This window comes from Saccostrea cucullata, unplaced genomic scaffold (assembly GCF_032062105.1).
Source record: "Saccostrea cucullata isolate Sc308-1 unplaced genomic scaffold, CSIRO_AGI_Scuc_v1 ctg213, whole genome shotgun sequence".
Classification (NCBI taxonomy): Eukaryota; Metazoa; Mollusca; class Bivalvia; order Ostreida; family Ostreidae; genus Saccostrea; species Saccostrea cuccullata.
The window spans coordinates 185,443-257,531 of record NW_026930424.1 but is presented as its reverse complement, the minus strand read 5'-3'; the positions used below and the strand labels follow the sequence as shown (position 1 = coordinate 257,531).

The following is a 72,089-nucleotide window of genomic DNA, read 5'->3' as shown; positions in this document are numbered from 1 at the left end:
AAATTCATTTAGTACAATCACGGATATAGTAAATTAACGGATATAGCAAATTTATTTTGGATCCCCAGCTATATATAGTTAACGAATATCTGATATGTCTATGATGAATTACGGATATAACGAAGTAATTCCATAGTTCCCAGTAGCTTCGGTATAACCGAGTTTAACGTAGAAAACTAATGTCATTTAGTACATAAACTAAACATTTAAAATAACATATTTTACAATTGAAAAAATGGTACATTATCAGCATATTGTCTTTCAATAATAAGCAATTTTCAATTGCCAATGACTACATGTACTAATTAGCAATAGAAAATTGCTAATTAGTGAAAGACAATATGTACAATTGATTCATACATTTAATTTATTCTTCCGTTGGTGTAGGACATAGGTCCTCCTGGTGGGCAGGGCGCACATACGGCCTCACATTCCTGTAAAGGTAGGTCTGCCTCTCCCTTGTCATCCCAGCAGGATGCAGAAATGCTGGAATCTCGGTGGCATCGAAGTTAGGCGCACCAAATTTTTTTTCAAGGAGAACTTCTGTTCTACCGAGTCGGTTCGCTCCTTGACGTAAACAAACCATGGTTCCGCAGAAGTGAATCTAAAGTGATGGTACTTACGTACACTCTTCACAGGGCGAAAGTAAGTAGAAAGAAAGTCTTTCCAGTTTCGCCATTGCCAAGTATCACCGTAAGATACTGCTTCATTTGAAGAGGCCGATTTGTTTACCAGAGTGAAGAACTGTGCAAGAGAATCAATGTCAGAGCGTCGATAGAGCTTTCGAATGTGCGCAAATCCACTGTCTACCAAGCACCTGTAGTACAAAAAAAGTACTTTATCAATAAACAGTTGAACTTTAAGAAGGTAAAGAATAAAATAAAGCACTTTTACTCATTAATGTATTATTTAGCAACTTAATTACCGCGTGTGTCCAGGTATCTGCATGCAGTATTCTACCTCACAATGACGTCCAGTTATAACACGCCAACAGAGGTACGCTATGACGAACTGGTTTTTATTTTGCCCTAAAATGAATGTGTTAATATATTAGATATAAATATATATAAATACTCGGTACATCTATGAAAGAAAGAGCTTTGTTATGGAACCAACCAGAACAGTTGTCTGCATGAAGAGTGCATTTTTGTTCACCAAAGCTATGTTCTGTAAGGGCATAGTCGAGCATGCTTATGACTGCATTAGGTCCATTTGTTTGAGTTCCGTCTGGTCCTGCAAAAAGAAGTGCATGAACTTAATCATCACATTGTTTTAAAATGCTTATTTCAATCAAAAAGCTGCAGAATAGAATATACCTATAGTTTGATTCTCGTCCACGATGAAGTTAAACTGCTTGGAAACGCTGTCAATTCTCACTCCAAACACCTGGATCCGGCGTAGCTGAGCGAAATAGGTTGGACCCATCTGGCGAGAATGGTGTGGCAACTGAAAGTGCTGGGCGAAATCAAATGTATAATGGATATTTGCAAGTTCCTCACCTTCCCAGTTCTCCATTTCCTGCACTGCATTTTCTATACAGGCTCTGTAGTACTCGCGCTCTTTCTTCGCATCTGCAACGTGTTCCTGAAAGGCGTTGACTGCCGACAGCTTTTCCTCTTCTGTAACAGCATCTATAATTTCCTTCCGCAGACGCTCGCATCGATGACAAACATCATCCCTAGCTTTGCTTATTTTGATATGTGGGACGCACTTAAGCCAAACGTCTTGAAAAGAAGACACTTTCAGAGCACGGAATTCAGATTCTTCACATGATGCAACGTAACGTTTATGAATGTCTTTCTTTGTGTCTGATGATGGAAGGTATATCGATGGAATTCCGTCACTTCCCCTCGGGGCTTCAGGCTGAGGCATCCCTACTTCTCCAGCATAATTCAAAATAAATGTCACCGCATTTCGAATTTCTTCATATTTCAGAGAATGTGAAGGTTTCTTTCCTGTGTTGCCATGCTCTCGGGGGATAGCTCCATTTTCAGAAAGATGTTTGGCAATATTTCTCAAAATTTTTTGAGTTGTATCGTAGATATAAACAAATGCGTCTCTGCATATTTCATGTCCTTTGAAAGTGTAAATATTTCTCGTTCTCTTCCTCTCTTTTCTTTTAGATGTTATCTTCTTGCTACCTTTTTCATTGAGGGATCCCATGATGTACATCTCTTTCTCTTCTTTACCCATTTCTCTTAATCTAAAAATGTGATCTGTGAGTTCTTCTTTTGTGAAATGTTCAAAACAGTTAGCTGAACACTGACATCTGAATTTACATGTATGTGATTCTCCAGAACTATCCGTAGATTCTTCTTCGCCTTCTCCATCACTTTCAATATCTGCATATTGATTGACTCTACTTGCAATAATATTATCTAGTACATTTTCTTCAATAAGTATCTCATCATCACTGTTTTCCTTTTGTTTTTCATCATCTCTCAATGAAGAGTTTCCAAAGTGTTCTCGAAACAAATTTTCGAGTTCCTCATGTGTTCCTGTGAATAATAAAAAGTCTGTGAATCATATATTTACTGTCATTCTTCATATTATTAATAAATGATAAAATATTGTTTTATGAATGTATTTTATTTGTACTGTTTTTTAAAATGTTTATATAAGATAGAAAGAAAATCTCTTGTTTAAAAAAGCCGTTAAAAATACCTAAACAAGAGAGATTCAAGGTATGTCCTGTTTTTTAAAATTATTTATTTGTTTGCAAACCAATAAAACTAACAAATACAAAAAATTATCAAAACGTTAATCAGTCTATTAATCAAAGTAATCAAATTTTTTAAGTGGAAAAGGCTGTTTCAATTTTAAATCTTTTTTCTGATTTTTTTTTAAAATAACCTTACCGCAGCAGTGTTAAAATATTCATTTGCAATACATAATACATAAACTAATCCACAAAAAAAAATATTTGTTAGTTTTAGAATTTTATAAATAATTTTACAATTTTAGTAGCAACAACTATCTGTTTTTTACTTCAAATGAAATAATATTCCCTCTCTGGTACCCCTCTGAAATACATAGATTGTCAGAGTTATCCCTCCTGTATTTTATTTTTAGGAAAAAATATCTGCACAATCTTACGTGTTCTGGGACATATGAACAACTCAAACTAATTCTTTTTTTCTTTACAGTTAGAACAAATGTTCTTAGTTTCATTTTTGCACAAATACATCGGATCAAACTATTTATTCCATGTTAATGCAGTATGTTTACACGTACCAGCGTACAGATGATTCATTGTTTACATGATCATAGGAATAGCGGTGGAGCGGATCTACTGGTATAAAGTAAATAAACTAGCCTACTGGTTCTCATGGAAAAAAATCAAATTACCTCAAACTGTTCCATATTAAAATCACACCCAGTTTCTCAATATTCAAGACATGGGTTGTATGATATGTAGATTTACACGCATAAATTATGCTTTATCATTAGCTGGTCGTCTGGAGCTCTACGTTGTTATGGAAATATAGACAAATAGTAAAAAAAACCGTCCTCGAAAAAAAATTCCGTTGAATATAATTTATTAAAAAATCAGAAGGCATACACGTACAGATAAAGACACGAATTAAATAAATGACAAGGTATGACAATAAATCTTTATTTAACAAAATTTACGACAAACAGTGTCAAAACGCGAAACATGTGGTTGAGAAAAAAATCTGCGTTGACTTTGCACATCACAACGTCACGTCTTTATGACGTTATTTCTCTGTTCTAGGAAAATTGCCATAAGGCCCTTTTGTCATGGGCGCAATCATATGGAGATGGACTAAATAACTTGTAAATACTTGTAAATACTGAAAATATATGTGATATGAAAGTGAAACAGTAGTATTTAATTTATAATGTAAAAATCAGTGCTGCTAAACAATTGAACTTCGGTTTTTAATATGTTTAAAAAATATATTTACATTTGCAAATGTTTTCCTTTATATAACACTACTGAAGGCAAGCGTTTTTATAACTGTGTAAATACAGGTATGGGGTCAAGAAGTCATAGATGTGCGTTTGGATAAACGTTCGACGTAATTTCTCTGTGACGTCATAAAGGGTCGACGCGCGTTTAGTGGATTACATACATGCCGTTGGGTTTGAAAAAATTAACGCATTTCACAAATCTTCCATAAAGCCCTTCGGGCTTTATGGGATTTGATCACGTGACCAACCCGTTTTACATCTCAATAAAACTCAAAAAATGATACCTTATTTCTTAAATGTATACAAAATATTTGTTCATACCAGTGCCGAAACAAATGGAATTAAAAATCAATTTTATTTTATTTAAAGTCTGGTAGACCATTCATACAGGTAAGTCTACCTGTACCCCTTAGAGGGCACCTTAATTGAGTGTGATAATTACTTGTTGATTCTGTTAAATAGCCGTTCGGGGAAAAACACATTTGAAATCATAGGACTACAATTATTTATCAAAATAACAAAAGAACATTTTCAAGCAACAAGCAAAAAATCATAAATTTTGTTTAAATAGTATTTGAATGAAATATTTAAAGGTTGGCGTTTTAGGGAATTATCCTCGTATGACGTTGCGCACGGTGTTGGTGTCAATTTTGGTAACGTCAAAATGACGTTATTTTACAAGAAGTTCTAGAAAAAAAAAATTTACGTTACTTTCTTTGCTAACATTTTTATGGAGAAAAAAATGAAAACCCAGTAATGCCACCAATTAAATAATTCGTGTAATTGAAAACACGTGTTTCCTACACCCTTTTGCATGCATATTGCGAGAGGAAAATATAAGCATGGTTTGCCTCATAAAAAAAAATCGAAGAAATAACGAAACTTGTTCAACATCTCATTTTAAATTTACATGCATTTTATTTTATTGAGATATATTGAAAACAATTCCATATCATATCAGTAGGTCTTACAACCTCTTCTTTGTTTTCAGTTAATAGTACGAATGTAGATATTTTGCTGATTTAGCACTGAATTATTTTCCCATCCGATCTTGTAATGAAAATCTGATACATTTGATCTCACCTCCAACAACCCCTTACCCTTATTCAATATTGGACTATTCAATGTAAAATCGCCATGTATAGAATAGTTTATACCAGCATTAAATAGAGTTGACACTCTTTACTATGAATTAATTCAAATTTGAAGTCATTTCTTGCATAAAATTTGGTTTGTGTGATTTTTTTCTTGTGTCTTAATTCGATTGCTGAATGGTACCTTTGTACAAGGATATATACCGATACAGTGTTCAAGTATACACTGCACATGTTTTACTTTAATATATAAATACAACTTATAAAACTGAAATTATTCTTCTAATAAATCATTGGTATGCTTTTCTTTTATCCATATCAGGCTTATCAGCAATTAAGAGTACAATTTTTAAGGGGAAGAATATTTAGACGCTTTACATAGCATTTTATGAATGGAACCTAATAACGTCAAAACGCCAAATTTTTACGTCTGTGACATTTATGTTGACTTTCAATTTTTGTTATGATTTTGTAACCATTGTAATGAAAATAACTTTTTGAAAACATGTACATTTCATATAAATCCTTTAATTTTCAATATGTCTATTTCAATGACTAAACATATGATCAATGTTACCACATTCATGCAATTGTGGTTAGATTTATTACTTTTGGACAATGTGTGACATTTATGTTGACATTATAAAAAGCCTCTAAAACAAACACTTCTTTATAGAATCAATTCATTTTCATATCTAAATAAAGTTTTGATTTTACAAATTTTAAATTAAAATTTGTTTGGTGCCAAATTTAAAAAAATGAATTCTTAAAATGTAAGCCATTGCTTGCTTGTAGCATTTAAACGTGACGTTTTTGCCGTCAAATTTAATTGTGACATATAGCTACATGTAGAACATATATGTAACATGGCAATTATTGTTAAGATTTAAGGCACCGCAAGTTAAAATTCTGTCTAGAGATCTTTTCCTAATAACATGGCAACATTTTGTAGAATTTAAAATAATTTTCAACATCAATTTTTCATCCAGCATCACAGAATTTGCCATTTCACGAATCTTGAAAATCATTTGCATCATATTTGGAACTTTTCTGCTTAAGTTTATGTTTGTTTTGCTCGTTTTATGGAAAGAAGAAGGTTTTAGCTTTATTGGGCCCTAAAAATGTAATGACATCAACAAGTTTTGAAACTGGCTTAAATATTAGTTAAATAAATGACTCTGATAAATCAGGAAAGAATATGGCATGAAGGTTTACCATTCTGCAAATATGACGTCATTAATGTGAAGCATTTCTCTATTTTCAACAGAAAATGTCTAAAAATGGCACATTTCAAGGGTGATTTTCCTTTAGAAAACAGTGTCAACAGCCATCGCCCACGTTAATTTTTTGATATTTTTTGCAATCACATATCTCAAGATCTTTGTGGGCGATGCCTGTGGACAATGTTATTTGAAAGAAAATTCCATTGAAAATTGTTGTCTTCTGCGACTTTTTAAGAAAATACGGGAAAATGCACATGTTTATGACGTCATAATTAGCATTTAAAAACACATGTGAGAAAAATGACTTGTATGATTTTTCTGCATTGAATTTCAATAATTTAAAAATCATGAATTCACAACTTTTACACCAGTTTCATTTTATAGAAAATCACAGGGCAAAATTTGTATGGAAACCATACCTCCTTCTTATCACCATTTTCTTATTGCGTATGCGACGCTCATGTTACCAGTCTACATGCGTTCTTGACGTAATTGATTGAAAAGACGAATTAATATATTTGATAATTGGAATTTTTTATTCAATATTTTTGTTAAAACGTAATACGTATACACTTACCGACCGAATGATATATAGTTTTCATATAGTGAATTGTTTTAGAATAATTGAAATAGCGCAAATGCCACCGGAATAGTAATTTTCGACATTTTGACACCAACATCGTGCGCGACGTCTATGTGTTTTAACTGAAGCTTAATCATTAAATTTCTCATTTCACATATTCTGGCAACATAATTATATATGTAAATATTAAAAAATTATTCTTCTCACAATAAATACGTTAAATTATATTAAAAAATACTTTTCCGGATATATATAATCAGGATTGCGAATGGAATTAAAATGGCCACGAAGACTATAGTCAAGAGAGCAAGTTCTTGCTTGCAACTGCATACTTGATCTGAAATAGAGAGAAACGCTAACAATACTAATATAAGTACAAATAAAAAAAAAATGAAAACTAGTAATCATCAGTAGACATTCATAAGAGCGATAAATTTAACTGCCTGTATATACTTTATCACCATTATCAAACTACATTGTAGTACATGAATGCTTATAAAAACAAAAAAAGTATAATGAATTTGCAATACAATTTTATCGAAGGATTTTTCTATTCTCTAAATGATATAAGAAGGTTTTTCTGTTTAATGTTTTTTTTTCTTTTATTTTCAAATCTACTATGATATTAAAAAGTATATAATTACATTTTGTTCTATGATTGAATAATTCCCATCTTTCTGATTGGCTGAGATCCAATTATGTGGAAGAAATACTACGTTATATTTACCTGCACGTGATGTTCCAGGTAAATACAAGGATTTATTTCCTCTACATTGATCTAAAAATAGATCGGGAAATTCCACATTCATATAAATTAATTCTGAAAACTAATTTAAACGACTTCGACATTTTTTCATGTGAACAAAACATAAGCGAATATACATTTTCGGGCAAAGGTGGTTAGAGGAAATGCAGGGACTCTCCTCCAATACTTTTACTAGACATAATTATTTACTTTTTTCGGCTGTCGATTTTCCCTGATAAAACTCCTTTCAAAATCTATCCTATATAAAAGACTGACATTATATCTTTTTAGGGAAACTAAATAGATTTAAAAAAGAAACAATTCAAATTGTTAAGACTGGTAAGGTTTATTAACATTTTAACTCTGCTTCTCTCTTTATTAGGATAGGACTTAATTAAAAGCAAACACGTAATGAGCTGTTTAATTTTATCTGTGAATAATTTGATAAAACAATTATTTCTGTTTTTCTGTCAATACAATGATTTAGCAATCTTCGAAGTACAACATTCACCTCTCCCTTCGGGATCGTTGAATACTGTACTCCTCAGATGGCTAAATCATTATATTGACCTCAGAACAGCAATAATTGTATTGTATTACATTAAAAGCACTTGAATGGGTAAGGAGGACTGCCATTGTTTTTCGAACATTGATTTTTCTCGTCGAAAATATATATCTATAGGTGAGTACCCCTCCCAACATTCACACTTTTTGTTGCAATTTGGACAATCATGGATCTTGTTCTAAAAAAAAAACTTGCAACTAAATTGTTCTTGATTTTTTTTTTCAGTATCGATAATTACCTGTTACCTACCAGAATTTTCCATTTTACTTCTTTCTGTATGCTTCAAGTTCTTCCAGTTCGTCGAAATACGGTGCCCTATTATATCACAAAATAAAGCAAAATAAATTAACTTCATAGACGTGAAAAGGGTACACTTATTGATAAATGTAAATTGAAAACTGAATGTAACCCTCTGGATGATTATAACTCTTCACAGATCAATAATCTACATAAAAATTAATGAGTTTTTTAATTTTCTTTTTTTTTTTTGAGAAAGGCATTTATATAACGAATGAATGTAAAGGTTGTATGCAATAATACATTAAAATTTGTCATAATATAATTGGAGGTAAAACAAAATAATTTTGAGATGCATTTGTCACTTAAAGAATGTCAAACTAATTTTAAAATCATGTTTGATCCCTTATTTCTCTTTTTAGCGATATGTTTGCTCTTAACATTATTCTATTCGTTAAATTCTAGTTTTATACAACAGATCAGAGTAAACTATTAAGTCACATAGATTATTTGTAAACATGTGTATTTTGTGTACAAGTGGACTCGAGTTAGAGTTTTGAGGGAATTATCCTTTCTTAGAAATATCTGGTATAAATCTGTTTTAAATCTGAAAAATTTTAACATCCACTTGATAATTCTCCGTATATCCCTTAAAAATTGCTAAATTTCTTTTATCCTTCCTCAGTGCATTGTGGCTATTATTGCCAGATGAACATGTTCTGGTATTGCTAGTTTTTGTTTATTGCTAAATTTTCTAACTGTCATAAAATATAGAAAAGGTTTCAATGTTTTAAATGCGCTTAATTATGGTTGTGTTATATCTCAAATTTGTAGCCGTCTAACGGCTAGTGGTGGTTCCTCCATATGAATGAAATGAGACGGGTGTTTAACAGCAATCAAACAAACACAAATATAAAATACTAGTTTACAATGCGATGTTGTAATATAATAGAAAAGAATATTTAATCTTTAACGCAAATTAAGGACAGACGAGACGTTCCTCAATAATAGATAAATTTTTCTAAGAGTTTGTCATTGAAGTATTGCTACTTAAACATGTTTACTCACAAAAAATTGAGGTACCTTACCAGGCATTTCTGCAAGACAGCAGGGGTAGATTTTCTTATATAATCCTTTGGGGAAGAAAAAAAATTTTCCCAAATTCAAATGTTTTAGTGTTTGAATTTTTTTAAAACGTTTAGAAACTGGTTTAGAAATCAAACTATTATTAAAATTTTTAATATTTTTCATACTTTACGAAGATATACAAAACAGATTTTGAGGAACGTCTCGTCTGACCTTAAAACAGAGGTTATACCTGATCCAAAAATAGACAAAACAATATCAAAATGGCTTCACTCTACATCCTTAATACCTTTTTTTTAACATTTTGAGTATTTTTTTTTTCAGCTTGAATATAAACTTCGATTTTCAATGGATAAAAACGGTAGATAAATAGGTCGATACAAGATAGCGAGAGTGAAAAATGTCTCAATTCTTTGAATTATTTATATCTACACTAAAATATGAACTATCATCGTTGCTTACACTGACATTTACAATATTTTAGATCTACAAAGAGAATAAAATTTTTATTCCCATGACAAGTCAGCATAGCCATAAATCAAATTGATTATTTTTTTTTCTGAATGAATTAAATTAAATACATCTTCACGAGAATTCTCTAACGTTTTCTTACGTTTGTGTCATATTTTGCACTTATCGGTTCGGATAAATAAAAAAACACTAAACGACTCGTACATTTTTAAACACAAATATCTTAATATGAATTACTTGAAATGCTGCAACATTTGTTCTCATTAGAAAATGTAAGTTATATGATTAAGGATTCTTGCATATGTATACCAGCGGAAAAAAGAAACTTTGATTCCAACTTTGAACATTATGTACTGACACCATGCTTAAAGGCAGAGATTTTAAGCACCGTCTTCAAAAATACCTGGTCTAGGTAGCCCTGTCAATCAAGTGTGTGAAGATGCTGGAACCTGATTGACAGTTACTTACTGGTCCCTGCGTATACCCGGTACACCTTGATTGGGACTCGTGGTGACCTTCTAATTAACTTTTGATCCTTTGATGTTTACTGAACTTGGTATACAGAAACTGCATTATAATGTACTTTTTAGATTGATAAAGTATGAATTAAATATATCTTTAGTATTTGAAAGGATTATAATATAATATGCATTATATTTTAAAAAAAAACTTTGGTAAATCAAACTTTTTTTTCAAATGAAATTTGGATATAAATTTTAAAATGCTTAACAGTAAACCTAGAGTAGAAATTTATTGATAAAGTTCAGAGCAGCACTGTGTGAAGTAATTAAATTTAAAAATAATGCTTCTGATCAAGGGTTACTAATATTTCCTTTTTTATTCAGATAAGAATTTACAAGCAATCTTTTTTTTAGCATGTTTCATGGTGACAACGCCTTATTAAGGTAATGAAAAACCTAGATATTAATTTTTAGTAAAATGTAGTTAACACGGCTCTTTTTCATTTAATTAATACATAAAGATGGGATCATAGGGGATGAATGAATTATTAAAGTCTAATTTGGTTGTCAAAGGAGTTATTTGTTTTTAGATTAATACATACACTAACATTTAAAATAATCTTTAATTCAAAGTATTTGAATTTATAGTATGTTATCCTAATAATTTCAGGGTAGGGATGTTCTTAAACGATCAAAAATAAATAAATATACAATTGAAAAACCTTTTTACTACTAATTTTAAAATTTTCTCAAAATCCCAAACATAGGTAAAGTTTAACATCTGGGTATTACACTGTGTATTAAATCACTTCCTGTGTATAGGGATTAGGAGATAGATGACCACAGGTAGACTGCTAGCCCCCAAGCCAGTCACACCTGTACAAAATAAGCCCCTCCCTCACCTGGAATTTACCACCCGGTAAAAAATCTCTGCCTTTAACCAGCAGTTCATTGATGTTGCTCAGTCCTGGACGTATCGCAGTACGTCTAGGTCTAGATTCACGCAAACGATCACCTACTGTCCTTTCACTTATGCCTGTTAGATTAGGGATGATACAATCAGTCAACTTACTGTCTGAATTATATTTCATACATGCATGAGTTGGATAAGATTATCTACATCTAGGACGTCTTGTACGTGGTCGAACTAAAGTGTTGCCAAATTGTTGGAAACGTTTCTATAACGATATATAGTGTTTCATTGGACACGAAATTGTCATGCAACAACGTCGTGGGACATACCTACCTTCAACATTTCGATAACATGATAATATCGATTTTCCTTTACCCTTGGAATAGCACATTACAAATTCTTTTGATACCAAAGTGATTTTCTGAATAACTCTGTCTTGAAAAAATGTCTCGCACAGTTTGACCCAAAAAATATTGCTCGAGATACCACAAAAATACGATTAGGTCAAAAAACAAAACGTGCTTGAACAGAATAAAAGTACGTGCAATAGAGTCGAGTTGAGGCATATTGTAAATTTATTGCATAATAGTGAGGGAAATATGAAGACCTATGAAGACTTATTCAGCCAAAAAAATTACATTCGATAGTTGCAATTAATTGTTTATTATACCGAAACAAGCAAAACTTTTGAAATAAACATAAACTTTCTAATTCGACACCGCTCTCAAATTCACTTTCATTTTTTACGTAAAGTTACTATAAAACCCTTTGGTCAACACATTATCATCAATTTTGTGACGTAAACCAGGCTATTGTGACGTCTACTACTCTCGGGAGTTTTTGTTCAACGAACGAGAACTATATTGCGGGAAAATACACTAGGTTTTCCAGAGAGGTCGAATATGATGAAAAGCGTGCCGATGGCCGGGAAATATGAAGTTTTACGGCCCAATCACGAGATAACTTAGAACCAATCAGATAACGCGTTGTTTAGAATATTCATATTGGGATATAATAATATCATTTACATCATTACATGTATCGATTATTTACCGTTAATAAATATCCACAATATTTTTGGAGTTTTATGCTAAATTGACCTATGCACAGTTTCTTTTTTTACGTTCGTTTAATTTAAAATTTAGTATATATTTATGTATGAGAGTAATGAATATAACAGAAAAAAAATTTGCACGTACCAGCTCGCCCTGTAAAAATGTTCCAGAAAATTACATAACAGATAAGCTGATGACTAATCTGTGATAAAGGTTTAATATAGCATGCACTTTTCATTTGGGAGTGGAACTCTGTTCAAGCAGTAGGTGTAACCTAACGTCTGTTTAAATGAAAACGACACTTTGCAAGTATTTTAATACCATTTATTCTTTATGAAGTCCTAGTGTACATTAAATTTTAAGATAGGAGTTATATTATTGGTAATTTAATCTTTTTCTCTGCAGAAATCTTGCATAAATAGGTGTTTATTTTTTTTTCTCATTTGATAGTTTTATGATGATGATTATCAGCATTAAGAAAAAATATGAGAAAAATTTGAGTTTTAAATTTAAGTATAAAAGAATCAATTTTATTGGCATGTCAACTCTTAAGACTCAATTATTATTCGTTCAGTCGAAAGACCTTATAGTCATTTTACTCTTTATTTTTAAGGTCTTGTCTTCACGCAGACCTTGTAGCTCCACTACTTCTAATTAAGATCTTTCGTTTCAGACGAAATACCTTATAGATTTTTTTTAAGGTCTTTCTTCTTCAGGGAAGTTTCTTAATTTTCTTTTCAATTTTTTTTCTTACCAGTTTTGTGAATGCAAGTTTTCAGAAACGGCCTCCACGAATTCCATGAAACTTCAACGACGATTTAAAAAAAAACGCGATATCTTATTTACTTTCTTATAACAAGGAACCGTTCACGGTAGCTCAGTCGGTAGAGCGCTCGCTCCATGATCGGGAGATCGGGAGTTCGTGTCTCGACCGCGACTGACCTAGTCGAAAAAATGGGAAGCAACTGTTCCTTCGCCATGCGCTCAGCACTATGAAGTGAGAGTTGCGGGTCCTGCGGAAGAGACCTTAAAAACCGAGGCCCCGTGTCAGCGGCAGGCGTTGGCACGATAAAGATCCCTCACTGCTCAATGGCCCTGAGTGCCGAGTAAAGTTCAAAATTTGAAGCCTTTCACCGGCATACGGTGACGTCTCCATATGATTGAAAAATTCTTGCAAGGGACATTAAAATCAATCAATCAATATAACAATGAGAGTTGAATTATTCGCTTCTGGTTGTAAATTATGGGCAAATTTCCTGATTTTTAAATGATTCTCTACTTCGAAGTATCTAAAGAGCTGTTAAGGATATGAACTGAAGACTTATTTGAGATGACAGAACATGACATGATAGATGTGCTAGATCACCTTTGTTTTACATCTTCAGTAATCCGGTTTGTTACCAGATGCGAAATTAAAAGTCAGTTTTTTTTTTTCAATATTTATATTTCAGATGCGAAATTAAAAAGTAGATTTTATTTTATTTCTTTTTCTTCAATATTTGTCTTAGATAAAAGAAGCGTCTAATAAGACTTTTCTGGAAAAAAAAACTAACACGTATTTTACTTTAAGATTGATAAACTCATATCATTGATATATTTTAAAAAGAAAACTTACTAGAAATCATTGCAAAAGAATTTTCGATCTTGTAACGGGTTAAAGAACTTCATGTCTTTTAAAAATCATGTGAAAAAACTGACCTTGATATTGCTCTTGAGTTTTAAATACCTTTGTATCGAAGATAATCACACGATATGCAGACGATAGGGAAATTTTACATCATAAATAATAAATATTTACGAAAAGATAAGATATTCTTACATTTAAAAAAAGTGCTGCGATAACGATTTTACTTGTTTAAATGAATCTGATGTATCAAATTAAATATAAAATTTAAAAAAAATATAGCTTTTGAATAGATTTTTTATTTATACCTGTATTTTATTTTAAGGAAATCTAGAACAATTTCATCTTGACGACTTTTCCTGATCTCTCCTAACTTCTTACTGCCATGGCTTTCATTATTGGTAAGTCATTTCTTTTTCATGATCTATTGGACCTCGTTTTCTTAATTTTCAAAAATGATCGTTTTCAGTGCAATTATTTTTCCTTTAGAGTGTTCACAATCCTTTTATTCTTTATAAGGATAAGAAATGACTGTTGTCAATAGATAAAACGCCATCCATCAATAAATACTCAACAAAAAAAAACCGCATATTCAGATCAATATGATAATATAAGTTTTCAGTTTAAATATTATTTTATTGAAGTGATTTGAGAGTGTGTTTTGATAAAAATCGAACATATCCTATGTTGAAATTGAAAAATCAAATTAATGTCATTTTCATGCCCCCAAATTTAAGGGGCATAACAATATGTACTGTGCGACGCCTCAATGCTAGTGGGTTTCTAATGTACAGATATCGTGGACGAATACCATCGTCTCTCAGTCTCTTTAGAACAACTTGTGCACTGTTTTAATGATGTTTTCAACCAGCACATGTAGCAGCAGTTTCTGCAGCAGTTCTGAATCGATTACTGAAGGGGGGTGGGGTTCTGGCGGTCCTTTCTAGGTGTGGTTGCCTGTTGACGGCCAGATTTCGATCTGTTATCCGTGTTCTTAACTGGTGGAGACGTATGTTAAACCGCTGCAAAGCCGACTGATGTACCCTAAATGCAATTGCAACCTCCTGTTCCGTAGCTCCGTTTATCATCATAGTTAGCCTTTGTTGTGTTTATCTTTGTTCAGGCGTCAAATTGTATATATATTCACAAGTATCTTAGTAGTTTAAAATAATGAAAGAAAATGATGTAATTTATGATGTAATTTTTGAAACATTGTTCAAAATATGCGATTTTCAGGCAAAAACCGGTGTAAACATTATCTTGACTTCTTCAATATATCTTCGTTTCTCAGCAAAGATTGTTGAGGGACGGTGTAAAATTTGTTCTAAATAAATATACTGAAAGGAAAAAGAAACGCAACGTAGCATAATTTTCGAAAACTTTTTGACCGCATGACCGGAAATTACGAAAATTGGTACCAAAATTAGCGTTCATAATTACTCAAATGTAAACTGTATGACGTCACGTAGGGAAAACGCAAAAAGCCCAAAACTCTGGCAATTTGATGATGGCGAATTTGTGAAGAAATCTTGTTGCACCATTTGATACACCTGAGGTATAGACATAGTTTTTAATAGTTAGAGACGATATGAATTTCTTGCAATCGTGGTACAATTTACGGAAGTTCCGTTGGGTCTGGTTTTCGAATTGCCTATTTTTATGAAAATGACAACAAGGGGTAACTAACCAGTTTCTTGTAAATTTTCCCCAATAAAAATTGTTATCCTTTGTGATAGAAAGCCTGGAATGGTTTTCAATCAACATTTACGATGACGTTAATGCAAAACAGAGTCATGTTACGGGCGGTTTATTCGCCCTGGCATCTCAAAAATCCCCATCTTACTACCATAAAAAACCGCCATTTTTACAGTAGACTATGATAATCATTACTCATTACATTCACAAGAAAAATGAAAGTAAACACTTCCGCAATTAGGGTTTTTTTTTAGCTGGTCAACTTACTGTTATCTTCCTCTCACTAGCGCATGCGCACGTCGTTTGACTAATGTTTTGGCGTGGTTACAATTCCCAATATACCCAGGGTTTGAAAGATAAACACTTTAAAGAATTCCATGCAAAGGAAAAATAAGGCTCTGACAGATGCACGGAATAGGCATAAAAGACAATGAGTTTTCGACTTTCACTTAAGGGGGGTATCGTCATATGAGCTTCAATAGCTTCTGAATTGTTTGACAAAATCAAATGGGATATTGGTTATATCTTGTTGGAAGTTGATTATAAAAGTTAGAAAGGAATAATAAAAAAAATGGAAAGACAAATAAATTTTTACACCTCAAAAGATTACCCTGCGGTTTATGTCCTTATTTAAACTGAGACCTATATTTAATATTCCTAGAAAATATTCTCTGAGTAAAAGCCTGTAATGCTAATTTCCAAGATATCAAATTTGATAAATGTGTAGATTTGCAGAATTTTCTGCTAAATATCCTTCCACCACTAGAAAAAAGTCCCTTATAAATCTTGCTTCTTTGTGAATTTTGGTAGTAGTTTTTTCATTGAATGCTTATATTTGTTTGAATTATATATGTTATAAAAATCAAATTATGATAAAAAGTTCTGCTTGAATTTTTCTTAAAAGCTGACGAGTGACATACTTTAAATCACAAATAGGTTTGCTAAGAAGTGAGTACCTAGTACCTAACACCAGACTAACAGATTGTAAGTAAAAATGTCCCCCTAAAAACACATACACATTCATTTGTCTATCAGAAACTTCGGCATCTTTGCAATATAAACTTCAGATTACTTGTTTGTACATTCAAATAATCTTTTAAAATGTTATAAAAATGTCTAGTCTATTAGTAATAAGAGCAGTTAGTTCCTTTTGATTTGAAATAACAGCTTTTTATGATGTCAGAGAGTTTGGAATTTTATTCATCATGGGGAATTGTTGATAATGTGATAAAAATCAATATGTCTTTGTTTTTTTTTTTCTCAATTTGAAACATTTTGTGATTTAAATTTTTCTCAAATTCTTTGGACTTTTCAAGTATCTAGAAAGATTAACACCCATTTCAAATTTATATATCCTGAAGTTTCTCTTTCGTTGCTGTGAAAAGTTTGATGATGAGTGAAGTAAGAGGCTTCAAAGAACAGTTACTGGATACAAGCTATATACCACTGTATCATTGTTCGACTAATGTAAGGATTTTTATGTAGTTAAGAACTCAGTATGGATATATATGATATTAAAAATTTGTTATTTGAATTTCAAATACACCTTAACTTGACGTACAGTCTGTTGAATAGGTTTTCGTGATTGGAAATGGACCCCATGCGGTCATAAAATGGCGAAGTATAAGAAAATGTTTATACACTGTATCCACACATTTTTCTGTAATAAGAAAAGACAATTCTGGCTTTTTGCAGCTCGTTTATGCTTAATCTCGTATACAAATTATAAAAAAAACACAAATGAGTGAAAATGTCATTTATTGAACTAACAAATGACTAGAACTAAAGCTACATTACATATAACATTTACTTATGTAACAATTAATTGGCTGGGCTTGTAACAAAATATAGAGTTAATGACAAATTGACTTGTAAAACATGCTGACTAGTCACATTACATAATTCTTCTGAATCAAAAGAAACGAAAACAGCCCACGCGAGTATATTAATTAAGGCTACAACCAAATAATCTACTAGCCTTTACAATATGACATTATACTGTATACAGGGTATTTTCGCCCCGTGTTATTTTCGCCCTTTCACATCTGTAAACAAGTTTGCCCCGTTTTAAATTAGCCAAAAAAGATTTTTATGGACTTTAAAATTGAGACATTTGATGAATAGAATTATATTTAGAAGAACAATTGTATATAAATCATATATTTGCATAGACATTTTATCAATAATCCTTAAAAGGAAATAAGATAATGATCTGTAATCAATTCATTAAATATAGTACTTAAACAATATACATTTTGAACAGAGTAAGAACAGAATTCCTTCATTAGAGGTTGGATTAGGTTACATGGCGATCGGGTAAAAGGAAAAGTCCGTAGAAAATTCATTGTGAAAATCAATTTGCTTGAAAAGAATCGGTCAACTTTCAACTCGGCAAAAAATGTATTTGCTTACAGGGTAATTGTATCGACGATTGAATTTGCAAATAAAAAATATAAACGATACCTTTGAAAGGTTTCTATTATCAATTTTTTTTTAATAGTTTGCCTCGTACATGTAATTGTTCGTACGTATAGAGCACACTTTTGCATATCAAATCAACTAGAATACTTAAACTCTACATATGCAGGTTAAATAGAACATTTCTACCTAAGTAAGAAAGATTTACAATAAAAGAATACGTTTATAATAAAGATTTCTTTTATCTTACCATTAACTATTTTTTTCATATAAGAAATCCAAATGAGAAACAGATTTTCAGATTCTGTGGTATTTTGTATTTAGAGCTCTAAAGGAAAACAACATGAAATTAAGGAAAGGGACCTCGTGTATTTGTGTTAGATAAAAATAGACAGTTATCAATAACACTTAGGAAAAATATATTTTTGGAAACATTTTTTTTTCTTTTCTTTTCTATTTTATACACCCAGAAACGACAAGAGTTTGTTTATATTAAACTTTGGCATATTCGGATTCATTTCTACGACCTCACATCAATCTTTAAATGTAGATTTTAAGAAATCTTTATCTCTAAAGTTCACGACATATAGCTTACTACTGTATACAGGGAAATGTTCGCCCCCGTTTACTTTTCGCCCCATTTGCCCTAGGCTGGCGTGGGCGAATTTTAAACGGGGTGAATTCAAAGTGAACTGTATAATATCTTAAGCAAATACGATTTTAGTTCTACTGTTTGTCTCATGTCTGGAAAAATATTGCTGTGCATATATGGACTACTAAATGTAGATGTTTGAAAGTAAATTAAGATTAAATGAAGCCATTTCTATGCATTCATTGATAATTTTGAAAAGTCCAAGAAAATTCCGTTAAGATATTCAATGTTAAGAGTCCACATGTTGTGCCTTATAAATGAATGATCTGAAATGATTAGAAGATGAACCACTATCACAGGTGAAATCAGGAGCCAACTTTAAGTAAGTCTTATCACTTCGGTGTCTCACACTCCCTGAAACGTTAAACTTTCCCATTTTTTCCGTTCGCTAACCGTTCGCTCAGCGTGCGTTCACCGCTCGCTCTCCGTTCACAGTTCACCGCGCGCTCGCGGTCACCGTTCAAAAAACTTTCACCGTTTGATCTTCGTTTCGTTTACTTTGCGTTCACCGTTCACTTATCGTTTAGTCTTCATTGTCATTCGGAACTCCGAAGTGAAGGGACTTTTCTTTTTGATGGTAAGGATTAACACTTTTTAAATTAAATAACTAAGATATCGTGTTTGAAAATAAATTATTTCATTGCAAAAAGTATTTACTATATTTATATTTCTATTATTATAACTTAGCTGTTACTTTATCCATGAAATATCCCCATAATGCATTAAGTACATAAATGAATGTAGAACGATGCTAAAATATTAAATGTACAAATGCTTCAAGCACGGTAACATTTTGTTGTAATAGAAAAGACAACCAACAAATTGTTAATGGATGGATAATTATCAAAATGTCGAAAATTGTTGTCTTTTAAAAATAATAGGCCATTGGATGCTTTTATAGATGCGTTTTAATGCGTTTGTCGTTTTTCTTTCTAAGAATTTAGACTTTAAAACGTGCCGTTTAGTTGTGACGCGGTGACACCCCTAATGTTTCCATTTGTATTAGAATTTTAAAATACCAGTGTATTAATGCAATACGTAAACAGACATTTGTAAATTTTAAAAAAATCCTTTACCTTACTCAGAATCACCTTGGCACAGAAAGAAATGTATGGTTGTTTTAACTGTAATTAATTCATTATATATATATATATATATATATATATATATATATATATATATATATATATATATATATATATATATAAAGCACATTTTACAACAACTCTTAAACTAACATAACTGCCCTAAGTGAAGAAATATTAATATAGAAAGCACAAAGAAATTCACTTTTACATGGATACCCACTTCCGCCCCAGCCCGGGGTTGAACTCTCGACCTTCGGAATCTGTCTCCTAGCAGTGCAGGAACAGCGCGCTAGACCGCTCGGCTATCTAGGCAAGTCAAAAAACTTGCTTTCGATGCCGATGGAATTCTCGCGGCGCTGCCCTACACTACACGGTCATTGAGAATAGAAGTGAGATACAGTTATTTGGACATTAGTTTTAACAGAGGATTGTTACCAATACATGTTGTAATGAAATTAATTATTATTTATAAAGCACATTTTACAACAACTCTTAAACTAACATAACTGCCCTAAGTGAAGAAATATTAATATAGAAAGCACAAAGAAATTCACTTTTACATGGATACCCACTTCCGCCCCAGCCCGGGGTTGAACTCTCGACCTTAGGAATCTGTCTCCTAGCAGTGCAGGAACAGCGCGCTAGACCGCTCGGCTATCTAGGCAAGTCAAAAAACTTGCTTTCGATGCCGATGGAATTCTATATATGTTAATGTAAAATCTTCGATTACCTATTGTGGACCCACCCCATCCCTGAGGGCCATGATTTGATCAGTAAATAATTTACCCTAACTAAGAAAGCTTCCACAGAAAATTCACCTTCTTTGGACCTGTGTTTCTTGGAAAAGAAGGTTTTGGTTCTATATATTTCATTGTAAAACCTTGATTTCCTATTGTGACACCACACTAACTTTGAAAGCCATGAACTGAACAATTAAGAATCTAAATTACCCCTGCATGCTTTAACATACAGATGTAAGGTTCAACTTTCCTGGTTTGTAGGCTTATATATATAAATGTTTCCTATATATTTCAAGGCAACAATTTGATTCGTTAATGTCATCCCGACCTTCCATAGGGGAAGGTGATTTGAACAATTTAGAATCTTCCCTACACCAAAAAAGTATTCCACATAAGTTTCTGCATTTCTGGCCAAGTGTCTCTTGAAAGAAATGCTTTGATTTTTCCCTTATATATTTCAATGTAACATTTTGATTCTTAATGTGGCCACATCCTATCTTCGGTGCCCATAATTTGAACATTCAAAATTTATACTTTCCCGCTATGCTTCTAGATAAGTTTAATCTTTTCTTGACAAGTGGTTCTGCAGAAGAAATTTTTATGACACCATTTATGACCCATATTTTTGTATTTTCTTGATTCTCTTCTCCTTGTAAGGGGATTTGGCCGTTATTTTAACAGTCTAAACTCTACTTTATCCCGGAATGCTTTGTTCTAACATTTGTCAAAATTGATCGGTTCGCTCTTGAGAAAAAGCTTAAAATGTGAAAAGTATACAGACAGACAGAGAGACACATAGACGGATGGACAGCAGGTTATCAAAATAAATCACTTGAGGTTTCTACACATGTTAGAATAAGCGAAACAAAATTATGAAATATTAAAAACGATATTGCGCCACCACATTTGCCGAGGGAGGACAGCAAATTTAACCTTTATTCGGCACTCAGGGTCATTGAACATTGAGTGATCTTTCTTGTACCAACACCTAAATTGCAACACAGAACCTCTGTTTTTACGTGTGATCCGAAGATCCGGTTTTGTCGTCCCGCAGTGGATTCCAACACGCGCGTGCATATGTAAGGATCATATTCTTATTTTAGAGCAGATGCTCTAACCACTGCGCCAAGGCGGGTTACATGGTTTAATGAAGTTTTGACATTAAGCACGTGGAAACTTCAATTTAATGGTGGCTTTAAAGGAATGAACTTCTTTAGCTTGCCATTAAACAACCAGTGAACCATCATTAAGCAAATTTTAAAGACTCTTTTCTTCTGCGATAGTCTTTAATTTATAACTATTTAATGGTCAATGTAATTTTTTTTATTACATTTAAATATTTATTCGGTTATTTGACGTTTTTCTTTTCTTCTTTTTATTGAGTACATATTCAAGTTAACTCTGCAAGAATGAAAGGGTTATAATAATAATAATTCCAGGTTATAATTTTGGAGAACTTTTACAACATCGGATTTTGTATTTAAACGCACTTTTTTCTTTATATTCTAAATAATTCATTTTTCAGAAATTTTCTTAGCTAAAAAAAAATGGTGAGCCATGACGATTATGCTATTTTGAAAAATATTGAAATTAACATTACAAAATGTTGTAGCAAGACTTTATAAAACCTTCAGTACTTAAAAGGAAAAAAATTAAATTCAATGTCCTAAGTTCATTTTCACAACATTTACATAATAACTAATTCAATCAAGATGGAAAGGACATGAATGTCTTTAAAAAATAATAATAATTAACAAAGAAGTACCAATAAAAATATACTGAAAGGAAAAAGAAACGCATAATCAACTTTTGAATAAAATTAAAACTTTTATTTCCAATATGTTTTCGAGTATTGTTATCAAACAATTTAATCCACCTTTAAACAACAAGTAACCGAAATCTTGTGTGACTTTGACTTATAATTCCTGAGTTACTGAAATTGATATGTCGATACCCCCAAAAATTAAAACAAAAATTCTCATCATCTCCCTTGCGCATCAGTAACAGCCTTGATTTTCTTGAGCATTGAGTTCACTGGAACATTTATCTTTCTCATAGGATTATCATTCAAGCCTTCCGACGGTAGTCTAACTGGTTGAAAGTAGCTGTGTTATTCCAAAGCCAACAAATCCCCCCGCCAAATGTATCTCACGAATTTTCGATTTAGGATAGAATTTATAGAATCTAGCTGATTTGGTACTTGTGAATGTTTGTAAGGAAGTCTTGACAAACACTGGCTACATTTTCTCAGCGTGAACATGCCAAAAAACGTTACGCATATGGCGCGTACGTGCGCGTGTGAGAGTAAAATCGACGAAAAGTTGCCAAGCTTACTTACCAAATTAGAGCAGAGAGTTTCTGTCAGTATTAGGGTGAAAATATGAGTATGATTGTCTGCTGTAAAAATATCGGTTTCAGTGATAATGACTTGACAGTAACCGAGGTTGCATGATGAAAAGCCCTCTCTTGATGTGACGTTGTTACGCGCCAACGTCAACGTCATGGTTGGTTGGAAACATTTTAAGTTATTCTCTGACAACCGAAAAACCTTTTTTGATTGAGAAGTTAAAAACAAACTGCACAACATGTTGTTGCCTTTTTATTCAGTTATGCAACTCAATTACTAGACCCCATGTAACTTCCGTCAACAATATCATGATTACAAGAAATTTTTACTGACTGCAAATACCGGAAAACGATGTCTATAACTCTAATGCATCTCTTGTCACTACAAAATGTGATCACAAAATTGCCATCATCAACATGCACGTGTATTTGGCTTTTTATCACTTCCCCTACGTGACGCCATACATTTCATGGTTGAGTAATTTTGACCAGCAATTTTAGTGCACAGTAATCAAAATACACATTTGACCAATTTTCATAATTTTCGGTCACATAGTTTAAAATTTTTCGCTATTATGCTATTATGCGTTTCTTTTTCCATTAAATATAACAGTTATAATAGTCTTCAATTGAAGGAGGAGAGAACGTCTTGTGTAATGTTTAAAATAAAACCATGACCTTGGCAGAGAGAATTTCACTATTAATCATAAGCAATATATAGAATGTTGTCAAATATTTTGTCAAAATGTGAAAGATACGAACCATACAATGCTTTATTTTAAAAAAAAAATGCTTTTCAGATGTATGAATATATTTTTGATATGTAATATAGAACTGCTTAATGTTTTTGAAGAAGTCATGCCATTTAAAATCTTTTTTTTAATTCAGAAACATTAGATGGAGAGATTCATTAAAAATTTCAATAAATGCTGTCTGAAAATATTTTTCAACATTTGTAAAATATTACGATGGAAATTAAAATTATTTTCGACGGTTAACATTTTTAAAATGTTTATTGAGAAAAAAAAACCTTTCGAAGCTAAAAAAAATAACAAGCTTTACAAATGTTTTATTACCCTGGAAAGCTGTTTAGCAATAAAGAAAATGGCTTTGGGGGATTTTCACAGTTTCAATTTTCTTAAAAGGCTCATTAATTTAGCTTAAATTCTTACTGAACCAAGAAAAGATTTGAAAATATTTAATGACCTGGGTAAGTTGTTTAGCAATAAAAAGGGTTCTAAGGAATGTTGACAATTGTAATTCTTTTAAAAGGTTCATTGATTTACTTTAAATTCTAATTGAAACCTAAGTAATAATGTATAAGTTTTGTTATCCTAACAACAGCTGGAGCAGCTCTGGCCGCTGGCATTCCTCTACTCTACAAGCTGGGAAAACGTGAGTATAACATTGAATGCTCTCCGTTTTTGAGAAATATATTGTTCTTACTATTTCTATAACCATTTGCTAAAATATATGTGAAAATATACTTTAAGAAACCAAACCAGTAAATTAAAAAAACATCAACTTTGATAAATAAAAGACAAAGGCAAGAGTTTGGTTTACAGAAGAAAAAAATTGACTTTTTTTAAAATATAGTTTCAAGTTATGCTCGGTTACTTTTTCTTTAAAAAAATTGTTAATGGTCCGACTACTTAAAATCCACTGTATATATCAATTATAAAGAATTGACATGGTGGGGGTTGACATGTTGGACATGGAAAATTTAGATAATGAGTCATTTATTTCATGCATTATTGTTTCTTTATCGCTACCTCGAATGACTCAAAAATAAATAAAACCAACGTTCGTTCAATATATACATGTAAGAAGATATTAATAGGGAAAGAACAAACAATTCTAATAATCATTTAGAATGATTTGAGTTTATTAGTAGGGTAAAAAAAATGGTTTTATGACTTTTTCTTACTAAAAAAACTTTGGCTAATTTGCATTTAATCAATGAAAGGATACAGACTTTCCCTTCTTAGGTTCATTAATGTAAGACTCAATACTTGATATCGCGATTACTTTACTTAGCGGAACTCTTTCGCAATGGAGGTAGGAAACGTTTGTTGAATCGCTGAACCAGCCAAATTAATTTTTGAGAGGAGATAATCCTAAAATGTTACATTTTTAACGATATTTTTAACTAAACGGGCTGTTCTTATTAAATTTTTATTAAAAATCATTGCATTTTGAAGCTGATAAAATAATCTAAACTTTTCTTATTTGACAATCTACTATTTGGAGTTCAATACTCTGCAATACATTGTAATTTTGGTATAAAATTGTTCAAATCATTCGATTGTCCCTACTGTAAAGAATGTCATGTACCCCAGGTAATCTCGTGAGATTTGAGCTTTCTCGACTCCCCTGCAAAAGAGCGGTAGTAAGTTAAGTAACTGCAAGGTACTCGCGATATTACGTATTATCACGTTATATGTATTGCACAGCTTAAGGTCATGCTGTGTTGTGAATGCATATTTACCATCTTTGATGTGACAGAAAGGACGAAAGACGGTCTTGCCATGGCAAAAACCTTCTGTGTTTTTTTTTTCTTTTAGTTTTATCCAGAGAAAAAAATCCTTTCTTAAGATTCTTTAAATTCCCTGTTTTAAATTCGTCTAATTGCAACGAAGGCGAAAGGGGCAATGTACAGAATTAAATACAACGATCCCTTTTTTTTCTAAAGCATGGACCATATTTGTCAGTGTATGTGTATTTGGGAGTGTGTGTGAGAGATGATGTATAATCCAGTGGCAGGTTTTCTAACCGATACTTGCATTGTTCGATAGTTAACGGCCGGTTTATATACAGTACCCACCAGACCGAACCTGACATCAAAGCAGCCCAAGAATGTAGTCCAGGGGACTATTCTGTGACTGATACGGGACCCTTCTCGGCCTGCTGTTGGACTGCTCTAGGTCGGTTGCGGGACTACTAAAATGTTAATTCTTGTAAATGAATGAGGTTTACGGAAATAGTTTTTCCGCCTTTTTTACTCATGCAGTTATGTTATGCTGTTACGTCATTATGTTAACTTGAGCGCCTTTTTTAGTGCGCCTTTGAGCAATTGATAACTACGAGCTACTTGTGCTATTTGCAAACCTTTCTACGTCGTGTGATCAACGCTAAAAATGCCTTACACCGCCAATCGGACAAAGTACTTTTGGATTGTTTTCGAAAAGACTTGGAGTGGTGGATAGCGTTCCTCCCCATATTCAACGGAACAGTGCATTTTTTAGAGACACGTCCTGTTCGTTCCTTGATGACGGATGCTTGCAATGCAGGAGGCGGCGGCTACTTTAGCGGTGATTACTTTTATGTGAACTGGACACTGGCCGTGCCAGAAGTCGCAGACAAACATATTAATACCAAGGAAACTGTGGCTATAATCCTAGCATTACAACGTTGGGCACCTCTGCTTGCGAACAAAAAAGTTATAGTGTACACAGACAATACTACTGCTAAAGCATACATAAACAAAGGTTCCAGCAGAAATACTTTTATTATGGAATGGCTCAGAAGCTTATTCTGGACTCAAGCATTTTATAACTTTAGTGTCTATGCATCCTATGTAAAGGGTAAACTGAACACAATAGCAGATGTGATTTAGCGTTTAAGTGAACCTTACATGCTCACTAAGCTCTATGAAATATTACCATTTGATGGGTCATACATTGTACTTTTCACAGTAAAAGCACTGGTCTCACACATGTCACCTGCTTTTATTTATTGTAGATGGGGCCGAGCTTCGTCAAGCACTGCGCATGGCAGCCAGTCGCCTGAGGACCCAGGGATGGGCGGTTAGCACAAAGAAAACTTACCAAGCCCAACTTACCTGCTATCTGGACTTTTGTGCTAAAGTTAACTTACCTAGAGTACCAGCAGCACCTGAGCAGATTATCTTATACATTGCATACTTGGTGGATATGAAGTCCTTTAAGTATAGTATCATCAAGAATTACCTGAACATTGTGAAACATTTACATTGTGCTAATGATTTAGATGACCCTATTCATGGAGTGTGGTCCATTCAGCAAACCCTGAAGGGAGCAAAACGTGAACTTGGTGATGCCCAGGGAGCAGCGACACCTATTCAGCCTAGACATCTTTTACTGATTAAGAGTTCCCTATGTTTAGATCTGAAGGAGGACTTGTCCTTTTAGACGGCATGCCTTATCGCCTTCTTCGGACTTCTGCGGCCTGGAAACTTCTTATCTCAGGGACCTATCTGTGTTCCAGACCGTGATTTGTGTATTCAAAATATAAGCCCACATGCCAAGGGCTTCTTGTTATCCCTGAATTGGACTAAGACCCTGCAATTCCGAGAGCACCAACTTCAAGTTACACTTCCTGAATTGCATGGTCACCCACTGTGCCCAGCCAGTGCCTTGCGCAGCTTATTTCATTTGCTCTTCATTAACCCTTTAACGTCGGACACCTCACCCCTCCTACAGAAGGCAAACGGTGAACCCCTGTCTTATAGCTGGTTTCTGTCGCGACTGCGGAGAGTCTTGCCTGGAGTGGATATAACTGGGCACTCCTTTCGAAGGGGAGGGGCCACTTGGGCCTTCTAACAAGGATTACAAGGCGAGTTGATACAGGAACTAGGCTTCTGGAAGAGCAACGCCTATCTGCGCTACTTAGAGTCTAACACTGACCAAAAGTTCGAAAAAATGTACCAGTTTGGTAGAGGACGACCTTTCAGTCTTTAGGGGAGTTTTGGGTTATTTGAGGTTTTACTCCCCCTCTTCTCTTTCAAACATTATTTACATGGGTCTGGGAGGTTACATGTACATTCACATCTATGTTCTTTGTGTTTTTATTCTACTTTAAGTTGAGCTATTCACTGTGCATTGAAAATAAATCTGTGTACGCCCAGACTCATCTTTTATATATATATTGAAGTAAAATGTTAATTCTTGTAAATGAATGAGGTTTACGGAAATAGTTTTTCCGTCTTTTTTACTCATGCAGTTATGTTATGCTGTTACGTCATTATGTTAACTTGAGCGCCTTTTTTAGTGCGCCTTTGAGCAATTGATAACTACGAGCTACTTGTGCTATTCGCAAAACCCACCCACCCCCACCAGTAGTATTACTGCAGTCTATATACTTTGTATAATTTAACACACATGGGAGGTTACATGTACATTCACATGTATGTTCTTTGTGTTTTTATTCTGCTTTAAGTTGAGCTATTCACTGTGCATTGCAAATAAATCTTTGTACGCCCAGACTCATCTTTATATATATATATATATATATATATATATATATATATATATATATATATATATATATATATATATATATTGAAGTAAAGGACTGTTTAAGACTGATATAGTAATCAAACTTAGCAGTCACAGCAATCCCTGCGATTTCTCTTTGGGACTACTTTGTTCACTAATGTGTGAAAAAGCTTTGGGTGTTATGATAACTCCACCTCTTATGTATTCCAAATTTTGAGGTTCTCTTTTTAAGTTTTGAATACTCATTGCAGAGACGTTTGTGAAAATATAAAAAAATCTTCTAAAATTTAGATTACTAGGGAAAGTACTCTATGTGCTTTTATAATTAGCACAAGAGAAATGTATATCCCAGTACATTGTATTTTGTTTTGGGACTTTCACCTGGACTCACTATCGAAGTTACAACTTAGCACCGGAAGTTGTATAAGTAGGCCTCCTAAAGGAGTTTTATGAAGAGACTTACTTTTACAATCGACGGCTGACTTTTAAAATTTAAATTTTATTGTGTTTTTCTGTCTAAAGAATATCTTATTTGGTCGTTGAATAAACTTCAAGGTTTTCCTTAAGGAATTAGTTGGATGTATTTTGATTAATTTAACCTTTCAAAAATTTCTTCTTAAAAAGAAATACTATTTTAATTACAAAAAATATATATATATAATTTTTTTTTTCAAAAATTCATTGTAATTGTTCCAGGGTTAATGAGAGACAAAGACAAGGACGATGGGGATACAGACGAAGACTATGATTTTGAAGAGAGCAGAAAAGTTATAAATGTACTTCAGGAAGACATTCAAAACATTAAGGAAACCATTTTATCTGAAAAAGAAAAGATAGAGAATCATCAGAAAAGCATCAGAAAAACTCAGCTTGATATAAATGTCAAAGCTGAATCCTTGAAAGTTCTAGAAAAAGAGGAAAAATTTGCAAGTGAGAGAACTTTAGATTATCTCAAAGATTTGAATAATGCAAAAGGTTTACAATATATTATGCATACATTTTGTTACTACATTTACTCTTAGTCATATGTTTTCAAAATGGTCAATAGTCTTATCGGAAAGGATAATCAGATTAAATAATTGCTACCTTTTTGACGGATTCATTACTTGTATCATCAATAATTTAAAACTAAAAACTATTTTGAATGGATATGTAAAATGAAACAGATATTCCTTTATTACAAAAAAAGTTTCTGTCACCCTCATGGCGCAGTAGTTAGAGTTTCCAATCTAGAGTCGAAGAAAAGGGAAATGATCCTTACGTCGTGGATTCTAATCCATTGGGGACTTGGAGACCGGTTATAAACCAAGTTGCCATGTCGCAGTAGGTGCTGGCACGAAAAAATGTACCTTACTGCTCAATGGCTTGAGTGCCGATCGCGAGTATAGGTATAAATTTCTAGCTCACCTGAGCCGAATGCTCAAGTGAGCTTTTCTGATCACATTTTGTCCGGCGTCCGTTGTCTGTCCGTCCGTCCGTCTGTATGTCTGAAAACTTTTCACATTTTCGACTTCTTCTCAAGAACCACTATGCCAATTTCAACCAAACTTGCCACAAAGTGTCCTTGGGTAAAGGGGATTTAAGTTTGTTCAAATGAAGGGTCACGCCCTTATTCAAGGGGAGATAATTAGGAATTAATGGAAATTTAGTGGCATATTTTAAAAACATCTTCTCAAGAACCACTGTGCCAGGAAAATTGAAACTTATGGGGAAACATCCTCAGGTAGTGTAGATTCAAGTTTGTTTAAATCATGACCCACGGGGGTAGGGCGGGGCCAAAATGGCCGACCAAAGTTGTACATAGAAATATACAGGAAAATTCTTCAAAAATCTTCTTCTTAAGAATGACAAAGCCATAATTCATCATATTTATATGGGAGCATGATCAGGTAGTGTAGATTCAAGTTTGTTCAAATCATGACCCCCGGGTTAGGGCGGGGCCAAAATGGCTGACCAAAGTTTTACATAGAAATATATAGGAAAATTCTTTGAAAATCTTCTTCCCAAGAATGACAAAGCCATAATTCATCATATTTATATAGAAGCATGCTCAGGTATTGTAGATTCAAGTTTGTTCAAATCATGACCCCCGGGGGTAGGGCGGGACCAAAATGGCCGACCAAAGTTTTACATAGAAATACATGTATATAGGAAAATTCTTTAAAAATCTTCTCAAGAATGAAAGAGCCATAATTGATCATATTTATATGGAAGCATGCTCAGGTTGTGTAGATTCAAGTTTGTTCAAATCATGACCCCCAGGGGTAGGGCGGGGCCAAAATGGCCGACCAAAGTTTTACATAAAAATATATAGGAAAATTCTTTAAAAATCTTCTTCTCAAGAATGACAAAGCCATTAATCATCATATTTATATGGAAGCATGCTCAGGTAGTGAAGATTCAAGTTTGTTCAAATCATGAACCCCGGGGGTAGGGCGGGACCAAAATGGCCGACCAACGTTTTACATAGAAATATATAGGAAAATTCTTTAAACATCTTCTTCTCAAGAATGACAAAGCCATAATTCATCATATTTATATGGAGGCATGCTCAAGTAGTGTAGATTCAAATTTGTTCAAATCATGACCCCCAGGAGTACAATATAGGGCGGGGCCAAAATGGCCGACCAAGATATATATATATATATATATATATATATATATATATATATATATATATATATATATATATATATATATATATATATATATATATATATATATATGAAAATTCTTTAAGAATCATTTTCTAAAAATGATTGGTCATGGGACTACTTTTGGATTTAAACTTTACAATAAAAAGCCATTTTCTACTTTTTCCTACCCTTAGTGCTCAGGTGAGCGATGTGGCCCATGGGCCTCTTGTTCAGACCTGCACCAGCAATTGGTGGTGTCTCCATATGAATCAAACATTATCGAGAGGGACGTTAAACAATCAACAAACAAACTAAAACCTTCATAACACAATTTATAATATGAATTTATCGATAAAGTTTTCTTCTCATTTGGTAAAATGTGAACAATCCAAGATAAATTATAAATACACAATATCATTTTTCATTTAGAACGGTAACCTTTTTTGGGGGGTTTTGTTTCTTTTGTCATAGCATCTCTTACATACCAAGTTTTGATATATTTTCTATTTAAAAGGTTAAATCTTATTTTCACTTCATACATGTACCTTATGACAATTTACTCATAAAAAAACACAACAAATCAATTACACATTATCCCAATGAAAATTAATGCAACAAAAATAATTAGTCTACCTTGTTGGGGGATGGTTAAAAAAAAAAAAGTTAACGCCTATCCTTGTGACGATAGCCATTAATAATTATCTAGATAACACACTGTTGTTTACGTTTACGGTCTATGATCTGAATGAAGTTTAGCTTCAAATGAATTTTACACTTTTATTTTTCTCATTCGAAGGGAATAATGACAACGAGGAACTCATGGAACTTAAATGTGAAAATGCAAAAAAAGAAGAAGAAATTATCAAAAAAAGAAAAAAACTTGCATCGATGAATCAAGAGATGAAACAAATGGAAACAGGAATCGAAAAACAAGAAAGGGAAATAAAAGAAAAGGAGGACCGAATTAAAAAAAAAGAACTTGAAATAAAAATAAAAATGAAAGAAGGTAATTAAAAAGTTTGTGTACTTGTATCGCAGCATTGTTAAGGCTTGAAAAAGATGGCGGGGCCTAATTTATATGGGAAAAGTTTGTGACGTCACACAAAAATATGACTTTTATGTATTTCTCATAATAACTAAAAATGAAATAATTTGCAACTTTTTACTGTATTAGCATAATAAACAACAATATAACTTATCAATGCATTTTAAAAAAGTTGCTAGTTAAACTCCATGTAGCTGGTTATAAACAAAGCACTGATCGCGATGAACTTGTAAACATGACGTCACATTGGTAAAAATGACGTATTGCATGTGCTGCAAGAGGCAGATTGGGGAAATTTTTAACAATGAAAAATGCCTTTAATTATTAAACAGTGTATTATTTACAGGTTTTAAAAAGTCGATTAAATACCAATGTATATTTTTGTTTAGTGAGATTATTCATTAACTACCAAAAGAATGTATTTTATTAATTTTGTCGTGTTTTTAATTACAGGCTATCTATATTTTACATCGAGATGCCTCATAAAATCGCTTTTTCGCAAGGGCATACACTGCATAGATCTGTAGCATTTTTTGAATATAGATAAAGAATATTTTCCTTAACTTGAAAAGTGCTGCTGCTTTCTTTAAATCGAGGGCGTGATATTATAAGTACACAAAATATTTGGTAAAAGTCAAATATATTTCGACATTGACCAATTTACTTGAAAATCAAAATAGCCTTTAAAAAAGCAAATTCTATTCAAAGCAGCAGCACTTTTCAGAAACTACAAAGTATGCAGAAGAAAATTAATAGCTTGAATTTTTAATTTCAATTAAGGTATGCCCTTGCGATAATGAAATTTTGTTGATGAGATACATTCAGTACACGAACTATGTATTCATCACGTGACTTTCCATCGATGGGACTAAACTTCATACAGTAGAGACTTGGTTATACTATGCTATTTCCATAAGTATTAAAGTTCTGTGAAAATAAAACAGATTAATTAAAATAAATTCAGTTTTTAAAAAATCCCCTTTTTTGCAGGCTTATATTTTTTGTTGATTTTTCATAGTAGGCCTTAACAGTGATGCGATACATATAAACTTTTAATCATTATATTAAGCTTTTGTTTTGGTAAATTTGACATACGAGAGGTATTTCAAAAGCTCTGGCAACTGTTTGATAAAAGATTAACCGTTTTACGGAAATTATTGAGTTTAATATCATTTGAAAGATCAGAAAAATATACACATATTATGACATCACTTTATAATTTTTATGTCGTAATTACTCCGAAAATGACGTCAGAATAAAGAATGTTTAGCATACTGACCATAAAAGTGACGTAACAAAAAACACAATTAATCAAATTAAAATTTTCAAGACAACTTTTGCTCATTTCTGGAACGCAAGTTAACGGACGCAAACGCCAGTTTTTGGAATGTTTACATAGACAACAGTCTATCATATAGGTTTTTATTTTGGAGATCTTCTTGTTCTGAATTGGTTTTAGCGTGTGTCAAAATTAGCATGGTTGTATCGAATCTCGCTCAAACTTCTGCGTAAAAGAGACCTAAATCTGAGAAAAAAAACAAAGTTGACAAACAAAGAAATATAGGCGATTGTATTACAAAATTTGATGGCATAAATTCGTCAGGTGTTTTAACCAGATTTGTGTGATCGATGAATGCTCAAGAGAAGTTAAGTTTAGTGTGCCCCATATTTTCCCGTAAAATCTAAAATGGCGGCAGCGCAGTTGTAACCCCACCGTACCTCCACATATTCACATATTTCAATGCATGTAAAAATAAATAAGACTTTACATGTTTGAGTAACTTATATTCATTTTTGGATTCAAAAGTCAAAAGCAATGGTGAGTTTTGAGGCGCCGAAGTTGAATTTATATGAAAAAATACGCACAGAATCAATTCGGGGACAAGATTTCGTACATTTCATTCGTAAAGGGTAAGAGTCCTGTCACTCAAAATATATTTGATGAAAACTGCATTAATATACTTCAGTTTGATACAGAACATGTTTTATTTCAAAAAGTGGAGAGCTATATAAAAGACCGAAAACCCAGCTGTATCATGTGAATAAAAATCTAAAATGAATGGTTATGATAGCATAACATAAACCGTGCTAGTGAACAAACCATACAATGAATAATGGAATTGCTGATAAACAGTATCATAGTCCTACTCTACCTCTTCGCAAATTTAAATTTTCTGTGAAATATTTTTTTTCAAATAAGCCTTTGACAGAACTTCTACAATCGTCTCATGTGGATAAAAAAGCGACTTTTCAGTATGCTAGAAATTCTATATTCTGATGTCATTTCCGTAGTTATTACGTCATAAAAATTATAAAGTAACGTCACAATATGTGTATATTTTTCTGATCTTTCCAATGATGCCAAACTCAATAATTTCCGTTTAACGGTTAATCTTTTCCTAGACAGTTGCCAGAACTTTTGAAATGTCCCTCGTATAATGTCAATTATTGAAAAAGAAGACTGACTGCGATTTCCTAATTTGGAACATAAAGGACATCAGAGAGACGTGAACTTTCTAAGAATTCCAACATTTTGGACTTTTCTTCTCAAGAATCAATCTTAATCTATGATGGCGCAAAGCATTCTCTGTTGAAACATAAAAAAATACATATTAGTTAAAAATGTTGTTGGAACCATTGAGAAAAATCTCCTCTAACAAAAAAGGCGGTCAGAAACGATGATGAGTGCAATGTCCATAAGGAAGTGGATTTCTTTCAAAACGTTCAAATCATTGCCCAGGTGGTACAGCTGTACAGTACCCGCATCGTTATTCTTTATAATTCTATCGTGTTCTATCGTGCGTGTATCCTATCGTATCGTGCGTGTATCCTATCGTATCGTGCGTGTATCCTATCATATCCTATCGTATCGTGTTTTCCGTTTATCAGGTTTTGCGTTTTCTATCGTGTTTTCCGTTTATCGTGTTTTGCGTTTATCGTGTAGATCGTTTATCAGGTTCTATCGTGTATCGTGTTTTGCGTTTATCGTGTATATTCGGAAACCCTCGCATTTTATCGTTACTATGTAAAGAAACTACTGAGCTATTCCGAGTTTCTTTTTCGTTTTGTAAATAAAAATAAGATTAATTCAACCGAAAAAGAGAAAATAAAGATATATCCCTTTCTTTTTCATCACTATAAGAAATATAAAGCGTAGAAGGAAATAATAATTAATTGCATAGTTCATGAATGAATAAATAGATTTATTAATAAATATTAGTTAAATTAATAAAATAATTATATCTTGGACTTGGTATAGCAGAGAGTAATTGTCAAAATTTAAACAGTAACTCTATTTTTCGGAAATGAAATTCGATCGATTAACTGGTCTACTTCTTTAAAAAATAATTTATCAAATTGTATGATTTATTTTGTCAAAATTAAATACTATGAAATATGATTTTCTCAAAGGAATCGGAGTTACCGGAGAAAGATTTTTGGTAAGCTACGATGTTCGCGTAGACAAAAAGCAAATAAATAAATAATAAGCAAGATATTGAAATGTATCTTTTTTAAATGCAATATTCTGTTTTTCCTTGTTTATCGTCTGATAACGTTAGAAATATCTTTATGCGCCTGACCTGCAGGTATGCACAATTTATATTTAAAGAGACATTACAGCTCGATTTCCACATTTATGTAGATTGTTTATTTAAACACTAATTGATTAAACGGTGAAAATGATATCGATGCTGAAAATTTGAAGCATGTTAGTTCACTAATGATCTCTACACCTGGTATTGAAGATCAGCCGGAAGTACCTTTGTTGTTTTTATAGGACCGTCAAAAACTATTACAAACAACATTTTTTTTTACGGTTAAATCAGATTTATTTACTTTTAAAACCTATAATTTTCGGAAAGGTCATACCTTCAACTTTGCGAGAAAATTAAAGAAAGTTGCATTTAAATTTTTTGTCGTTTTATTTTTGCGTAAAATGAGCTGTAGTGTCTCTTTAAAATCTTGATGTTACAAATATACTATAACATAATACAATGATCCAGATGATTTTAACAACGATTTTGGTCGTATACGTTCAAATTTTAAATTTATTTTTAAAGCTAATTATAAATTCTTTGACATATGTCTAAATTAATAAAAGAAATCAAAATTATAAAATATAATCAATGAAAATATTCTACCCAATTTATCACACCATGGCTGTTACTATCAAATTGAAGATTTTCATTAATTTATCTGGCATTAGATAACATAAAAATAATATATACATGTACAGGGGAAAGCATGATGTTTTTTAACTCTTTACAACTTACAGAATTGCTTTGCAACTAACATTGAATCCTCACGTCATAGAAATATTACTTTACCATTTCCCCGCAAGCTCTTTATAGCAGGGTACAAATTTCTCTAAAGTTAAGCGTAAATAATGTTCTGGAATAATATTCTAATTAGAAAATATAACTTTTTTAATTTTATGAGATTCAAGCAAGTATAAAATGGTTGGAATTTGGCAATAAATTGAAGATTAAATGAACTTTTTAAAGTGCGTGAAAATGCGTGATTGCGGGGAAACGGTAAATGCGTGATTTTGCGTTGGAAATAGGAAATGGTATATGCGTTAAAATGCGTGACTGCGGGGAAGGGTGTTAACAGCTTACCTTTTCGGCATGGAAATAAACTCAAAATATAATCCATCGGGATGCCAAAAATCAAAATAAATCGAAGACATTTCCTTCCAAGAAAACTGACAAGTATGTGTAGCTCTTTAATTAGCACACTGTCTTCCTGTGCGGTCAACCCCCCCCCTCCCCCTTCTCCCCTAACTGAAACCTCGGCCCGTGTGTGTGTGATCACCGTCAACATACCTGTACTGATTTCTCACCCGGGGCCAATTACTAACCTCGAATACTACTTGGTTCTAATGAAACTCATCTACTTATTTTTGGGATTTTGTTCCTACCTTGTTTGAACAATTTTATCAATGATTTAATTCAAAATGCATTAAATAATTGCACGATTTATGGATTAAAAAATCCTCTTGAATGTTAAAAAAAAATCAAATATATCAATTTAATGAAATGAAGTTCCTAAACTCACTCCGTTGATTCTTTTTCATTTCGTACAATGTTTCCATTATGTTTATGTAAATAAGTCTTTAAATAAACATAAAAACATATACTGCACTTATGGTACGTGCACTTTCGGGTCATTGGGTTTTCTACGTAAAATGGACAAAATTAATTCTAAGAAACAATTTCATTGATCGTAGAAACGGATGAAATAGTTCTAACATTCTAAACTATGAGAATAAGCTCGCAATATTTTTTAACGATATATTACTATAAAAATAAAACAAAAAGAGTCGGCTGATCCGCCGTGACCATGCAAGACTAATAGATACACCGAATCAATTTATAGTATTTATCGATTTTATTCCATACGTATATAACTTTATTTAAGAATTCAATATGATATTTGGCTGTTTGGTTAGATCTTGTTTAAATTGGTTGCGGACTTTCAAAATATCGCACTTCGAATATGTCTTACATGAGATTACCGGGTCAGTGTAAAATTATTTTTAAGGTTTAATAATTCCTGTGCGTAATTAAACCTATTTTTCGTTATTATTAGAAACAGTACACTCAGAATTTAATAGCAATGATTTATAATTATTTAGTCGGAAAGTCGAATTTCACTCTTTTAATATTTGTTAATTATTTTTCCTATTTTGTATTTTAAAGAAGAAAGTATTTAACCATTCAATGTTCGTTAATAAATACGAGGTTTTAAGTATCTGTAATGTAAAATGTCTACATGTACATAAACGTACATGTGCAGTTGTAGCAGATTCATTTTCTCATGACACAGTTTACATATATTAATGCAGATCGCCGTTATTAATAATTATTTAGACTTCTATTCAGAAAATTTAGTTTTCTTGAACTGTTTCGTTCTTGATAGATCTATCATGTTGAATTTATTAATTTTGTTAAAGCCGTTTTCTTTAAACCTTTCTTTCGGCTGGTCTCCAACTTGTATTTTTTTCTAAGATATGAATATTTAATTGCGATTTTTGGATACATCGCAGATTGTAAGCTTTAGACATTTAATACAAATATTTAATTTATTGCGTAAATTTCTTCCGTGAAACAACTTGGTAGTTGTAGATAAATTTATTAAATAGAAAAATTAAATTGTATATTTTTCATTCAAAAATAATAAATCTGTTTATAGAGTTTCAAAAGTCACACACTTGAGAAGAAATTAAAAAAAAAATACAGTCTCCATTTTATAAAAATCCATTTAATCACTGTCAATTTTTATATAAATAAAAAACAACTTTTGTAAAATTAATTCAGAGATCTCAGGATCTTTTTATAATTAAATTTACTTTATAGTTTAGATTTGAAGCTCTGAGAGTATTTAAATTAAAATATAATTTAATTTAAATAATCTTTAATCTTTAAATTAAATTCAAAATAATATTTTCGTCATGTCAAAAAACGTTCCGTATTTTGAAACAATCCTATCAGGTTTTGCGTTTATCCTATCGTGTAAATCGTTTATCAGGTCTATCGTGTTTTGCGTTTATCGTGTTTTGCGTGTATCGTGTTTTGCGTTTATCGTGTTTTGCGTTTATCCTATCGTGCGTGTATCCTGTCCTATCGTGCGTGTATCCTATCGTATCGTGCGTGTATCCTATCGTATCGTGCGTGTATCCTATCGTATCGTGTATCCTGTAAAGAATAACGATGCGGGTACTGTAGTTTGCGCCACACTTATAACGAAATATATGGAGATAACGAACAGTATTCAAGGTCAAAAGTCTACTAAACAATACAAATTTGTAGCAAAGCAAAGTCACCGTGTTGTGCTCCTTGTCATGCAAAAATAACTGATAATAAAAAATTCCCGAAATAACCGGGAAATAACTGAAAAATCCGTCGACAATTCGAATTCAGTGTATAATAATGGCCTGAAGAAAACGTTAGACAGCATTTGACTCATTGATAAATTGTTTTTGCTGACAATATACAATTATGGACTGTTTAGAAGGGAGTCATCCCTAACTTTATAACGTCTGAGTAGGGTTGTCACCCGAGGGCGCTTGCGCTTGTATATATAATACATGTACATATAAAATTTATAAAATTGTATTTTAGCCATACAGATGAGCTGTTCTCATCAAAGCATATACGATATCTAATGGCATTCAAACGCGTTTTTCTTTGTAAGGACGGTCGACTTATTTCCAACACATTTTAGTCATGAATTAATCGTTCACAAAATATCCACATTATGGGGCACTTTTTCATATAAAATGGCATCGTTACGATATATATATATATATATATATATATATATATATATATATATATATATATATATATATATATATATATATATAAAAGTTACTTGATCCGAAGGGTCGTATCACGTCGAGTTGACAGACGCGGATCATCACGTCTAACGAGACGCGAAGCGTCGAGTTTGATCTGATGATCCGCGCTTGTCCACGAGGCGTGATACGGCTCTTCGGATCAAGTTACTGTTATAATGATAAATTTATTAAATACCCTCTCTAACTGGCTAAATTTATTAGAATAACCCTTAAGAGATCAATGGTATAATATCAATCGAATAAACAAAGCATTACAGCAAAGGACTTTTTAACGCGCAAGAAAAATAGCGTCATATTTCTGCGTACAACGTAATCAGTTTCAGAGAGTGGTGATATGGATTCAGAAAACCACAGTATGGTGATCCGGAAAGTCGGAACACGACGACACGTGATTGCATGAAGTTAATTATCAGTAAAATTGAGTGATACACATTGGGTATATAATAAAAAAGAATGTCCCGGTAGGGAACACTTACTGAGTATCGCTTATTCAGTACTATTAGAATGCTTGTTAAAGAAAATATAATTTTTATCTCTCAGCGATTCGAAAATAAAGTGCTTCTCTTTGCCTGTAAAAAAAAAATAATGTTAAAAAAGTTGCCACAATTGCAAAAATACAATAATTGTATTTTTTCAGTTAAAATATACGTTATTGAATTGATACATGTAATTTTTATTTCAAATGAATCTAAGCTGATTTTCAGATCTATCGTATTCTATTACAGAAAATTCCATGTTAAGCGAGCCTTTTATACCCCTTCCTGGAGAATCAAAAAGACTGGATGAGAAAGTAAATGATATGTTATATATAAATTTTAATGATAGATGTAAGATTCCTTAAGACATTTAATTTTCTGCAATAATTTTTATATTAAGAATTTATTTTCTCTAATCTCCTATAGCATATTACAAATTAAGCATACATCTTAAAGAAAAACGGGTAATATACCAAAGATAGTCGCATTAATTTTACTAACAACAGTGAGTATTGAAGTCAAATCTTTAACAAACCCTCAAATCTTTTCGTCTTATCTGGCATAAACATAAAAAAAGCAGAACAGAGACCACCAAGCATCAAATATTTGCTTTGTATATATCCATGCCACTTATCTATCCCTTAGGCATAACGTAGGCTAATACTGAAGTGGCCAAAAAATAACAAAGAAATATTGCACAATAATAACCTAAATTGGCAGCAGAATGTATTACGAATGTGACTTTAATTGGCTTTTGCATAAAAAGAGTAAAAAGAATGTATTCTCGAAGATCTGCTTTATTTTCGTGTTCAAATAGAGGTCACATGTCTAAGAAACTGATAATTATTTTTGTAATATTATTCTGATTCAGGCCTCGAAGAGGATTTTGATATTTAGGCGCCAGTAAGCTTCTAAATCAGAAAAAAAATTAAAAGTTTAAGATGCCAAGCATATTTTTCTTAAGTGCCAATTTAGAAATACGGATTAATAACTGATTTGCATTAGTTTTCACCCAGTTTTCATTGAGATCCCTTGAAAAGATCAACATACTTAATTCATTAGAGGACAGAACCTTTTCCCGAAGAAAATGTGAGCCATATCTGATATTTTAGGAGCAGAATTGCTTTCGGGGCAAATGAGAATGCCCATAAAATATTTGAAAAACCTAGAAGATTCGCTAAAAGCACCTTGATCAAAGAAACCTTAAAAATTTTGCAATACATTCTCAAGGGTTCGGGCAGCCACGGTAAAGTTTGGGGCCGAAAACGGACCCCTTGTTACAAAAAGAAAATCTAGTAAAGACTTTCCAGCCAGCGTTGTCAGACAGCACTGTTCAACTGAATGAGAACAAATACCATCCTTAGCCTCTCAAAAGTGAAAGCTCAACTTTGATGAAACCGATACTGATGTTATAGAAATTCGATCTTCGTAGAAAACGTGGAGGACCTTACCACCCGTTCACACAGAGCTGCGACTCTACGGCGATCGTCCTGATCAAGCCACGATCTGAAATTTTTTTTGGATCGGGGCAGATAGCAGCCGATCGGCGTCAAAATAGAGCAATTTGGCAAATTATGGTCTTCGTTACGACCGTACTACGATGTCCCTACGTCAAACGCGCTGCTAACAAGGTTCTACTACGATGTTACGCAGACCGTTGCCGACAAGCAGCCGTGTTTAGTGCGTTTACGCTACGCTGCCACTACGACATTGAAGACCATACTACGACGCTACACAGACCTAGATGACTGTACCGCGATGTCGCTACGGTGGTGCCGATCATATTACGATTGCATTACGCTTCTAGTACGATTTTGGTGATGATGTAAATATATCTTGAAACTGCAGATTTTTTTAGTACAATTTTTAGCGATGATACATATTTTGCGACCGCAGTTCTTTTTCCGGCCTTTACCACATGGTTTAGGGCATTTCAATTATTATACTCCCGCTCCGAAGGAGAGGGGGGTATACTGTTCTACCCTTTTCTGTCTGTCTGTCTGTCTGTCTGTCTGTCTCTCTGTCCATCTAGCTGTCTGTGTGTCCGTCCGAAACAAATTTTCGTCAGAGTTTTCTCAGCAACTACTCAACGTAGATGCTTGAAATTTTAACACAATCTTCTCTGAGGCATGCCATATGGTGGGATACATTTTTGCTCAAATCCGATGTCAACTTCCTGTTTGTCTGTGCGTCTGTCCATTTCATACATGACAACTCTTCGTAGCTGTTTTCTCAGCGACTTCTCATCGTAGATGCTTGAAATTTTAACACAATCTTCTCTGAGGCATGCCATATGGTGGGATACATTTTTGTTTAAATCCGATGTCAACTTCCTGTTTGTCTGTGTGTCTGTCCGTTTCATACATAAAAAATTTTCGTCACAGTTTTCTCATTAGCTATTCATAGCAGATGCTTGAAATTCTTTTACCGACTTTGTTGAGGCATGTCATATGGTGGGATTAATTTTGATATGAATCTGATGTCAACTTCATATGCCTGTAATTGAACTTTTGTAAACAGTATATTAACATGATAGTGCTTATTTACAACAGAACGGGGGTATTACTGGTGAGCATTGGCTCACAGATTTCTTGTTATAACAAGATGTGAAAATGCTCAATAGTAAATGATCATCAAGTATAGTGTCACCCTTTACATGTAGTTAACAGATGATGATTGGTCAAATATCAGCGGTATAAGAACAAACTCTTGTCTGATAGGTCGTGATATGATCGGCGTAAGGTCATTGTAGGTCTTCGTAGGATCATCAGGCACGTAGAGAGATCGTAGTGAGAACGTAGCACGAACGTAGAGGAAGCGTTGTATGAGCGTGCATGGTAAGTTCCTACGCTCTCTCGATCATGAAGATCTCTCTACGATGCTTCCGCGCTGCTTGTACGATTACGACGCTTCTACTACGCCCTTTTTACGACTTCACCCCGATTCTTGTTGGCCACGATCCCGCTACGCTTGTTTTGAACATGTTCAAAATAAGCGTGGTGAGAGCGTAGAGCTATCCGATCATGAAGACTCTACTGCGATCATACTACGCTTCTGACGACCCCACGACGTTCCTCCTGCGATTTGTCACGATCGGTCACGCTTTCGACCACACTTTGATCGCAGTAGAAGCGGCGTCTATGTATGAACGGGGGGTTACATGTACTTAATTGGTAGTGAACTGGATAGTATTATCTATGTTCTGAGAGAAAACGGCTCAGTTATTAATACACAAATTGTGTTTGCAGCAGGAAAAGGGATTATAAATGAAACTGATAAACTTTACTTTCTTTGAATGGTGGGAATCTACAATTAACTACATTTTGAGCTAAATACTTTTACAGCGAATTAATTTTGTGAAGCGTCGTGGCTAAGCTACATATTAGATCGATAACGTTGAAAATTTGGAAGAACTGAAATCAAAATTTTTTTAACACTTCGAAAAAAAACCCGTGACAGATCTAGAGTATGAATTTCCCTTAATTAACTTCATTATTAACTGGGTTCAAGCTGGATTGACCATTGAGCTCATGTCAAACTGGACAATGGCCTCGGAGGATCAAATTGTGTCGAAATTGCGGGGCTTGGGGATAAACACTAGATCACAGCCGTCTTCATGGGGACATTCTCATTTTTTTTTTTCATTTTTTTTTTATTCATAATAATTATTATGCAATTCAAGTAAATATTTGTTGTCTTTTAAAACCCCATTCATACGACATAATTTGCATACCTCGGTATATTTACATATATGCAAATTTACATACATGTACAATTTTTGTAGTATGAACTGATTTCCTCACATGTAAATTCTATACAGTTGAGTAAATTTGCACCTGGTCAAGACTAGGTGCAAATTAACTTTTGCATATATTTTGTTGCAAATGTTTAGCTCTCATATGTAAATTCTATCATATGAACACACAGCCATTTTACTTGTGTAAGAATTTCGTATTGTTAATTGAAAAAATCTCCATTTTAAGCGTTGGTACTGTTGTAGCCTATAAAATGCATAAAATTAGCTGTAAAATATCAGCTGCATGGTAAACGTGGATATGAAAGGTCTAAAAATTTTGATTTTTAATGGTCATCCTTGCTCTACTTAAACGATAGATGAAAGTGAATCGAGTTTCGTAAGGTAGATCTGTTAGTGTATGGCTTTTCAAGCCAAGTTTTAAAAGGACACGCTTGACCCCCGTGCTTTGTACTTTCCCAAGATGGCTTTCTCCATTGCCACTTTGGAAATAAGGAGCCATTATTTCCTCTGAGATAATTTTTTTTGAATTTGCAAAAACATATGCATCGTCCACCCTTCCTGGCAAACCTTTGTTTCTGTCTTAAACTGTGGTTGCAAACACCCTGCAGAATGAGTAGAATTCCTTACTGTTTATGTACTCTCCATGAAAATGCTTTTGAGCTATGGCAGGAATATTCATGAATTGCCCTAGGATACTGTAGCCCTTTATTGCTTTCTTCAACCTCTCTCACTTTCAAAACCGAGGCTAGCTACTGGCAAGTAAGAATTAAACAACCTCGATCAAAGTAAGCATTTAAATTCGTTAGTATACTGACACGCAAAAGAAACGTAACACCCTACTTTACGGGGATTAATTATGTAAAGTAACGAATTTTGTATTTTAGAATTATAGATATCTTCAGTTTGGTAAATATCGGCAATTTTACTCTTAAACGATTTTCATACCATAACCGGAAGTCAAGTCTGAGTCTGCTTAACAGAAATCAAAAATTGCATGTTTAAAAATTTATTTGGCAATATTATGGAGTTTTAAGGGATTTGACTGATAATCAGTAAAATGCAGCAATATTTCAAAAAAACTTTCCTTTGGGTACTCGTAACGATACTAAGGCTTTTTGAAAATGGCTTGCGTACGCATTTCTATTGATCTAGCTTGAAAATTTCAATGTAAAGATGATGGAGAGTTCCTGGTGCAGAAATTCACTACATTACGCCTGAACATTGCCTAACGTATCATATGCATTGAGGACAATTTTTGTACCGGAAGTCCAAGGGTGGCTACAATGCTCTAAGTTGGAGAAAATTCGACCTAATCATCTGAAAAACAGGTATTTAAAAATGACAAAGAATAATTCCTTTGCTCAGATCTCGATATTGATGAACCAATTGTATCGTAGAAATTAAGCTGCAATTGTTGTTTAGGGCAGTTTTCACGTTTTACTTGAATGGCTGGGAGGGGGTCTTTAAACAGTCATATTTCACTTAGTAAATCAAAAATATAAACATTAAAATTATTATCAAATCTCTCATGTTCTGGAGAGTGAGTTTAGCATAATTGTATTCAATTTTAAAAATCATTAGATAAAAAATCAAACATGTGTAGATAACTGCTTGTTGCGTTTCTTTTGCGAGTCAGTATAGTTAGTTTTCGTATGACGCAATTTCCCTTCAAGTTATTTCCCTTGGCTACCATCTTGGAAAATTTCACTTTTTGAGCTTCCAATCTTTAAACATGTATAACAGAAATATGTTCGCAAAAATTTGTTGCTTAATATTTAAATTGAAAAAAAAAAAAAACCTTTTGTTAATATATACTGTAGAAGTACTTTTTTCCGCGTGGTATTAATTTACGCTATGTACGCGATTACACATTTTCCGCGGAAATTTGTCCAAGCGTACTTGATATAAATGTAAGGAATATAGTGACAATCTAGAAAACCCGCGTAATTTTCTACCAGCGGATTAAACAGAAATTGAGATTCCGCGGAATTATGACCCCGTGGAAAAAAGTACGTCTACAGTATTCGAAAAAAAAATGGTTTTCTTTGCCTTATTTTCCTGTATGACAAATTTATATTGGTTGAATAATGATCCTGTTCCCACGTCCGGAATTTCCAGTGATCTGTGTTTATTTTTTCTCTTTATATATGTATTGGTTAGAGATTTTTCATACATGTCTAAGACGGAATTCGATGTCGATATCGACGTTATCAACAATATTATGTCGATATCGTATCGATATCGATCATGATGAGCACTATTAATTTGAAATACTTGGTACCATATACGAGACTTTGTGCTATGACGATGTCGTCAATATCGACAATAACATGACGATATCGTGTCGATCCTTTTTGTAGAATTCATTCTCATGGTGAGTTATAACATAATTTTGAAAGGTCACAAGTGATGGCAAATTTATTTATTATTATGATAAGGAAAGGGATAGTGGTTGTTTTTGTTTTAGATAAGGTTCAGAGTAAGATGTTGGTCTGTTGGTATGTTTTAACAATCAAGATTCGATATCGATACGATATAGACGATATCGACAGTAAGGTGAACTAATTAATCTGAAAGTAAATATGCAAGAGTGTTGCCTGAAGAAACAGAACTCATTGTCGTGGGATATGTTAAAAATGAAGATTTTGTATTAGGGTGAAGGTTGGTTAAGTTATATATTTTAACAATCATCATTCGATATCGACGATATCTATGACAGGTACAATCTTCGAAAAAGTAAAGTTATTAAATATAAAACAATTGCAAAGAAACAGGGACGGTATTTACAAAGATCTGAGCTAACATGATTCGATATTGACACAACAGAGAAAGTTTTATGAAAGATAGATTCAAGGGGGCTACTATTTTTTCCATTGCGGAATATTTCGCGCATCATAGGAAGCGTATTTATTGTTTTAATGCAACTTTTTTCGCTTCATTATTAAAATTTAACAAAATTAAGAAATTATAGGTTTAAAATATAATTACAATTTGATATAACTGATTTTTTATTCGGTTTTGCAATTGATGGGTAGGTTGAAGTCGCTGCAGTGTCTTTTTGACGTTATGATAACCTGTAGCTCTTAAAGAAAGGGGTTGAAAAATATTATTTAAAAAAAAATAATAAACATACGGTCTTAAAATTTAAAACATAAATGTTTGAGAAAATCTTCAAAGCCAAAAAAAAAAAAACCAATACTAATGTTATAGATGGAAAACATAATTCTTTGAACAATCATGATTCAAAATCGGCACAAAATCGTAGGTATTAATAGTGAGTAAGACTTCTTAAAACAGAAAGTATTGTAATAAACAAACAGTGATAGTGAAATATTATAGTAAACAAAAAAATTTATGTGTCGATATCGTAACTACATCGTGTCTTGAACACAACTCAGATTTTTTAGATCAATCACTGTTTGTTATCTACCTTCCTTTCATTCTCCTTTTGGAAAACATATAAATACTTCCAGCAGATGATCCATAATGGCTTAGAAACCTAATAGATGCAATTATACATTGTAGATTTTCGAACACCAGAGAGATTGCCGATAAACTGTTGTCCTACATCTTACCGAAGACCCCAAAACAGATGATAGCAATAACCACCTTTTTCTTTACATCCACTGCTCCTCTAGTCTTTTTGAAAGGGGACTAAACATTTCCCGATATTTAACAAAATTAAAAAAAAAATTTCTTTCATCGTTTCAGTGAAAATTCCCATACTAACCTCTGTCCTTCAAGTCGTTAAGTTTGCTTCTTTTGTAGCAATCAGTGGATCGAATATTTTCTACTTTCTTTGAGGAACATTAAAAAGTTAGTCCTACAGTTTATACCCAAATCGTAAGAAAATACCTTTTTCTATGCAAATGCTCTATATATTCTGAATCGGTCTATCTTCTTATTTTCAATAACAATTTAAGGATTTACTTATAGTACATAATTCTGGTCTGATAGCATAGCAAATTTACTTTTACTTAAAGTGTGAATTTACACACAAGTTAATTTACACACAAGCAATTTTTCGTCGTATGAATGAGGTATTAATTATTTACTATAAAAATGAGGCACTACCAATAAGCCTTTGATTTATACCAATAATGAATTAGCATTTGATCTTACCAATAAAGAAAGTTTATATTCATTTAGGCAATTTCCTTTCATCACAAGTAATCTATGATTGGAAAACGTAGAAATGGCATCCAACTTACAAGTTTCCCACTGTCTGGCACATAACCCACTCGAAGAACCATTAGGCAACACAGAGGCAGTATGTGAAAAAGTATATTGCCTTTATATCCAAAATTAAAAGAAAAGCAAATCTTTCGAAAGGACAAAAGTCTCTTTGTATTTTTTATGTATTTAAAGCACACATGAGGGAAGATATTTCGTCAGAAAGCAATATAAAAGTTGTCTATGTACTAACGTGTTGTCCGACCGATAACAACTTCTTGTATCAAATGTTTTTCAATCAAATTGCCAAACAATTAAAAGACTCTGGGGTCACTCCTATGGTTCGATCTGACGATGTCTTAATTAAAACCCCTGTCTGCAAAGTGGTTGTCAAAATGTATCAACACATCGGGAATTCGCCCAACATCATATGTTGTAGATTCAAGGAGACCGGGATAAACAGCTGTCTTCAGTCTCATCTTATCTTAAAAATGAATTTTTATTGGGTAAAATGATAGAAAACTAACTACAGCTTTAATACCTGACATGTATTGCTATTATAACATTTTATAAATTTATCATTTAAGCACTATCACTTTGCGTTCATTTAAACATTTTTTTTTTCTATCAACTATTATATTGGTAATGTAATCTACCATCATGGTGTTGAGTTCACCGAAAGGTTATCTGCCGAAATTAATGGTACACCTTGGCCACCAAAAAAAAGCCAAAAATTATGTTCCGCCAAAAAATATACAGTATTATTTCAAACTATAATATCAACAATTGATTACAGTTTTTACGGTTTAAATTTTATGATCCTCCGCACTGCTTTAACGATAATTATCAATTATTAAACTATGTCTCTACTGAATAAGAATGTACTTGACAATCAATTATTAGTTCACCCGTCCAAATTACGTATTGTCAATTTTCTGTAGCTTACAATTATCTGGGTCTGCTATTGTCCTTTGCTCTACCTCAGCAAATTTTGTGTGCACGAGTGTGACTAAAGCATAAAATGTGTCAAAAAAATATGACGTGTACATTACTTACCTAAGCTTCCTTAATCCTCTTTTAAAAAATGAAAATATCCATTGCTTCAGAATTCGATAATTTTAACATGGTTACCAATTTAGAGAGTAATGGTGAAATTTTAGATGCCAATAAGAAGTTATAGGCACCATGGCGACCAATGTCATCGCCATGGAGAGCCCTGCTGATTTAATTTATATGTACATGTCAGCATTGTGATGAAAAGGTAAAAATGGAAAATAAATGCAATAAAAGACGTATATGCACCTGTGTTCAGCATTTTTTTTATTTTTCATTTCACACTTCACTTTTTTTCTATTTCATTTTTATCAGTACATTTCGTCTCAACCTTAACAAAAATACTATAGGAAACTATAGTTAATCATAGTTTACTATAGTTAACTATAGTACCAAAGTTATAACTTTTGAATTTGATTTCCTATGGTGAAAACTTTGGAACTTTGATTTACTATAGTATAAACTTTGGAACTTTGATTTACTATGGTGAAAACTTTGGAACTTTGATTTACTATAGTGAAAACTTTAAAACTTTGATTTACTATGGTGAAAACTTTTGAACTTTGAGTTACTATAGAGAAAACTTTGTAACTTTGCTTAAGCACTATAAACCCATAAGATTCTGGTTTTGCTTCACATTCTATACATTTTATAATTTTAAAGGTTAAGATGCATTAAAGCTTCAGAACGTTTTTTCAGAAGCCCGAATCGTTCTCCAAATAGAAAAAGTAAAATAAATGGTTTTAATGTAAAAATTGTCTCTTGCACCGATAAATAAGCAATATTTATCTAAATTTATTTAATTTTAATTTGTGCCGTTAAAACGTAATTTTTAGCTCACTTGAGCCAAAGGCTAAAGTGAACTTTTCTGATCACATTTTGTCCGGCGTCCGTCTGTCCGTCTGTCTGTCTGTAACTTTTCACATTTTCGACTTCTTCTCAAGAACCCCTGGGTCAATTTCAACAAAACTTGCCACAATGCATCCTTTGGTCGAGGGAATTCATGCAGGTTTTTTCAAATGAATGGCCACTTTTTCATTCTAGGGGATATAATTGGGAATTAATGAAAATTTGAAGGTATGATTTAAAAATCATCTTCTCAAGAACCACTGTGCTAGGAAAGATGAAACTTATAGGGAAACATTCTCAGGTAGTTTAATTAGATCCAAGTTTGTTAAAATCATAACCCCCGGGGGTAGGGCGGGGCCACAATGGCCGACCAAAGTTTTACATAGAAATATACAGGAAAATTCTTTAAAAATCTTCTTCTCAAGAATAGCCAAGCCAAAGTTGATCATATTTATATGGAAGCATCCACAGGTAATGTAGATTCAAGTTTATTCAAATCATGATCCCTGGGGATAGGATGGGGCCACAATTGCCGACCAAAGTTTTACATAGAAATATGTAGGAAAATTATTTAAAAATCTTCTTCTCAAGAATAGCCAAGCCATAATTGATCATATTTGTATGAAAGCATTCTCAGGTAGTGTTGATTCAAATTTGTTCAAATCATGACCTCCGGGGGTAGGGCGGGGCCACATTGGCCGACCAAAGGTGCTCAGGTAAGTGATGGGCCCTTGGGCCTCTTGTTTTAATTTATGGAAACAAAATTACCAGAAGATAAAAATTGATTTGTTTAGAATCGAAATGTTCGCTTCATTTACTTCAGTCAACGTGTTTTTTTATGTTAAATAAACGAATTGCATTTAAATCAAATAATTTTACATATTTGAATTAATATGAACAATAAAAGCAACCACAACAAACACAATATAATCCCCCTTAAAACAGTTTAATAATAAAAAAAATCTTAATTAAGATATATAACTTGTTAAAGTAATTTTAAAAAAAACATTGCAAATTTGATTAACTATAGTAAAAACTTTGAAATTTTGATTAACTATAGTAACAACCTTGCAACTTTGATTTACTATAGTAAAAACTTTGGAACTTTGATTTACTATAGTAAAAACTTTGGAACTTTGATTTACTATGGTGAAAACTTTGGAACTTTGAGTTACTATGGTGAACACTTTGGAACTTTAATTTACTTTGGTGAAAACTTTGGAATTTTGATTTACTATAGTAAACTATAGTTTACTATAGTATTTTTTGTTAGGGAAGGTCAAGTCTGAGTGTAATAAAGCAAAGTATAAGATGGATGTTCGAATAATATGTCAATAGAAAAATGTCAATCTTCGTTATTCTATTCTCAAGAAATGTGAAAGAAGCACACTAGCTTTTTGCTTTGTTGAAAAGTGAAGTTTCATTATATGTGATGTAAAATATATTATTTTACTTAATTAACTTATTGTTAAAATTAACATGTTTTACACAGATAGTTGTAGAAACCCAAATATTCGCCCAAGATTAATGGTCAGGGCCACTTTATTGTCTTAAAAATTCAGCTTTCCAATTTTCTATTCTATTTTTGTTCTTTTGGAATTATTTGTACACATGTATTATAAAAAGTATATAAAACACGAGGAAGATGGAAAGAGAAAAAAAACTTTTAATTGTAGTCATGGTTTGTTGCAAAATTCTCTAAAACTGATTTAAATAATAATACACTAAGTGTCTTTACATGCAGTTTGAAATAAAATCAAAGTAAAATTTTGTTTTTGAAGGTAAAAAACTATTTTTTACACGAAATACAAGGACTTGAAGCCCTTCCTGAAGAATGTAAATTCGTTAACATTTTGCTTGTTGGACCGACTGGGGCTGGGAAATCATCTTTTGTGAACACTTCTGCAACTGCACTGGAGCAAAAAGGCCGTCTGATCCATGTTGCAAATACTAGAACATCTGCTGCCGAATCTGCAACGAAAAAGGTAGCATCAGTGTCTGATTTTGGTCGTCTTTATTACACATACCTATATATTTAATTAGTTATAATTACATGTATGTACATACATGTACATATATACATTCATATTACAGATACAACCATTCTCCATTATTTTATATTACAAAAGTAAGCGGTTGAAATTATTATGTTTCAGAATGATTCGAAGTTTAAAATCATACTTATTTATGAATTGATTTAATTCCTTGAAAGATATCGGACATGATATTGCATGAACACGAAAACACCCAGCATTTCTTATGGTAGAAACTGTTTCGATCTTTATAGTATGTTTAGAGAAAGCAGTTAAATCTTTAATAATTTTTGTTTTCTATTACTAAATCAATTTTTTTACTCTTCAAAAAAAAGAAATGCATAATAGGAACAATAATCTGTAAAATGTGAATAGTTTGTCATACATTTTGAATTGATATGATTCATTCGAGTAAAATACGTTACTTTTAAGGTCAATGGCAACGAAGGGTTTCCGGAGAAAAAAAGGTTAATACATAGGTTTTTTCACTTATAAAAAAGTCATTGAGAGTGATCCCCCGTATTGAATTATCTAGGCGCTGAAAACAAATAAACCATATGTCACAGGCTGAGAGGTAAACAAAAAGCACATGTGTTTTTTATCGGATATTTTCAACTCTACAGTAATAAAAGAAAAGCAGCGATGGGTTTCTTTATATTGACCTTGGGGTGGGGAGGGGGCAGGCAATGAACAGATCGTCATTTACAATAGGTACATGAATACTTGGAAGTGCAAAGATGTGAATAATTATGCTAAAAGTGTTGATAGCTAGGTAGACCGGATGAGAGCGATTCTTTAGGTTATGTGAAGGAGGTACCATTAAAAGTTACTAGTATATCCTTGCAAACATGTTTTATGACAGTTCGTTTCTAATACAGTTATAGAATGGAAACCAACAACTAGTCTCTTGATCATTATGAATATTGATTAGTTGTTAAGGGAAGTAACTCAAAATTAAAGAACAATGCTGGTATTTCTGTGTTTTGTTTCAATATTTGCAGTTTCAGCCAAAATAAATGCATTTCAACGAAAAAAAGGTTTCAACAATGTATTTTATGTATGAACCTGATGAAAAAATGGGTTTTCGAGAAAACATATAGTTAAAAATAATAAAGGCCCATTTTATCATGATTTTACATAGGAAATGCATTGAAAATTGTAAAAACATTGGTTTGACAACATCTATAAAGGAAGGCTTGCTTGAGGGGTACATGTAAAAAGGACCTGAACTGAACATGGTTGGTACCATTAAACATGTTCAAAAAATCTTGAAAAGTTCTATACGAAATCCAGGAACGTTGCCAATGTCCTTAACGCAATTATATTTACATTTACTGAATATTTTCTTCTTTATTTCTTAAGAAAACTCATTGCGTTCATCCCTGCATAAACTACTTTAGGCATATCACCTGTACAGATTTCTTGATCAGTGGCCGTTCCATCAATGAAATGTACAAAAACGTTCGCATCATTAACACAATAATTAATATTTTTAATCCTACTTAAAATGATAATTTAAACAGATATAAATATAAACAATAAAATGTCTTTCTTTGTTTGCTGTTGCTGGAATGAACGGTCGCAGCTATTGCAGAAAAAATATACATAACCCGCTTACGCGGGTTATGTATTTTTTCTGCAACAGCTGCTTCCGTTCATTCCAGTAACAACAAACAAAGAAAGAATTTTATTGTTTAAATTAACTGTACAGCTATTCCACATACCTCACAGACAAAAAGACCTAAATATTCAAAATGCTAGATAAAATTTTGATCTTGATTTTCGTTTGTTGGTTTCTGATGCAATTCCTTCATGCATAAATAAAGACTTGACAAAGGCTGAGGTTCTTAATATTTTGATTCTGGCTTAATCTGAAAACTGATGCTATTTAAAAATTCTGCATCTGAATGTTGCATATCACAAAAAGAAAAAAAGAGCAATTGGAAGTAGGTGTACCACAGTCTACAATTACAGACTCACACAGCCTCATATCTAATCTATAAAACATATAATATTAATATGGAAAACCCAATATGCGCAAAAAAATGTCAGTCCACGTGTGACATCAGCATTACAAGATCGCTTCAGAGGATTACGTAAATTTCATGAATGTTTCACAATGGCGTCATCTTCAGCATTAGCTATCTCTAAAATGCACAGAACATCTAATAAGACCGTTTGCACTTGACTACGGATTGCTGGAATTATTTGCCAGAGGATTATTCATGCTATTGTTCCGACCCCACACCACTGCAAATATCGTCTTTTAAGATCTTTGATCAACAGATTATGGCCACAGCAACACTGCTGAACATTTTGGTTTAGCTACTAGTTTAGAATGTTTATTGCAAAACCTGTTGTAAGAATAGGGGTGCAAAAGCTTCGTAATGAACGTTTAACAGAAAACGACCTCCAGGACTTTGAAAGATTTGGTGGTGATTGTGTAATGATATAGGAAACGGTATTACATAAAAGTACAAGACTGTTTTGGTACATATTCAAAAGACGTTGATGGAAAATGGTACTCTAACTATGTTTTACCTGCACATGCATTTCCAATATTGCAGCATCCTGAAGCCGTATTTCAATATGCCAATACACAGTCATAAACCGCTCGTTTGACAATCACATTTTTGCAAAGCGACCTGTTTCTGTCATGGTCATCGAAATCACCAGATTTAAACCCATTTGATCAAGCATTAGACAAATTGTATTGGCATGATTTGCCAAAGACAATCGCTTCCCCGGACTCTGTAACAGCTGACCAAAGCTTTACATCTGGAGTGGATGAGTATTCCAAAACAGTTTTTATTACAAACATTGGCTTCCATTAGATAACCGTTTGGGGCTCTCATTTGTGTGTGTGTGTGTGTGGGGGGGGGGGTACAAGATGTTGATCTTTAATGACCTTGAACTGTTTTTTGTTTTAAAATTTCTGAGTAATTATGAGATTTAGATTGTAGAACTTGTAACAAAAATTCGAATTTCAAATTCTGGACGTCATAATGAAATTAACCAGAGCCAGACCGGGCCGTGCGGCTTACATATGCAAAGTATTACCACCTTTAACTCCTTTAACGTTCATGAATAATGTGCATTGTTTTGATTTATGATATATTTACTAAATCATGGTATTTATTAATAATTATTATTGCACATGTTTGCCATAACGGATTTTAAATTTTTTAAAACTAAGCATTTGTCCACTTTTTGGAAAATCTTCGTACACCGTCACGGTACTGAAGCCGATAGGAACAGAGCGCTCGCTCTGTGATCAGAAGGTTGAAGATACCAATACTTTCTGTGATACGGGGCGTCTGTCTTAAAGTCCAAAACAGTTGGCCAAGGAACACGGGCTCTTCTTTATCGAGTCTGGTTTTCGCAGACTGGGGATTGAACCCACGTCTTTCCAATCACAGAGCCATTGCTCAGCGATTATGGCTAGACCGTAGTGTTTGAAGTTTTATGAAGGGGTTTAATGAGGATTTTTTGCTGAAATAGCTATCTTGTTAACATCCCATGACTCCTGTTTGTTGGTTTGTTGATTAATTTGGGGTTTTTTTAATCTTGTTTTTTATTAGTATGTCTTTCTTTCTTATTTAGGGAGAGAAGGATCTGAAAAAGGAAGAACTTATATCTTCGAGTGATATTTAAACAGAATGTTCAATTTCACCGTAACATAAGCTGTTCATTTCTAATTGTTTAACTTATATATAATCAAAAATACATATTTGAACATTGCATATTTGCTGCATATTAATCTTTTTTCAGTTAAGCCCAGAGATATTAAAGATAAAGGGTGACAGTAATTTGACAGTAAGGATGTTTGATTGTAGAGGATTATCTTTGGCTGACCAGGAGACCATTGGTAAAAATGAAATGGAATTGATAATTGAAGGTCATATCAAACAGTATTCAAGTGTAAGTATACATCATTTTTAATATATACATTACAAATTATAATTCGTTAGGCCTAACCAACTGCATTTTTTTTTTATTTTGAAAGGGTATAACTATTTGGAAAACATAGGAAAATATTTACAGTAACTACAATAGAGATCTTGTTTTACAAACGAAAAAAATACTAATCATTTGTTAATTACAATATGGTAATAGCAATCGTAGCAATCGCTGTTAATAATTTTGTGTCATACATGTATGAATCAGAAAAAATGTTAATTTGAATGTGTTTTTCCTTAAAAGATTGTTTTAGAATTTCCCTATTTCATTTAAATAAATAGTTTTGTATAGAGAAAAATGTACAAAAATCTAAATGCATTTGCAGTCTCTTCGAATTCGATTTTTTGCAACTTATTTTGCAACTTATTTTGCAACTTATTGTAATCCATGGGATATTTAAAAAGAACGATATCAGTACGACTAATTAAACATAATTATATTATTTGTCTGTTTTAAAGTGGTTGAATAATTTACAATTTAACAATCCGTTATTAACTTAAAAAACTTGAAACAGTTACTTTTTTAAAAATCAAATATTTATATTAGTATTTGCAAGAATAAAATTCCATCATTAAGGTCACTGAAAGGTGTTCACCGGTGACTTTATCTGTGACCTTTTGGATACCATTTCGTTTTAATGGCAAATACATTTTAGTGATCCTTTGTTGGTATCTTTTTAACTAAGCAGTTTTATCAAAGACAAAACTTGCTTACTAGGGTGCAATATCAAATTCAACTTAAGAAGAAAACTAACACATATTTCAAGTTTTTATAATGGTTTATTGGCGGAAATGGCCACGGATGCACTCATTATTATTGCAAAACAGACACATCTCCAAGGTTAACCCTGGGAACAGATAAACAACCGGATATTAAATTAATGATCATGTTCTTTAATGCTTTTGAATAAATTAAAGTGAAAAGTCCAGGTGAGCACTACTGGTAAGCTGAATATCCGCTAACTCTAGAGATCAGCAGCCGCGACGGAGGGGAGGGCTCTCACGGTAGGGTTTTACCTGAAAAATACACAAAAACGAAGCAGCAAAAACACTTGAAAAATAAATACAGCCTATACTTCAAGTACTCTGAAAAAAAACACTACAATATTAAGCTAACATAATTTTTATGGGATGGTTGGGTGGGTGAATGCTAAAAGATATGCAGGAAGACTGCAGGTTGGCCGTGACGTCACATTTCACGCTTATCCCTGCTGATAAACTACAGGTGGCTAAAAACCCGACAAACCCCAAGAATGACATTAACGCTATTTAGCTTTGATAAACCGATTTCACTTAAATGAGTTTATCCTAATATCAAAGACAAAGCTTGCTTACTAGGGTGAATATCAAATTTAACTTAAGAAGAAAACTGACACATATTTCAAGTTTTCATAATGGTTAATTGGCGGTAATGGTGGCCATTACCGCCAATTAATTACCAATTACCGCCGTGGCGGCTGCCTTCATAAATAAGTACATAAGTACAAAACAGACAAAGTTCTAAGGGTCTAAGGTGAACCCTGGGAACAGATGAACACCCGGATATTAAATTAATGATCATGTTCTTTAATGCTTTTGAATAAAATTAATTGAAAAGTTTAGGCGAGCACTACTGGTAAGCTGAATATCCGCCACTAGACTATGCAGCAGCTGCATAGTCTGCACCACCAGTAGAGCAAACCTCCTTCAAAATTACACACTAAACCTCTTACAAAATGAAACTGTAAGCAAACATAGCCTATGAACAACTGAACCAAAACAACTACATATAGTGCCAGAAAACAAAAACGAAACGCTGTGAACACATCATCAAACAGTGAACACTTTGCGGCAAGACAAATGGGAGCCAGCAACAATGTTGCTTTATTAGGGCATCCCAACAAAGACAGTATCACATTATTTATCAGTGAACTCCAAACCACGAATTAGAAATGGGAGCCAAGCATTCTCCTCAAAACAAAAATTTGCGTCACATCATCAATCAGTCAACACCAACACACAAATTGCAAATGGGAGCCAAACATTTTCCCCAAAACAAAAATTTGCGTCACATCATCAATCAGTGAATGCCAAAGCACAAAATAAAATGGGAGCTAATCAATCTCCCCAAAAAAAGATTTGCGTCACGTCATCAATCAGTGAAGTTTATTTGGAGAAGCATTTTAAGAGTATTAAACTGAAATGATTATTTTTAGTAACCACGGCAACACCGAGTAGTGTAGTCTACTTTTGAGCCAAGTTATACTGAAATCAGACCAAAACTTTAGGAGGAGTAGCATTTTGAAAGCATTTCACAGAAATTTCTATTTCTAGTAACCACGGCAACACCGTTCATCGAAATCAAAAAGTGATACACAGAATTATGTATCTTAGTGTAGTCTACTTGTGTGCCAAGTTATATTAAAATCAGACCAAAACTGTAGGAGGAGTAGCATTTTGAAAGAATTTCATAGAAATTTCTATTTTTAGTAACCATGGCAACACCACTCATTGAAATCAAAAACCGATATACAGAATAATGTATCTTAGTGTAGTCTACTTGTGCCAAGTTATATTGAAATCAGACCAAAACTGTAGGAGGAGTAGCATTTTGAAAGAATTTCACAGAAATTTCTATTTTTAGTAACCACGGCAACACCGTTCATCGAAATCAAAAACCGATATACAAAATCATGTATCTTAGCGTAGTCTACTTGTGTGCCAAGTTATATTGAAATCAGACCAAAACTGTAGGAGGAGTAGCATTTTGAAAGAATTTCACAGAAATTTCTATTTTCAGTAACCATGGCAACACCACTCATTGAAATCAAAAACCGATATACAGAGTTATGTATCTTAGTGTAGTCTACTTGTGTGCCAAGTTATATTAAAATCAGACCAAAACTGTAGGAGGAGTAGCATTTTGAAAGAATTTCACAGAAATTTCTATTTTCAGTAACCACGGCAACACTGTTCATCGAAATCAAAAACCGATACACATAAGTATGTATCTTAGTGTAGTTTACTAGTGTGCCAAGTTATATTGAAATCAGACCAAAACTGTCGGGGGAGTAGCATTTTGAAAAATTGTTTACAGACAGACAGACAGACGGACGGACGACGGACGCATTACTATCGCATAAGCTCTTCTGGTCTCTGACCATTAGAGCTAAAAATGATTATAATAAGTCTGCCCTGTTATAAAATCTTAACACCCCAATGAAACAGGTTATGCTAATTAACACCTTTTATATTTATACAGACATCTAGATTTCCACCTGCCCCCTTTTGCAATTTGATCCTCCCCTTTGCCTTGAACCCAAGCTTCTGTAGCTACCCCTATCCGAAATGAGTGTGTCTTGTATGCTTTGGTACCTAACCCTAAATCGGCAATAAGCATTAAAAATACTGACATGACCTGATATCTTGTAACTGGGGTCCCATCGGCAAGGCAAAAGAAAAAGCCAAGTTGCTGTGGTCTAACTCTTATAAATGTTTTAAGTGACTGAACTGGGCATATAATCATAGATGTTGGAATTAAGTTTATGATTGCACCCTTGCCCTCCTAGTCAGTCTTTGAATGACAAAGATAAATTTGAATGCGATCACTTGATTTTGAATACTTAACATCCAAAATTTGAATAGCATGTCCTACTTCCCTACGGCTGTTTTGGACAAGCTCCCCCATTCTAAAGTACCCCAAAAATGCAGTTGTGAAAATAGCTGAGAAAAGGATAGCCTCATAGTGTGACGGACAAACTACCGAAAGTCTGACGCGCATTTTGTGTAGTATATCCTTAGTAGACAAAGGCCTGACGGTGTTTTCTGAACTACAGAAGACTGAGTTGTGTGAGGAATGCCTGATATTTTACAATTGTAAGAAATTGCTGCTAAATATTATCTAACTGTACTAGAGCTGTAATGACGAAGGGACAAAAATGCAATGAATTGCGAGAGTTGTTGTGTGGTCGGGGGCCAGGATATCTGATGGTTGTAAGTCGTTCTTAATGCATTCAACATGTTTATCGCTGAGCTGTACAATTTTTTCGTATTATCAGCTGAGGACTGATTTAACAGGACTCGAGATCTATGCTGTAGATCTGCTGCTGAAATGCGAGGGGGACCTTTGTTTGCTGCTTGTCGGCATCTGGAAAGGACTCTTTGAATCTTGACCATTGCTGTCGGGAAAGAGAGTCAGCTTTAACATTTTTTACACCATCTATATGTTCCCCCCTAAAAAGAGTGTTATGCAACAATCCTTGTAATAATAAAGGTCTAAGTAATTGCATGATTTGCTTAGATTTTTATGTCTTGGAATTCAAAATTGATACTAGGATTTTGTTTTCAATGTGTAAAATGACCTTTTTCCATTGAAATTTATCACCCGAAATGGTAAATGCCATACCAATAGGTACTAACTCTAAAAATCTGACATGTTTAAAAATATTTGAATGCCTCCATTTTTGTGGCCACACCATGTTAACCAAATGTGACTCAAAGATGGCCCCACAGTCCAAGTCTGCATGACCAGCACTATCTGTGAATAACTGAGAATCAAAGTCTGCAGTCCAGTCGGTTGTCTGATAAGATGTCACCCCATTAAATAAATCTAGAAATAACAACCATGTATGAATGTCATTTTTCGTCTCGGCCCCCACGAGTAGCATCATACAGTCTTCGAACAAATGCCGTACCGGATGGTATAGCCCAAACATAAAAATTTAGCAGCCCTGTTAGTTTCTGTAATTCTGTAATGGTAGCCTTCTTTTTATCCAACATTGCCTTTAACTCAGACTTAAGTTGAAATAATATTTCCTGTGGAATTTTTATTGTCATGTTAATAATATCAATTAAACCCAAGAAAAGTCAAAACTGGAGTAGGACATATTGTTGATTCTTGAGCTAATGGAACACCTAGGTCTGAGCAAATTGAGCTAAATCACGACATAAGATTTGCACAGTCCCCAGTGCCTGCTTGTCCGGCTAACATAAAGTCATCTAAATAATGTACGACGTTACTACTTCCTGACTTTTCCCTAAGTGCCCACTCTAGAAATGTTAAAAATTTTTCAAACTTTGCGCAGCTTATTGCACAGCCAACAAGTAAACACATATCAATGTAAACTTTACAATGGACTTTAAAACCCAACAATTCAAATTCATCAGGATGTACAGGTAAAAGTCTAAATGCACGTTTTATGTCCAAACGTGGAATCAAAGCTCCCCTCCCCCAACTAAGCTAACATATCAAGGGCGACATCAAAGGAAGTATAATTTACAGAAAAATCATCTTTATCAATGAAGTCATTAACACTAGACCCTGCTGGATATGACATTTATAGCAGCCGAACTGATAAGACGTGTTTTTGGTTGCTCCTGATTACCTGTGCTTAATAGCTATGAGAGATAATACTGTGGGTACTATGGCTAAATACCTGACGAAATCTTAGAATAATTATGGATCAAAGTATTAAATCGAGCTTGTTTACATCTTTTTCTGGACTCTCTCAAACATTTAGGGAAGCTGGAATTATTATACCTTATGGAGTGAGTATACCAAGTTTTTTGAATGTGACTTTTAACAAATACATCATAAGTGTATCATTTCAACAAGACAAATATGCCACTACTTTGAACTATATGGAAGAAAAACTTAATGCAATTAAAGAAGTAGGGAAGAATGGTAAGATATTCAAGTCTGAGTGCAACACTGTGACAGCCACACTCTATTCTGGCACCAGCATCCTGCACATTCAAGTATCATCGGCAAAGTCGTGGCTGGACAAATTTCTTCATGACATCAAAAACTCTAACAGCATTAGTAGGATGTTGGGACAATCTATTCCACAAATGTCATCAACGCCTGTGAAAAATGATTCTAGATCTCTTCTGACAGCCAGTACTGACAATTTTCAAAATTGTACACAGTGTGCAGATACAATACAAGCCCTACAATTGGCTGTCCATGAGTTAGCACATGAAATACAGGAATTAAAAGAGAAACTCAGATGCAAAAACAACCCCACTTTGTTGGACAAAAACACACAAACACTTTTTAAGGTAGTGAAAAACAAGGAAACTGATGTGCGGGGTTTGAACTCTTTACCACAAAATTCAGCATCTCGACACACACAGTGTGATTTTACAGCCCCTGACAAGGAAGCAAAATACACATCAAATTCGGGTACAAACACGGAACCATGTATCGACCCCACACCTGGAAGTGCACCTGCAAGATCCTTTAAAAAAAGAAAACTTCTGGTAAGGCCAAACTTATTATAGGCAGCTCTATCTTACAAAGGGTGAGAACCAGGGGACTACAACAAGGTGTCCATGTGAGAACCAACAGAGGGGCCAAGCTTTCAGGAATCAAGTCAAAATTACATCAAACCGCTGTTGAAGATTACTCTCACATAATTGTCCACGCCGGGGGAAGTGATGCCTCATCTCGTAGACATATAGATGTTGTTGAACATGACGCCGTAGAAATCATCAAAAACATCAAGGATCGATCGCCAACTACCAAAGTCTATTTCTCAGAAGTTTTACCGAGACGGGACGTAGATGTTTCATATGTGAATAACACGCTAAAATACGTTTGTGACGAGAATGGAGGTTTGTTCATTTCCAATAAGAGTGTATTCAAAGAGGTCAACAACGTGCAATATTGGAAAGACGGGATACACCTTTCCGATAAGGGAACTTCAGCACTGCTTAAACAGATGAACAACGAAGTTCCGATTTTACGTGGCAAGGGAGCATTAAGGGACAACGGAAATTCCAGCTTTAGCCAGTCCTTAACGTGTTACTACTGTGGTGAACATGGACATACCTCACCCCACTGCAGGCACGGCCGAAAACTAGATTGCTGGAACTGCGGAGAACTAGGCCACAAGACCAAATTCTGTGTGTATTAGGTATTAGGCATGGAATGTATAGTCGTTCACAACAATACTAAATCTACACTAAATTCAAATAGATATTCTATTCTAGGCACTGTAAGTACTGAATGTAACGATTTTCAATGTTCTTGTTTAAATCAAACTAACAACTTTGTTCATAATACATCTGTTAAATCTGAATTGCCTAGAAAACCATATATTAAGAATAAGACTCTCTTGGACAAAGTAAGAACTTCTCTCAATGATGAGAGCTCAATTATACAATCTACTAACATTACTCCTCTTATGATAAACTCATTCAAATCTGTTTCAAAAACACAAAATCAAGTTCTTATGAACAATAACATAATTCATACCTCAACAATACAAAAAGATTCAGGATTTGGATTGATTAAGAAAGGTTTACGTTTCGGAAATTTAAATATTTGTCATATTATTCCTAAAATGGATGAAATTAAACTGTTGCTTCAAAATCGGCAATCTTTAGATATATTAGGATTTTGTGAAACTTTTTTGAGTGAGCAAGTAGGAAATTCAGAACTGTTTATTGATGGGTTTGTTTTTGAAAGAAAGGATCGTACATTAAAGGCAGGTGGTAAAATTCTTATTTATACAGTGGACCTTCAGATATCCGGACGCCAGATATCCGGATGCTTCAGTATCCGGACGATTTTTCATCGGAACAGAATTTTGAAATGTTATTTTGTCTTGTTTAACTGGTGATTCAGGTATCCGGACGCTTCACATATCCGAACAAATTGACTGGGAACCAAAGCGTCCAGATAAATGAGGGTCCACTGTATTTCTAGTGATATAACATAGAAACGTAGAACTGATTTTGAGATCAGTAATATTGAGACAATCTGGTTAGAGATAAATCTAAAAAATTCAAAACCTATATTTTATTGCTCTGCTTATCGTCCACCATTTCCCCCCTCCTGCTGGGCGGAGGACCTAGCAAGGGAGGTGAACCGTGCCTCCTGCTGTGACGATACTGAAATAATTCTATCAGGTGATTTCAATACTGATTTAATGAAAGACCCTCCACAATACTGGACATCTGCTTTAGAGGAGTTTGGACTTTCACAGATAATTACTGTACCTACAAGAGTAACCAGTACCTCAAGTACCTTAATTGATCATTTTATACGACAAAACCAGAAAACATATGTAAAATCCGTGTCCCCCTATTGCCATCTCTGACCACTATCCTGTGTTTTCTACACACAAGGCAAGCTGCATGCAGCGGAAAGGCAAATATATTGAAATTCAATTCCGAGACTTTAAAAAATTTAATGAAAATAATTTTCATACAGATTTAGCAAACGCAAATTTCAACAATCTTCTCCAACTTAATGATCCAAACGAAATATTGAACAGTTTTTATGATTTATTTAATAACGTTCTTAACAAACATGCAAAAGTAAAAACAAAAAGAGTCAAGACAGATATTCGACCTAAATGACTTACAGTAGATCACTTAATTTTCGCGACACCTTATTTTCGCGAGATAGTCATTGACTCTTTATTAGCGAGACAAAATTTTCACGAATTGTGGTCATTGCTCTATATAATCTTAAGGAAATGTATTATACGCGAGAATGAAATTTTCGCGAGCATACCGTCTCGCGTAATTACGCGAAAATAAAGTTCTCGCGAATAAAAAGTGATTTACAGTACGCAAGAAATTAACGAGGCTAGGCATTTACGTGATTTATACCATATACGAGGGGATTCGGACAATTTCAGATTTTGGAGAAATAAAGTCACACAAGTAATTGATCAAGCCAAAACATCTTATTGCAAATCAACCATTGAAAAAAGCTCAAGTCCTAAAGAAATGTGGGGTTATTTAAACCAGTTGGCATCTCCAGACTCCAAAAACTTTACACCAATCCGTATCACTCAGAATGGTTTTGAATTTGAAAATGTACAGGATATAGTTGATATTTAAATAAACACTTTACAGAAGTATCCAGTAAGTTATTGTCAGATATGTCAGTGCAAAATTTTGGTTCTAAATTATTAGACAACTTTACAAAATCAAAACTTGGAAATGAAAACTTTTTCAGTATTCACCAAATTAGTGAGACAGAAGTATTTAATATGTTGAATGCATGAAATATATCCGCAGGTGTAGATTTTATTGGGCCTCGTCTACTAAAACTTTCCGCAAATGTCATATGCAAATCCATTACACATATTATAAATGCTAGCATCATTAATGGTGTATTTCCATCACATTTAAAAATAGCAAAAATCACCCCTATTTTTAAGAATGGGGACCATGCCGATCCAGGAAACTACAGACCTATATCAATTCTTCCAACATTATTCAAATTAATTGAAAAACACATAGTTAATCAACTACTGGATTTTACTAGTTACTACTACCTTTGATCTTATATATAAATCACAATCTGGTTTTCGATAGTTTCATTCCTGTCAAACAGCATTAACAAAGCTAACAGACAATTGGTTACAAGCGATGAATCTAGGAAATCTTGTAGGGATAACTTTTCTAGACTTTAGTAAAGCATTCGATTTAGTCAATCACGATATTCTGATAAATAAACATAAGTTGTATCACTTTGACCAAATGTCAATTAAATGGTTTAATTAGCTCACCTGGGCCGAAGGCTCAAGTGAGCTTTTCTGATCACATTTTGTCCGGCGTCCGTCTGTCTGTCTGTCTGTCTGTCTGTCTGTCTGTCCGTAAACTTTTCACATTTTCGACTTCTTCTAAAAAACCGCTGAGCCAATTTCGACCAAACTTGCCACAAAGCATCCTTGGGTAAAGGGAATTCAAGTTTGTTCAAATAAAGGGCCATGCCCTTATTCAAGGGGAAATAATTGAGAATTAGTGAAAAATTGGTGGTATGTTTTAAAAATCTTCTTCTTAAGAACCACTGTGCCAGGAAAGTTGAAACTTATAGGGAAACATCCTCAGATAGTGTAGATTCAAGTTTGTTCAAATCATGTCCTCCGGGGGTAGGGCGGGGCCACAATGGCCGACCAAAGTATATAGAAATATATAGGAAAATTCTTTAAAAATCTTCTTCTCAAGAACAGCAAAGTCATAATTTCTCATATTTATATGGAAGCATCCTCAGGTAGTGTAGATTCAAGTTTGTTCAAATCATGACCCCCGGGGGTAGGGCGGGGCCAAACTTTTGGATTCAAACTTTTCAATAGTAAACCAATTACTACTTTTTCCTAGCCACAATGCTCGGGTGAGCGATGTGGCCCATGGGCCTCTTGTTCCTATTTGAGCTCCAGAACACAATGTGTAAAATTAGGTACTTATTCCTCTAAATTTATGCCCGTCACAGCAGGTGTGCCACAAGGTTCTATTTTAGGGCCACTTTTATTTTTAATGTATATAAATGATCTTCCTTTACATGTAAATAGAACAGATATTGATTTGCTTGCTGATGATACAACTTTACATACATATCATAATACTGTGCATTCTATTGAAAATGCCCTAAATCTTGATTTGTGTGAGATTGAAGACTGGAGTTCTAGAAATCAAATGGTGTTGAATATTGAGAAGACAAAATGTATGCTTATGGGAACTCAGCATAGAAAATCTAAGTTAACATCTTCAAAATTAGATTTGTGTGTATCAGACAAAGTTCTTAAAAATGTTAAATCAGAAAAATTACTGGGAGTATATATTGATCATTCATTGCGCTATATTAGTCATATTGATTTTGTTTGTAAGTCCTTGACGTATAAACTATTTACATTACGTGAAATTAAAAATATCTAACATTACACACGCGGAAACTTTTTTATAATGCATACATTCTGCCATCGTTAAATTATTGTTTAACTATATGGGGCAATGCTCCAGATGCTGGCATAGATAGAGTTTTAAATTACAAAAAAGAGCAGCAAGAGTTATATTAGATGCGGCAACAGATGCTCCATCACAATCATTATTTGTGAAACTTGGTTGGCTTACTATTTATGAATTGATAGATTTCCACAAATACACACTTCTTTATAAAACACTCCATGGTATGACAACTGATCATCTGAGAGACTCGTTTGACTTTATTTCCTCCATTAATTATATTTTACGTTCTGAATCCAATTATGACCTTAGTCTACCAAAGTACAGAACAAATTTGCTTAAAAAATCTTTTCCATATTCAGGCATTCATTTATTGAACAAATTACCTCTGAATGTCCGTTTTTCTCCAACTATACAATCCTTTCGTCAAAATGTAGAAAAAATTATCATTAATTAACGCAACATTGCTTTATTTGTAACTTGTTTCTATGTTTAATAATATGTACTTTCTTTTTTTCAAATGTACTTCACGTGTGTTATATACTTGTATTTTTTCTTTTTGTTGTACTGTTGTATTCATAATTGTACTATCCATGCATAGAGGGCCCCGAGGAAGACTAGTGCTTGCACTAATCGGGTTACCCTCTTTAAATAAACTATTATTATTATTATTATTATTATTATTATTATTATTATTATTATTATTATTATTAATAAGTCTAAAAGATCCGTTTTTTCTTGGGCACTAGACCTACTGGTGATAGCGCAGGGTTAAGTAAAGGTGTAGACGGAAAAGGTCTCGCCACCCTACCTAAATAAATTTCTTTATTAATTAGTTGAATTGCTTCATTCTCTAGGCCCTCTAATGATCTGAGGTTGCGACAATCTGTTGCTTGTCTCAAAACTTTGTAACCAAGTTTAAAACCTTGAAAATCCTTGCAATATTCGGCTGCCGTGTGTTGGTCTGGGTTAAAACTTAAATAATTGTCTAATTGTGAAATCTGAATAGGGGTAGTAGCTCTGTCACTAATGTCTAAATGGCTGCCTTGGTTTTGCATTGTTTACGGCTGTTGCCGAGTAGGCCCGTCCAGATGACTGTTGAACTGTGGGCTTAAAGCTGAATCGATTTGCAGGCAAATTTAATGAACATATAATAGACGAATGGCTGAGTGAACAACGCATGCATAAAATCTTATAAAAACATGGTCTTTTTTGACAAGAACCCTAAAATAAAAATTATAGCATTTGTTCCCTTGATCTTGGTGTAATAATTGTTGGGTGTTGCGGGGGGCTGCAGATACAACAACCATAATTCCTGGTCGACGTTAGCAAAAGAAATGTTTGGGTTCTGCCCTTTTCTTAGGCGAAATTGGATATCGTAATCACGCCAACCAAGTCCAGATGACCTGCTAGCGCCTAAATGGATTGTGTGCATATATTTCAATAGGGCAGTGACACATTCTGGGTGTGCAGTCACATATATAGACGAATATCCAAGAAAAAGATTTGTCCAGACTTGGATATCCATTATAGCCTTGACCTTGTTCTTAAGGGTCATAGCCAGATTGCCCTCTTTAAATGAAATGTACTGCTTTTCGTCATCCGGGTCTGAGAAATTAGTCGCCAATTTTGCTAGATTTTGGTATTGCCCGCTTGAAATTTGTACTTTGATCTTATTAGAGACATTACACCCCAGCTCAAAACTATAACTGGGCACAAGCCCTGCATGATGTTCATTCACCTCCGGAAAAATCTGAACAAATTGAATAAAAAAAAATAATTACATTGCCCGTTTTGGTCACCAACAGGAGGATCTGTGACTATCTGTGACGGAAATAGGTGACGGTTGAGGTTCCTTGTCGGCTAGCCCCACCAAGATTGCGTCTGTTATAGCCCTCATCTGAGCGTCAATCAGAATTGCCGGTGTACTGGGTTGTCCTTTGTTGGTTGTCTGTGTCCGAGACGACATGGGGACGTGACTTTCTCTGGCCTCGGTCTGCGTCTGGGGTCTCTTGCGTGGTCTGGGCCTATCCGGTGCCGGTGGCTGTGTCTCAGAAACTACAGAAGACGAAGTGGCCTTCCTCTTCGGCATTTTTGTTTTGTTTTGAATAAATTAATGACTAAATCCAGTCTTAATAGCAGTGGACAGAAAAACGTGCAATACTTTCACACGAAAAAAAAAAAAAAAAAAAACCGTCCTTCCTTCTAAACTTCCACGTGTTGAATGCTAAAAAGATATGCAGGGGGACTGCAGGGTGGCCGTGACGTCACATTTCACGCTTATCCTTGCTAATGAGCTACAGGTGGCTAAAAACCCGACAAACCCCAAGAGTGACATTAACGCTATTTAGCTTTGATAAACCGATTTAACTTATATGAGTTAAATCCTATTATTTTACTCTCCGCCAATAAATGCTATTAAATTTATACCCTTTTTTGAATGAAAATAAATTCTGAAAAAAGAAATTTGCGTTGCAATAACTGGAGCCGAAATCTGGTTTCTTCTGCTTAATTGCCTGTTACCCATCTATTACTTGACTTGAATTTGTAGTAATAGATTTGTATCTCCTGGATACAAATGGAAATATCGGCGATTTTTTAAGATAAAAAATACATACTTTAAAAGGATGGGCGCTTCCTTTTAGGACTTCACTAATATCGAAAAAATGTAATGTGGTTAAAATCTACATGTCGGGGACAATTAGTTTTTTAATTTAGATTTATATCACTTGATGTAGACGTCACATAATTTTAGCAATTGTACTTGCAGTTTAGAGGTCATCTATAAATTCCAATATGAAAGGGCATAACCAAGTTAAAAATCTTAGTTTAATTTATAATCCTTTTCGACACTATATGTAGTTTGTGAAAAGTGCTTTGAAAATAATAACATGAATAAGGAAAAACAGCGTTATTCGGTGAAAATGGCGTTCATGATATATGCCTTTAAGAGAGGTCTGTGTGACTTATACGCAAATAACAATTACGAAATCAAAAAAATACATTTCTTAAAGAAAAATCGACCTGTTTGATCTATGTGCATTTAAGGGTTGTTTATCATGTAAAAGAAAGGGGAGGAGTTCAAAATACATTACCATATCCCTTACCGAAAATATTGCCTTCCTGCAAATATTTGCTGCAAGTCTGCAGCAAACATTGCTGCAAGCTTGCGGCAATGTAGCCAAAGAAAGCATGACAGTCTATACAAAGCCTTGGTGTTTGCAGCAAGTTAGCGGCAAGTCTGCAGCAAGCTTGCTGCAAACATTTTACCATGCAAATGAGGTTTGCTGCAAGTCTGCAGCAATCATTGGATTTTCCAAATAAGGAAACCTTGCTGCAAGCTTGCGGCAAACATTGCTGCAAGCGGCGTTGAAGCCTGCCGCAAACATTGCTGCAAGCTTGCGGCAAACATTGCTGCAAGCCTGCCGCAAACATTGCAGCAAGCTTGCAGCAAACAATTTCCTTATGGTTTTGGCACATTCCTTTGTACAAGCAGCAAGTTCATAGAAAGCCTTTGTCCTGACCTAAATATGTTAAGTTTAGAGAAAATCCACCACATGTTTCTGTAATGATGCAGTTTTATGAAGTTATGATGAGCCCTCTTTACGTTCCTAGAAAAAGTTTTCATACCTTTTTAAAATTAAAGTGCAATGATAGCTTTTAATATGAACAGAACTTTAAGAACTTTACATATAATTTTCAATGAATATTTTTGTGATTACACATTTAGTAATTAATTTGATAACATTTAACTGATTTGGGTCCAATACTTTTAAGAAGTATACATATGTGATATCAAAAAGAGGACTGAAATTCATAAGAAACAGATTTAGATTTGACCTAGCATTTACACTCAAACGTGCTTTTAAGAAATATTCTTTCAAATATCAAAATAAATCAAAATCATTTCTTACCAATTAGATATCATTGATGGAATGAACACCTACATCCAGAGTTTGGCACATTTAATCATTCAAAACGATGCATATTCCTAACAAAATACTGAAACGTGTACAACTTCAATTCCAACATTTCAAAATGGCCAGTTTTCTGTTGACCCAGTACAATCTGCGTTTCATTGGCTGATTTGACTTGTTTACTGTTCTTGCGAACTTCCTGCAAACATTGGAATAGTGAAAAGTTTCCTGCGAACTTGCTGCGAACATTAAATTGGCGTGTATGTTTCTTGCAATGTTCCTGCAAACATGTTGGGTTCCGCAGCAAATTTGCTGCAAGCTTGCAGCAATTGCTGCATTGTTTGCCGCAAGATCGCAGCTAGCGGCAATCATCTGCGAACAAGAAAATTTTCTTCCTGCGAACAATTTTGTTTGCTGCAAACTTGCAGCAGACTTGCTGCAGGCCTGCAGCAAACATATCAGCTTGGTAAGGGATTGATTTATAACATTTGTTGGTCTTGTTGCTTTCGAATCAGTTTTTGCTTTAAGATGCATGCTAAATAGAATAAGCACATCAATAAAAAGACTTTTCTTTTCAAACTTATAAGAGAACAACAAGAAAAAAAGAAATAAATAAAATGAATAGAACCGGTTTCACATTTCAATTCGTCACGCAATATATGTCATTCTAGTAGCATTATCAAGTTTTAGAGAGAGAGAAAAAAAATATTGAGTAAAATAAAAATATGTTACTGATCGACTAACTACACTTTCAAATACTCTTTTTTTTTAGATAACAGATGGCGGATCCATGACTGAAACAGAGGATGTCTACATTAAAAATCCTAAGATCAAAGACGAAATGCACTGTATTGTTTATGTTGTCAATGCCAGTAGAGACGAGGAGTTTCTAAATGATGACATTAAAAAGGAAATTAAGGGATTGTTAGACAAACAGACACCAACCAGTAAGTATTCGAGTCAAAAGTAGTGCTATTACATGAATATATTCCATTGCATTATAAATCCATATTATCGGGTATTTAGTACTTCTTATACTTTGCTCAATACAACGAAAGGTATACTACTCTTTTTGTATAAACTTTCCATTGATTTTAACTTTTTAAATGTTGAATACTGATGTTCAATACCTGCTTTTATCTGTATGCAAGTGCTAAATTAATATTATTATTATTATTATTATTATTATTATTATTATTATTATTATTATTTATATAGATAAACCTCAGTTCATTTTACTAACGAACATGGATAAAGTGGTTCCAAAAAAAGATGTCGAAAATTTGTTTAGGTATCGCTGTGTTAGAAGAGCATGCAACAACGCTTCTAAAATAACGCAGATAACACCTGGATATATATTACCAACTGCAAATTACACTCAGCCAGGGCCAACTAATGTCATGGATGCTCTGTGTCTTCTCAATTTATTCAGAATTGTTTCCAGCGCACACGATTACGTTAATCGAAGAATAATTGAAGAGAAGGAAAAGAACCTGTCTTTACCTTAAGAAACACGGGGAGTGTTCGAATTCGCAAATTTCACTATATCATTTAAACTGTCAATATTTTTTTTCCATACCAGTACTTATCAATTCTTTATCTTGCTTATTTTACAATGATTATTAACATATACATGTAGCAAATATCAATATTATAAATATAATGGAATTATGATATTCTAATATATTAGTCGGACATACATTTAATGTATATAACACAGCAAACAGGACTATAGCCTACAATGTATTTATAATACTTTTGTTTCTTCTATTTTCTGTCTCATTTTGTATAAAAACAGATTAGTTCATTGATTTTCATTAAGTGTTTTTATGTATATAAATAAGTTCAACTTATATATCAATGCCTACAATATTTTGTTATTTTTAATTCAATTGCACTGAATCATTTATCAGTTTCAGCATTTAAGAGCACATAAACAGTAAATTATCCCCTATTCT

At 33.4% G+C, this 72,089-nt stretch overlaps 1 protein-coding gene and 2 pseudogenes across 1 annotated transcript; 2 read left to right on the top strand and 1 right to left on the bottom strand.

The window, feature by feature from the left end:
- Positions 1-367: 367 nt before the first annotated feature.
- On the bottom strand, positions 368-2,244 carry LOC134228514 (uncharacterized; annotated as a pseudogene).
- Positions 2,245-14,262: 12,018 nt separating this feature from the next.
- Positions 14,263-71,838, top strand: LOC134228513 (uncharacterized). Its single transcript, XM_062710172.1, has 9 exons — positions 14,263-14,394; positions 24,277-24,327; positions 28,884-29,162; positions 31,620-31,829; positions 39,957-40,021; positions 51,321-51,524; positions 55,344-55,493; positions 70,904-71,078; positions 71,350-71,838. Exons 1-9 carry the CDS (start codon positions 14,379-14,381, stop codon positions 71,637-71,639), a joined length of 1,440 nt encoding a protein of 479 aa, XP_062566156.1. The 5' UTR covers positions 14,263-14,378; the 3' UTR covers positions 71,640-71,838.
- On the top strand, positions 26,201-27,697 carry LOC134228524 (uncharacterized; annotated as a pseudogene).
- Positions 71,839-72,089: the final 251 nt, after the last annotated feature.

Coding starts and splice junctions, on each gene's coding strand:
- LOC134228513 (XM_062710172.1), top strand. Junction 29,163..31,619: donor AGATTTGAATAATGCAAAAG/GTTTACAATATA, acceptor TCTCATTCGAAG/GGAATAATGACAACGAGGAA. Junction 40,022..51,320: donor CAAAAAGACTGGATGAGAAA/GTAAATGATATG, acceptor TTGTTTTTGAAG/GTAAAAAACTATTTTTTACA.